The 72,089-nt window shown below is 35.3% G+C and overlaps 3 protein-coding genes and 1 pseudogene across 3 annotated transcripts; all 4 read right to left on the bottom strand.

Moving 5' to 3' along the window:
• Nucleotides 1–10,752: 10,752 nt before the first annotated feature.
• LOC100526175 (olfactory receptor 4K14-like) lies at nucleotides 10,753–11,700 on the bottom strand. Its single transcript, XM_003356812.4, has one exon. It carries the CDS (start codon nucleotides 11,695–11,697, stop codon nucleotides 10,753–10,755), a length of 945 nt encoding a protein of 314 aa, XP_003356860.1. The 5' UTR covers nucleotides 11,698–11,700.
• A 17,343-nt stretch (nucleotides 11,701–29,043) lies between these two features.
• On the bottom strand, nucleotides 29,044–30,049 carry LOC100510969 (olfactory receptor 4K17-like; annotated as a pseudogene).
• A 14,324-nt stretch (nucleotides 30,050–44,373) lies between these two features.
• Nucleotides 44,374–45,036, bottom strand: LOC100512241 (olfactory receptor 4L1-like). The gene has a single exon (XM_084970567.1). The coding sequence runs from the start codon at nucleotides 45,034–45,036 to the stop codon at nucleotides 44,374–44,376; it is 663 nt and encodes a 220-aa protein (XP_084826693.1).
• Nucleotides 45,037–51,993: 6,957 nt separating this feature from the next.
• Nucleotides 51,994–52,581, bottom strand: LOC146401745 (olfactory receptor 4K13-like). Its single transcript, XM_084970566.1, has one exon. It carries the CDS (start codon nucleotides 52,579–52,581, stop codon nucleotides 51,994–51,996), a length of 588 nt encoding a protein of 195 aa, XP_084826692.1.
• Nucleotides 52,582–72,089: the final 19,508 nt, after the last annotated feature.

Here is a 72,089-nt window from a genome sequence, read left to right as displayed (position 1 = left end):
CAGAAACTTATTTGCTCACAGTTTGGGAGGCTAGAAATCTGAAATCAGTGTTTTGGCAGGGCTATGCTCCCTCTTGAGGTTCTAGGAGAGAATCCTTCCTTGCCACTCGCAGGTTTTGGTGGCTCTGGGTGTTTTCTGGTTTGTGATTATGTAATTGAAATCTCTACCTTCATCTTCACATGACCTTCCCTGTATTTTTCTTTTCTCCTCTTCTGTCTCTTATTAGGACACTTATTATTGAGTCAGAGACCACCTAGGTTTTCCAGGATGATCTCCCCTCAGGATCTTTATTACATTTGCAAAAACCCTTTTTCCAAATAAGGCTACCTTGATAGTTTCAGAAACTAGGATAGAGACCTATCTTTTTGCGGGCCATCATTCAATCTACTACAAAATCCTTATCAGATATATGATTTACAAATACTTGCTCTCATCTGTAGGTTTTATTTTTACTTTCTTGATTGTATCCTTTGACATAACGTAATATTTTAGTTTTGATGAAGTACAGTGTATCTATTCTTTATTTAGTGAAGTGTGCCTTGGTACCATTTTAAATTAACCATTGTCTAAAATAAATAAGTAGATAAATAAATAAATACTAAAAATATGTAGATCAGTTCTATGGAAATGTACTTCACACTTATAGGATTGTATTGTACAGATATATATATATATATATATATATATATTTTCATTTGTAGCCTGGAGAAACTGAGGTGGGGAGGGGGAGAGTGGTGTGAGATGTGGCTGGTAGATGGAAATCACATTATGAAGGACCCTTGGGTCTTGGAAAAATCATAGTTTTTATTTTACCAGAACAATAATGGATAACATCTGGGAGTTTTTGTAGTGTGTATTTATTATGTGTAAGATGCTTGTAAGCATTTTTGTATAATTTATGCATTGTATCCATACCCTATCATAAGAATGAGAAGGTATTTTACAGAAGCTGGCTGAGAGAAGTTAGGATTCTCAAAAATACTGGCATTGTCCGCTCCCTCTTTTCATAGATCTTAGTTTCAAGTTCACAGGATCCTTCTCTAAGTTTCTAAGTGACAAACTCTTCCTTTCATTTCTCCAGTCCAGAAGTTAATGTTTTTCTTCTTCATTTAATTTTTTTAAAACTCTTAGTGTTATTTATAATGTGTATTATTTTTAGTTTTTCAATAACTAGCTAACCAACATTTCTAAATGATACTATTTCGTTAAAAGAATTGGTATATTTTCTGTCTCCTGACTAATTCAAAAATTCATAACAGAATTGGTTCTAGATTGATAAGCCATGAGTTCCTACTGTATAGCACAGGAAACTATATCAAATCTCTTGGGATAAAACTTGATGGATGATAATATGAGAAAAAAAGGTATGCATATGTATATATGTATGACTAGGTCACTTTGCCATACAGCAGAAATTGCTACAACATTGTGAACCAACCATACTATAATGAAAACATTAAAAATCATTTAAAAATGTTTCTGGGAAACAGACCTGCAAATACAGGGTTCTGCAACTGCCTTGGTCTTGTCCTTGGAAATCATTACAGTGATGAGCTCCTTGCAAATGTGAAATAAGATGCTATGAATCCCACTACCAGCAAGCAGTGGCATCATGACTATTGTTGCTGATTGTATTAAAGTGCCAACTGTAGCTAATAACCATTGTGCTTGACCATTTTGTTACTGATGATGACTGTAAGAAGTATGGCATTAGTTTGTCTTTTTTATGGTTGAGTAATATTCCATTGTATATATGTACCACATTTTCTTAATCCATTCATCTGTTGATGGACCTTAGGTTGTTTCCATGTCTTAGAAATAGTGCTGCTGTGAACATAGGGGTGCATGTATCTTTTTCAATGAAAATTTTGCCTGGTTATATGCCTAGCAGTGGTATTGCTGGGTCATATGGTACCTCTATATTTAGTTTTCTGAGGATCCTCTGTACTGTTTTCCATAGTGGTTGTACCAATTTACATTCCCACCAACAGGGAAGGCGGATACGCTTTTCTCCACATCCTCTCCAACATTTGTTATTTGTTGACTTGTTGATCATGGCCATTCTGGCTGGTGTGAGGTGGTACCTCATTGTAGTTTTGATTGGCATTTCTCTAATAATTAGTGATATTGAGCATTTTTTCATATTCCTGTTGGCCATGCATATGTCTTTTTTTTGGGAAAATGTCTATTTAGTTCTGTGAAGAATGTCTTTGGTGATGTGATAAGGATTGCATTGAATCTGTAGATTGCCTTGGGTAGTATAGTCATTTTGACAATACTGATTCTTCCAGTCCAATAGCATGGTCTATCTTCTCATCCATTTGTGTCATCTTTGATTTCCTTCATCAACGTTTTATAGTTTTCAGCGTATATGTCTTTAGGTAGGTTTATTCCTAGGTATTTTATTCTTTTTGATGCAATTGCAAATGGGATGATTTCTCTGATTTCTCTTTCTGATCTTTCAATATGAATATATAGAAATGCAATTGATTTCAGTGCATTAATTTTGTAGGCTGCAACTTTGCCAAATTCATTGATGAGTTCTAACAGTTTTTTTGGTACTGTCTTTAGGATTTCCTTAGTATAGCATCATGTCATCTACAAACAGTACTAGTTTTACTTCTTTTCCATTTTGCATTCCTTTTATTTCTTCTTTTTCTCTGATTGCTGTGGCTAGGATTTCCAAAACTATGTTGAATAATAGTCATGAAAGTGGACATCCTTGTCTTTTCCCTGATCTTAGTGAGAATGTTTTCAATTTTTCACCATTGAGAATAATATTAGCTGTAGGTTTGTCATATATGGTTTTATTATTTGAGGTAGGTTCTTTCTATCACCACTCTCTGAAGAGTTTTTATAAGAAATGGCTGTTGAATTTTGTCCAAAGCCTCAACTAATGCCATTTGCAGCAACATGGATGGAACTAGAGACCCTCATACTAAGTGAAGTAAGCCAGAAAGAAAAAGACAAATATATTATATCACTGATTTGTGCAATCTAAAATATGGAACAGATGATCCTATCTTAAAAACAAACAAAAAAGAAATAGATCATGGCCAAGGAAAGCATACTTGGGGTTCCTAAGGGTAAAGGGAAGTGAGTGATATGGATAGGCAATTTGGAGGTTTTTTTGGATGCAGACTGTAATATTTTGAATGGATGGGCAATGGGACCGTACTGTACAGCATAGAGAAATGTGTGTGATTGGGTCACTTTGCTGTACAACAGAACTTGACAAAACATTGTAAATCAACTATACTTTAATAATTACAAAAGTATGGCATATGATGGATTTTTCTGAATGCTCACAGAAAGAAATGATGAACTTAGATATCTAAAGGTTCATTCCAAGTTATTGTCTGAGAACCAGAAAAATTTTATGGCAGCTTTTAAATAATACTTTGTTTATTGTAGGTGCAGATGTAATTTTGCTGAAATCAGCCACAAAGTTTAATTTCACAGGTTGCAAAATTATAATTTAATTTGTGAAGTTTGTGAAATTAAGAGCATTGCTTAGTAATGAATGGACATATATTTGTGATTAAAATGTACTCCATCTTCCAAACTTCCAGAGAGATGTGTGTATTTTTTTCAATGCTGGCTTTCTAGGAGTTGCCCTAGGATCAGAGTAGCTTATTTTTCAGGCAGTGTTATTCAAAGATTGTGCTTATATCCCTGTGCCCAGGAGTCTTAATCCTTACTGGTACTAGTGGGTGCAGCCTAGCATGTGCAAACAGCCTTCCTGACTCTCAGGGTTAGAAGGGTTTTTGAAAGGTTCTTTCTGTCAAATTTCTGGCCTCTGCACTGTTTTGCTTGCAGCTCCCACTATTATGTAAAGTCAACACCCTCTTATTGCTCTGAAATAAGATATCTGTATTTTTTGATAATGTCCTTAGTCATGGGATTCTCTATGCTCTGTTCCAAATGCAGTCAGCCACCTCAGAAGAGGGTCTTTAGAACCTGTTTCCCTGACAGAACCCCTGCACTGCTGCATTGGAGTTGGGGGAGAGGATCTGAATTGTAATTTTCCCCACCTCCATCTGTATATTCCACATTTCTTTATTTCTTTAGGCTAACCTAATTCTAATTTCTTTCAAACATTCTTCATATAATATGATTTTGTGTCCTTACTTTCCTTGAATGAACTTCAGATTCTGTGTATTAAGTTTTAAATTCTATATTTAATGTAGCCAGCAAAGAGCCATAAAAAATGCAAGGAGAAGGAAGGAAAAGAAAAAAATAGAAGAAATGTGAGTAAAGGTTTTTGTTTTTCCTCTAAATAACCATAGTGTTCATGGTGCAGAGAATGATCACACAATCTATTTTCTGCATTACGGTTTGGAACCAGCTAGGAGGTTCTAAAATATTTCTTTTCAGTATTACATTTAAAAAGTTATCTTGAGGTTAACTTATTATAATAAGTAAACTCTCTTGTGATTATCCCATGGAGGCATCTTTATGTTTGTATTTATTAAGTTGAACTCTTAAGTATAAGAGTTGATGGTGCACATCATTTTTTTCTTCCTGAAAATTAGAATAATTTTATTTTTAAAATCAAATGTCAATTCATTTTCACAAACCTGGTAACTCTAACCAACTCCAGGATTCTTATTGCCATTTCTGTATTATTTTCTCCAATGTGATGGGAATATCTGTGTTATTAGCAAAAACATCCACACAATTAGAAGATATGAATGGTACCATTCTTTATAAAAAATGGCAGCTGTAATTATCAGATGAGAAGTTATTGTTGAGAGAGGCCAAGGGGCCAGAGGATAGCTACAGTTAACAGATTTGGTGGTGTTCTTTGCTTTTTATTCCATGTTCTTACATTTCTTATTTGTATAGTTGATAGACTTAAAAGTATTTAAAATGTTATATAATTATAGAGATATAATTTATCTACCTAAAATTCATCTGTTATATATTCAGCAGAAATCTTGATTGTCTCAACATTCCACAAAACATTATACTGATCTACTACATTGGGGTGGCAATTCTAATTGGACATACTGATGAGGAAAAAGCAAGTATTTGGAATGCCTTAGATATATCTGGACAGATAGTTGGACATAAACAACTTCAGTAAAGTTTCTAGGGGTACAATTACCATCTTACTGAGCTCTGGTAGTTATTAAATACCTAAACTTGAGCCTCAAGTGATCATGTGATCTAAGCTAGCTGTCTGTTGGGCTGCAGTCTTCTCAGGAGCTTTCTGGATGTGAACTCTATAGTCGCTGGGAGCAAGGAGAGAAGAAAGAGACATATCACTCTTAATTGGTAAGCAGCAGGTTTAATAAGCAAGGAACTTACTCCAGAAGGCTTGTCGTGGGTGGCTGTGAGATGAGTAGATTTTAGCACCCACCCATCAAATCTTAAAACTTTATATAGAGACCTTAATTGGGTTTGGTCTTGTACACAGCACAGACTGCTTCTTCAATACCACATTGCTATCTCAAGGATATGTCCTTGGGGCAGTTTCTAGTAGGGAAATTAAGTAGAACATGAACTGTAAGGACAAAGGAAGGGACAAAAAGCCTCCAGCTTGTCAGGCAAAATGGTTGTCATGTCCTTTTGATGACTTCCTTCAACACAACCAGTATATCACTATTCAAGCCATTAAATGCAGGTACAAATAGAGCATTATATCATCAAGTGGAAATTGTACACAAGAGATCAGTCATAAGCAGGTCCAGAGGCATAAACAAGTTGCATTAGCTTATGGCTCAATTAATTCAACAATTACTACTGTCCAGTTGACTTCTCCCCCTCAATATACATCTATGGCTACATAGAGAATTCCTTATAATCAGGGGACTGAAAATTTTAAATTTAGGCCTGAATATACAGTTGGTTTTGCATATGTTGACAGAAGCTATAAGTGAAAGTCTGTAGTTTTACATCCACAATTTAATGAAATATTATTGTTAAATATGTTAGTTACAGTTAGTATTAAATATGTTAGTTACACAGTCATTTGGTTTTCCACTTTGTTTGGCTAAAAGCTTAGATGTATACTAATTCATGAAAAATTACTGATGGTTTGATTAGGTAGTCAGTGCTTATCACACATAGAATTGGAAGTCTGGTGGCAAAGAATTCCTGTGGAGGAATTCTGCTATTGGACCTCTCAGAATGGGCACAGATGATGTAAAATATGTGTTTCACATGAATTTTCACCTTAGGGTATCCACTACAAAGAAAACTTTAGAAATCAGTTCAACAGATCACATGTTCTGTGCATGTTAATCTCTTTTCCCAGTCAACTCCAGTGCTTGCTAACTGAACTTTTATCCAAAATGACAAAGGTTGGAAATCAGGTGTTGCTAAACATTTCGCTTGATCAAGAAAACATTTAATCAACAAAATAGCCATAGCAATGGGCTTTTTGGACATGGAATTTACAAGCTTAACATATACCTGATCACCCACAAACAGCAGGTGGAATGCATACAGAGTACTCCTTTATGGGTCCTTTGGGAGATGAGATCTTCATTCTCTGATTTTGAAATCAAGATACAGAAATAGTACTAAATCCTTGCACTGTTATACCTAAGAGCCCACTCACAAAATGTTTGCTTCTGATCACTACCTCTTTAAATACTTCCACCAGAGTAGATAGTATTTTCATTAAATTGTCTTCTGGAGTAGGATATATTTTTGAAAGTTTCCAGTCCATTTGGGTGAAGGTTGCTTAGCATTTGGTTGTAAATTTGATGTTTTTATGAGAGAAGTTGAGCTCCAGTCCTTCTATTCCACCATCTTTATCCCATCTCTCTATTTTCATTAAATTGGGAATTAAGACTGACTACTGCTCATTTAAGTTTGGCTAGAGAATGGGTAAAACTTGCGTAGGCCGGTGGCTACAGCTCCAATTCAACCCCTAGCCTGGGAACCTCCATATGCCGCGGGAGCGGCCCAAGAAATAGCAAAAAGACAAAAAAAAAAAAAAAAAGAAGAAGAAACCAGTGATACTTAATGATAATTAGACTTTCTGATAACTGTGTAAATAATAACCTTAGATAGCATAGCATTTTCCTTACTTAGAAAATGACTAAAATGTTTGAGTTGAAAACCTGTAATACTTGAATTTTATTGTGGCAAATTATACAAGACAATACAAACTGCATTTTTCATGCCTTTTCTACTTTCAGAATATTGGATAACCCATGCAAATAGTACTTAACACTGATTTTTATTTTATAAGGATAGAAGTAAAAAGATACTCAGTATTCTGGGTAGAAAAAAAGATGCTTAAAAAATACACTGATGGCAATGCAGAAAAATGAATGGATATACCCATAGAATGGAATGGGTTTGCCCACAAGAATGGACTGAAACTACAGTAAGATAGAGACAGCCACACTTGTTGAGTTGTAGTATATTCAACTATCTCTGTGCAAACATGTCCTTGCTGATGTTTCTCTCATTCCCAATTTACAGTGCATAATCAAATCAGCTTGCAAATGATGCTGTTTCCAATAAGTTTTTATATTGTTACATTAATAATGATACTCTGGTATTTTATTCTTGGCATAATTTACTCTCACTTTCATTGTAGAAAATAATTTTCTGTTGTATTGTGTCATATAATAAATACATAGCTTTTGAAATCAAATTGATCTTTGAATCCATAAGTTAAGAACAAATGGTTTAATCTTGAGGTACTTTATGTTTCTGAATCTCATTTTCTTCTTTATAATTTGGGAATAATAGCAAATATTATCCATAATATACTGGCAAAGAGCAGGCATTCAAGAATGATACATTATTTTTGTTGAAATTGTTTTAATTTCTTTACTTTTAACTTGAAGTATTGTTGATTAAATGTTATTTTCAGTTGTGCAGCAAAATGATTAAGTTACATGTGTGTATGTGTATATATAATATAGGCAATATATATGTTTATATATTATATAATGTTTTTTCAGATTATTTTCTGTTATAGGTTATTACAAAATATTGAATATAATTCCCTGTACCATACAGTAAATTCTTGATGTTTATCTACTTTATGCATAGTAGTTTGTATCTATTAGTCCCATACTCCTCATTTATCTCTTACACTCCATTTTCCCTTTGGTAACCATAAGTTGTGTTTTTGTTTTGCTTTTTTTTTCTATGTCTATGAGTCTGTTTCTGTTTTGTATATAGATTTATTTCTATTATTTCTTTAGATTCTACACATAAGTGATAGCACATAATATTGTGTAGAATCACTTTCTCTGACTCAGTATGATTTTCTCTAGGTTCATCCATCTTGCTGAAAATATCAGTATTTCATTCTTTTTATGACTGAGTAACATTCCATTATATATATATCATATCTTCTTAAAGCAGTCATCTGTTGATGGACACTTAGGTTGTTTACATGTCTTGATCTTGTAAGTAGTGTTGCTATGAACATAGGTTTGCATGCATCGTCTCTAATTAGAGTTTTCATGTTTTCTGGATATATGCCCAGGAATGGGATTGCTGGATCATCTAGCAACTTTATTTTTGTTTTTAAAGAGAACTCCTTACTGTTTCCCATAGTGGCTGTACCCACTTACATTCCCATCAATAGTGTAGGAGCATTATCTTTTCTCCACACCCCTTTCCAGCATTTATTATTTGTAGACTTTTTGTTGATAGACATTCTAACCAATGTGAGGTGGTACCTCATTGTGATTTTGATTTTCATTTCTCTAATAAATAGTGATATTGAGAATTTTTATATGCCTGTTGGCCATCTATATGTCTTCTTTGAATAAATGCCTATTTAGATCTTCTTTTTTAAAATTGATTTTATTTGTTTGTTTGTTTTGATATTGTGTTGCATGAGCTCTTTGTATATTTTGGATGTTAACCCCTTGTCATTCAGTTGTTTGGAAATATTTTCTCCCAGTCTGTGGGTTGCCTTTTCATGTCATTTGTGTTTTCCTTTTCTGTGAAAAAGCTTTTAAGTTTAATTGGGCCTCATTTGTTTATTTTTGCTTTTATTCATTTTGCCTTGAGAGATTAATCTAACAAAATACTGCTGCTATTTATGCCTAAGAATGTTATGCCCATGCTCCCTTCTAGAAGTTTTATAGTGTCAGGTCTTATATTTAGGTTTTTAAACAATGTTTGAGTTTACTTTTATATGTAGTGTGGGAGAATATTCTAATTTTATTGATTTACATGTAACCATCCAGATTTCCTAGCACCAACTTGTTGACAAGACTGTCTTTTATTCATTGTATGTTTTTGCCTCCTTTTCATAGATAAATTAACCATAGGCATGTGGGTTCATTTCTGGGCTCTCTGTTCTGTTCTGTTGATCTATGTGTCTATTTTTGTGCCAATAACATACTGTTTTGATTGCTGTGGCTTTATAGTATTCTCTGAAGTCTAGAGGGGTTATGGCCTTCAGCTTTGTTCTTTTTCCTCAGTATTACTTTGGCAATTCTTGATCTTTTGTGGTTCCATATAGATATTAGGATTATCTGTTCTAGTTCTGTGAAAAAATATCATGGATGTTTTACTAGGGATTGCATTAAATCTGTAGATTACTTTGGGTAATATGGCCATTTTAACAATATTAATTCTTCCAATCTAAGAGTATAGGGTCTTTCCATTCCTTTGAATAAGCTTCAGTTTCCTTTATCAGTGTTTTGTAGTTCTCATCATATCAGTCTTTCACCTCCATGGTTATGTCTCTTTTTAGATATTTTTATTTATAATACAATTTCAAAAGGGATTTTTTTCAGCTTTCTCTTTCTGATATTTCATTGTTAGATAAGTACATTATGTTATAATTATTATTATGCCACTTTTTTCTATTTTTTTCCCACATTAAGTGAAATAAAAACTATATGTGCAATATTTTTATTTTAGGAATTTTATTGCAGATTCTTACAACTGAAATTCAATCTACTTAATTTATAATTCTAGAATAAATTTCATTTATAATTTGAAATTCTTAGGAGTTTTAATTAATGATAAAATATCACTTTAATACACTGTGATTAATAAATGATCTGGGTATTTGAATGAAAAAATCAACCTTTATATATAAATTAAAATATATTTCTTGAATGTTGATTATATATTAACTGGTTGTGTTGCACATTCAAGAATTAACCAGATAAGTCATAGCACCTGCCATTAATGAGTATACATTTCGGGACTTCTATACAAATGGTTAATAAAGATTCAAAGCATAAATATTATGGTTTTTGTTTTCACTTTTATTGAGTTAATGGAAACCAAGCACAGAATAACCTCTGCTGTCATTTGAACTTTCGCTTTATTCCCTAGGTACTGTTCCACTGTTATTTCATTCTCTCTTTATTTCTCCCCCTACTTCTTTTCATTGGTATTTGTATAGAGGGTTAAGTTAAGTAATAATTCAGTTGCCTCTTGACAAGAGGTTAAGTGAAAGTTTTGACAGGAGGACTCAATGTCACAGAAACACTTTCCAAATGGAGTTAGATGTTTCAAGAGAAGTTTATCAAGCATTTCAGCTTCTCAGTTAATGTAGTTAAAGGCATAGGAAGACTTATTAGACAGTCTCTTCATAGTGTCTTTCATTAGTGTTGGAATGAAAGGGAAATATTTCAAGGTGTTCTGCTGGTTGATTAATAAAGTTGAAATTCCTTGAATTATATTAGCCCTATTCTTGCATTTGGAGATAGCCATAACATGTAGATATAAATTGAGTGCCTAGAATTTTCACCTTATTTTATAAGGTCTATATATATTAAATATGAAGGGCCTACAGTGAGGTTTCTAGGCAGTAAATTTTTCCTTGGAATGCAAGTAGTAGCTTCTGAATCTCTTCAGAGCATTTTTTATCTCTTTATTTCTTAGGGTATAAATGGCTGGATTTAGGAGAGGTGTAAAGACAGAGTAAAACACAGCAAGAAATTTGTCCACCCAGGTGATGCTGAGTGGCCACACGTAGATGAAGATGCAGGGCCCAAAGAAGAGCACCACCACTGTGATATGTGCAGTGCAGGTAGAGAGTGCCCTAGATACACCAGTTTTAGAGCTTCGACGAACAGTAAAAAGAATGTATGTGTAGGATATCAGCAACACTATGAAGCAGGTCATGGCTGGAACCCCACTGTCAGCATTCATTAATATTCCCAAGCTATGGGAATCTATGCAGGCAAGCTTGATGACCAGTGGTATATCACAGAAGAAGCTGTCAATTTCCCTGGGGCCACAAAAAGGCAACTGTATTATCACAGCCATTTGGCTTATAGCATGCACAAAGCCAATGGTCCAGGAAATCGCCACAAGCCCAATGCACTTTTGCACATTCATAATGGTCAAATAGTGGAGAGGCTTGCAGATGGCCACATAGCGGTCATAGGCCATTACCACCAATAGCACCATTTCACCACCTCCAAAAAAATGTACAAAGAGGACCTGGCACATGCAGCCTCCAAAGGAAATAGTCTTTTTTTCTCTGACAAAATCTGTAATCATCTTAGGAGTAGTGATCGAACAAAGCCACATATCAACAAAGAACAGATTGGCCAGTAAGAAATACATAGGGGAATGCAGATGGGTGTCAATGGTGATTAAGATCATGATGGTGATATTTCCAGATACAATGATCAGGAAAAGGATAAAAAATACCAGTAAGAGTAAGACCTGCATAGTCCATGACTGGCAAAGTCCCAGAAGCACAAATTCTGACACTACGGACAGATTTCCTGCATCCATTTAATTCAGTGTGTTCTCTAAAAGAAGCTAGAGAGAAGAATAGATTGTCAGTTAGTAGAATGGGAAAGATAAGTAATTTAAAATTTTGGCTCAAATTCTATCATAATGAAGTTTAACTGTCATTGAAATCTGGCATCGATATCTGAAAGTGAAAAGTTAATTGTGAAGACAAATCTTGGCAAAATGCTCATGGTACTGTGCCACAAAGAGAAGTAAATGTCTACAACTGACTTTCCAAGATGAGAGTCTTGTAAATGATTGAGAGGGTACTCTCACAAGGAGGAAATGTGAAAGCAAAATGAAAGGGTTCAGTTCATTACTCCATGACTAGCTTCAGTCCACTACTCTAGTGAAACGAAACTTGGTGCCTTACCACCAACAGTCATTATAACTTAGTAGCTAAGACTTAAGTCATCTACTTAGGAAGATGATGGTGAACAGAAATTGAAATTCAAAACAAATGATCTGGCACAAAATTACAATTTTTCTGTATTATGCATAATGATTCCTTAAGCCTCAGTTGAACCTCTTCTTTAAGACATAGAGTTAGATTTTTAGCTTAATATTCTAAAATATGTGTTGGAAAAACCTTTAGGAGAGAAGCTATATAGACAACCATACAGTGAATACAATGGCATAATTCAAATGCACAATCAGGCACATATTTATCTTCGGTTAGGATCACAGTTAAAAGGAATTAATTTAGTAAACTAGATCTCTTAGAAAAAAAAATGTCAGTGGAGATTTATGGGAGAAAGGAATTAACCAATGTGGAAGGTAATCGGGCTCAGATTCTGACTTGATGAACTCTGAATGGAAGCTCCTTATAACACAAGCTTATCAAAAAAAATACTTAACTTCAATTATATTGATGGATTCTAGGGAATCACTAGGTTTTTGAAATATTACCATAAAAGTTAAAAATATATTTTTTTAAAATGAAAATAAGGTACAGACACGTTTAAGCAAAATGTCTCTGACTATCAGTACTGACTGAACATGAAGTTAAACTTCAGAAATCACCACTTATTCACCTCCAAATAGAATAATGATATTGCTTATATTCATCCTTAAGTATATTGAGGATTCCTTTCTAGAGGGATGGTGGAAAGATAATTGCATATATCTCTTCCCCCTTTATTTATTTCCCTTGGATTTGTTTTACTTTTGGGTGTTGCATCTTCTTTTATCCTTTGAAATTGCAGGGGTGGTGCCAAGGAGAGCAGGTGAACAAGGAAAACTATTACCTCATCCTGAGCACTAGTTTCCCCTCCCCTTAAAAGAGAATTCAGAAGCATAGGTAAAACATGGAAAAAATAATTTCTTTTTTTTCTTTTTGCTTTTTAGGGCCACACCTGTGGCATATGGAAGTTCCCAGACTAGGGGTCAAATCAGAGCTACAGCTGCAGGTCTGCCCCACAGCCTCAGCAACTCAAGATCCAAGTTGCATCTCCAACCTACACCACAGCTCATGGCAATGCTAAATATCCCTGACCCACTGAGCCAGGCCAGGGATCAAACCTGCATCCTCATCGATAGCTGTCATATTCATTTCCACTGTACCACAAAGGGAATTCCCCCCCAAAAAAAGAATTTCTTAAAGAAATTAGAGAGATTACACTTTTGCTGTGAAAAGGGGAATATGTCATAGTAGTCTCACAACTTACAAATAAATACATCCTCCATAAGAGAGCTTTGTTTAATTTCAAAAGAAAATATCCTAATGTTACACCCAATAGATTTATGTCCTCCGAGAAATTTGAACAATTTGAACTTTACCTTGAAATTGAATTTTTGTCAAGATAAATCTTTCCAGAATTAGTTTTTCTATAATTAGTTTTGCACCTGTTGGGATAAGAGACATAGAAGATAGTTAATAGCAAAATCAAAATTTCAATGGTGTTTGAGAGAGGAATTTGCTAAAAGATGAATATATACATTATTAGGGAATGATTTACCAGTAAGAAAGTACAGTGTTCTTTAATCAGTTTTGAAGTTATTATTTCACAGTATTGGTAGACTAGTTATTTTACTCTATTAATATCAATCCAACACTTGGGATAATTAGTAGAATAACCATGGACTTTTCAATTAGGTCAGATTAGGTCTGAACTCTATTACTTGACCTTGTGACTTTGAGCTAAATTTATTTCTGTTTCATTTCCTCATCTATAAAAAGAGAACACTCAATCTAGGAGACATGCCTTCAAGTCAGAAAATATACTGAGAACATGGTTTTCTGACACTCAGTGCATGTTTAATAAATATTAGTTATTTTCCTTCATTATTCATTAAAATGTAACTTAAAGCTCTACAGCTGGCAACAGTTTTATTTAACTGCCAACCACCTTCTGTAAGCAAAGTATATAAAATCAATTTTCTTTAAAATACATTTTATCTAAATTAATAAGCAGATGCTTAGGAATGCTATCAGATAGATGCAAGGGAAATATTGTACTTGTTTCTTGCTTTCCATGACCATAAAAATCATTTTACCTTTCACGTTTATTTTTGTCTAGGAGGGCTTCAATATTTTAAAAGACCTGCAAGAGGCAATCGCACATTCTTTTAAAGCACTTTTTAAATCCTGTAACTCAGGTTGAATTTCCACAAAAGGAGGTGGTGTTAACGTTGGGATTAGTAATATTGAAAAATTAGAGAAAAGAGACAGATTCAGTTACTCTTTTTGAAGTGTTACTATATAGTCACACATTTTTCATTCTAGTCTAGATACAATGTCCTTTTAGTCATTGTTTATAATAATAATCATTAAGCTTTGAGATTATCAATATTTATAATTTTAAAATCTTGGACTCAGAGAATTTAATAGATTGCCTGAGATGCACACTTGGTGAGGTACACAGGGAGAGTCCAAGTTCCTTTCTCTACCTGTATAGCTGCCTTCCTTTTTTCCCAGGTTATGAGTTTCAGTTCTATTAAATCCTATTAATGTCATAGTAACTGAGTTTTATATCATTTCTCACTGGTTATATAACTATTTTTAACTTCTATCTCTACGCTAAATGTTATCTTCGTGTGCACTACTCTCTGCTATAAATCACTTTATCTCTTAAATGGCAAGAACCATTTAGCCAGGATAGCAGAAAGTTGCTAAAAATTAAATAGCTGTGATATAATTGAAGAACCATGATCTCCTAAAGCAGACTTAGAGCATTTCTGAGGCATAGCATTATGGTGGTTTGTCCACTGTTTGTAAAGAGACCATAGAAATTCCAGTAGGAATAGAATAGGAGGAGAAACTCTGTGAATTATTTCCTTAAAGATTAGAAGTTAAATAAGCCATAGTCAGCTCCAAGCATAGTGGGCATGCATGTAACATACATATAAATATTTTGTTTACTTATTTTAAAGAGAGTCACAGAGAATATAAGATAACTTACCATAAACACAAATTTCTCAAAGACCAAATTACTTTTTACTTTTTTCTTCTGATATTTGCTTGAGAAAATACCTACTTTTGGGTGGAGGCAGTATTTATGGAAGAAAGTTCCCTCAGTCTGACATTTATTCACCACGAGAAGGAATCCCTTGGGTGAAATTTCCCTATTCTCTGTTTTGGACAGAGCAAGAATCATGAAAATAATTTGCATTGTAAATCTCTCGGGACTTCTTTATTAAGCATGATAAATTTTGCATATCCTGGTAATCAGTACAGGGATACAAGAAAAAAATCACATGTAAAGTAGCTAAGCATTAAACATTAGTGACATTTTAAATTATTTTTCAGTTAACCTGTAATTACTAAGGAGATGTCTTCTGCAGTCTTCATTTCTACAGTCTTAATCTCTAAATAAACAGATTCAATTAAGGTTTAGTTCAAGTTTCAAGAGAAATCATCTCTTGACAAGTGTGATATATGACCACCCATAGAAAACCCTGATATGGGTGGATGCTGTCATGCATGTCTAATGTTTTATAAATAGACAGGTAATCTTGGTTAGCTGACTGGTTAGTTTCAACATTATCTATGATTACTTGAGTTCCTGATAGTTATGCTTTGAGTGTCAAATTATTAAGATATCTTTAGATTTTTAAAAAAAAATAATATTGAAGGTACCATAAAATACATTTATTTTGAACTTTTTTAAAAAGATTTTTAAAATAGCTTATTGTGATGTAATTAACTTATAACGAACTGCATATATTTAAAGTGGTTTATATCTAAAATGTGTAAACAGCTCATACAACTCACCATCAAGAAAACAAACAATCCAATTTAAAAATGGGCAAAAGACAGGAGTTCCCATTATGGCATACCATTATTAAAGAGACCATAGAAATTCCATTAGGAATAGAACAGTAAGAATCCAATTGCAGTGGCTCAGGTCTCTACAGAGGTGTGGGTTTGATCCCTGACTTGGTGTATTGGATTAAATAATCTGGTGTTACCACAACTGTGGTGTAGGCCACAACTGTGGCTTGGATTTAATCCCTGTCCCAGGAGCTTCTATATGCCACAGGTGTGGCCATAAAATTAAAAACAACAACAACCAAATGGGCAGAAGACCTAAATAGATATTTTCCCAAAAAGACATGCAGATGGCCACCAGTCACATGAATAAATGCTAAACATTGTTAATTATCAGGGAAATTCAAGTCAAAACCATACTGAGATATCACCTCACACCTGCCAGAGTGGCTATCATCGGAAAGAATACAAATGACAAATGTTGGCAAGGATGCAGAAAAAAAGAAACCCTCATATTCTGTTGATAGGAATGTAAATTTGTGCACCACTGTGAAAAAACAATATGTAAATGTCCCCAAAAACTAAAAACTAAAAACAGACTATCATATGACCCACAAATTCCACTCCTGGTTATATATCCAAAAATAATCAGAAACACTAAGTCAAAAATGTACTTGTGCAACAATGTTTATAGCAACATTATTTACAGTTGCCAAGATGTGGAAACAACCTAAATTTCCATCGAGATGAATGTATAAAGAAGATTGTGTGTGTGTGTGTGTGTGTGTGTGTGTGTGTAATGGAATACTATTCAGTCCTAAAAAAGAATGAAATTTTGCCACTTCCAACAACATGGGTAAACCTGAAGTGTGCTATGCTAAGTGAAATAACTCAGAAAGAGAAAGACAAATACTGTATGACATCACTTATATATGGAATCTAAATGTATAGAAAACTAGTGACTATTTCTTAAAAAAAAGAAATAGATTCACAAGTACAGATAATAAACTAATGTTTACAGTGGGCAGAAGGAAGGAAGAAGGGCAAAATAGGAATAGGGAAATAAGAATTACAAATTGTTTTGTATAAAATAAGCTACAAGAGTATATTATACAATATAGGGAATAAATCCAATACTTTATTATAAATGGAATATAAACTTTAAAATTATCAATCACCATATTGTACACCTGTAACATATAATATTGTACATCAACTATACTTAAGTTAAAAAAAGAATAAAGGTATACAATTTGATTAAATTTGATGTATGTATTCAACCATGAAAATATTATCACAGTTAAGAAAGTGAACATATCCAGCACCCTCTAAAAGTTCTCCTCTGTTCCTTGATAGTCCCTGTTTCCCTTTCCTCCTCACTTCCTCCCTCCCCAGAGGACTGCTAATCTGCTTTCTATTACTACACATTAGTTTGCATTTTCTAGAGTTTTATGATAATTGAATCATAAAATACGTACTTTTTTTGTCTGACTTATTTCAACTAGTGTATTTATTTTGGTATTTATCATGTGTATCAGTAGTTCAATCCTTCCGATTGCTGGATAGTATTCCATTGTAGGTGTATGCCACAATGTGTTAACTGATGCCACCTGCTGAGAGACATTTGAGTTGTTTCTAGTTTTCTGCTCTTATAAACAAATTTGCTATGAACATTGATGTACATACCTCTGTATGACCTGAATCCCTTAAATTTTACTGAGACTTGTTTTATGGTCCAGAATATGGTCTAACCTAGTAACTGTTCAAAAGAATGAGTATTCTGATGTATTGTTGTCATAAATGTGTACTTCAAAAGAATGAGTATTCTGATGTATTGTTGTCATAAATGTCAATTATGTCAAATTGATTCTTAGTGTTTTTGAGGTCTACTACATCACTGATGAATTTTTGTCTGCTTGTACATACCCATCACTGATAAATGAGTGTTCCTCTTGCTCTGCATTCCTGTCAGCATTTGATATTGTCAGTGTTTTGGATTTTGTTATTGTAATAGTTATAGGGTAATAGCTCACTGTTTCAATTTCAATTTCCTAATGATGATATATGATGTTGAACATCTTTTCATATACTTATTTTCCATCCATACATATTCTTTAGTGAGGTTTTTGTTTCAGGTTTTGCCTGTATTTTAATTACACACTCCTTGGGGACTGAGACACTGCTAGGAGCTAGTTTTGGGGGCCTCCTTGGGTACTGAGACACTGGTGGGAGCTAATTTTAAAATCTTAGGCTACCTGGCTAATGCTGGAGTTAGCAGGTGCTATATGAAATTCTTCCTCTAACCTGTTGGTGCCAGTGGGCATACTCCATTGAGTGCTGCCCAACCCCTGCACTTTGGTGGACCTCACAGCAAGATGAACAATAGTCATACATTTTGGCCAGACCTCAGAGCTAGACAAGCAATATCCCTGACAATCAATGACCCCTGACCAGTCCACCCATTACTGCACCACAAGGACAGCCATCACTTTGTCACAGCAGGAGGATCCATGTAGCCCATGTAAGAGGCAACCCTTGAGTACCTGGCTCTGATGCCTAGGTGAGTATAACCTGAGAGCCTCACAAGACATCTATATAAAACCACCCCTTAAGACTTGGAAATATAGCTGATGTTCCTAATGCATTGAAACAAGCAGAGAGTTTGACAAAATGAGGAGACAGAGGAACATACTCCAAAAAAAAAAAGGAACAAAGCAGAAATAAAAAAAGAAAAGATAGAAAATGAACAAACAAGCAACAGCTAAATGAAGCAGAGGAGGTAAGCAATGTACCTGATAGAAAAGCTTAAAATAATGGTTGTAAAGATGCTCACCAAACTTGAGAGAAGAATGGATGAATATGGTGAGAATATCAACAAAGACAGAAAAATCAAGAAAGTAGCAAACGGAAGTTTTACTAGAACTGAAAAATACACCAAAGATGTTGAACAATTGACTGGATGAGGGAGAAGTATAAATCAGCAAGCTGGAAGTCAGAACAATGGAACCCACTCAGAGAGGGTAGCAAAATGAAAAAAAAAAAAATAAATGAAGGTATTGTAAGGGTCTTTGGGAAAATATCAAACAGAAGAATATATGCATCATAGACGTCCCAAAGAGAGAAGATTGTGAGAAAGGGTCTGAAAAAATATCTAATCTGAGGAAGGAAGCAGATAGCCAGGTATAGGAAGCAGAGTCCCAAATACACTGGCCCCAAAGAGGCCCCCATCAAGACATAATACAATTTACATGGTAAAAGCTGAAGATACAGGGAGAATCTTAAACGTATCAAGAGAAAAACAACCAATTATGTACAAAGGAAGCTTTGTAAAGCTATCAGAAGATTTTTCAGCAGAAATTTTATAGGTTAGAAAGTGCTGAAAGGAAAAAAATCTATAAATAAGAATTCTCTACCTGAAAAGATCATCCTTCATAATTGAAGGGGAAATCAAGAGTATCCCAGATAAGCAAAGAGTCTTCAAAAGGACTTCCCTGTTGGCTCAAAAGTCTCCTTCTCTTCAAAAGGATCTAGTGTTGTCATTGCTGTGGCACTGGTTACTGCTGTGGCACAGGTTCTAGCCCTAGCCAGGAAATTCTGCATGCCATGGGCATGACCAAAAACAATCTGCAGTCAATAAATGATGGAGAAGATGTGAAGAAAAGGGAAGACTCCCACATTGTTGGTGAGACTGTGTAAACTGGTATAACCACTATGGAAAACAGTATAGAGGTTCTTCAGAAAATGAAACATAGAACTACCATATGATCCAACAGTCCCACTCCTGGCCATATATCCACAGAAAACAATAATGCAAAAAGATACATGCACCCCAATGTTCATTGCAGCACTGTTTACAATAGCCAAGACATGGAAGCAACCTAAATATCAATTACAAAGGAATGGATAAAGTAAATGTAGTACATATATGCAAGAGAATATTATTCATCAATAAAAAAGAATGAAATAATGCAGGAACACAGATGGATCTAGAAATTGTCATACAAAGTGAAGTAATTCAGACAAAGACAAATATCATATGATATCCCTTATTTGTAGAATCTTAAAAATGATACAGGTGAACTTAGCTACAAAAAGGAAAGATTTACAGATTTAAAAAACAATCTTACAGTTGCCCAAGGGGAACAGTGGAGGGAGGGATAATTTAGGAATTTAGGATTAACATATACACACTGCCATATATAAACTAGGAAATCAACAATGACCCACTGTATATCACAGGGAACTCAATATTCTGTAATAACCTGTATCAGAAAAGAATCTGAAAAAGAATAGATATGTGTAATATATAAATAACTGAGTCACTTTGCTGTATACTCAAAGCTAACACATCATTGCAAATCAGCTATATTCCAATATAAAATAAAATTTAATGAAATAAAAATTTTTAAATAGTTTCATGAAAACTGGACAACCATATGCAAAAGAATAAAAGTAGATCACTATTTTGCACCATTCACAAACATTGAATGCAATAACTTTTAAAATTGAACCCCAAAAAATCAAGTACTTGGGAATACACCTGACCAAGGAGGTAAAGCCAAGAACTATAAAACATTAATCAAGGAAATTAAAGAAGATGTAAAGAAATGGAAAGATATTCCATGCTCCTGGGCTGGAAAAATTAATATTGTAAACATGGCCATACTACCCAAAACAATCTACAGATTCAGTGCAATCCCTATCAAATTACCCATGACATTTTTCACAGAAATAGAACAAACAGTCCAAAAATTTATATGGAACAACAAAAGATCAAAAATTACCAAAGCAATTCTGAAGAACAAAAACCAAGCAGGAGGCATCTCTCTCCCAGACTTCAGCAATATTACAAAGCCACAGTCATCAAGACAGTATGGTACTGGTACCAAAACAGACAGATAGACCAATGGAATAAAATAGAGAACTCAGAAATACACCCAGACCCCTTTGGTAAATTAATTTTTGACAAAGAAGGCAAGAACATAAAATGGAAAAAAGGGAGTTTTTTCAGCAAGTATTGCTGGGAAACCTGGACAGCTGTGTGCAAATCAATGAAACTAGAACACACCCTCACACCATGCATGAAAATAAACTCAAAATGGCTGAAAGACTTAAATGTAAGACAAGACACCATCAAACTCCTGTAAGAGAACACAGGCAAAACATTCTCTGACATCAACCTTACAAATGTTTTCTCAGGTCAGTCTCCCAAAGCAACAGAAATAAAAGCAAAAATAATCCAATGGGACCTAATCAACCTGACAAGCTTTTGCACAGCCAAGGGAACCAAAAAGAAAACAAAAAGACAACTCACAGAGTGGGAGAAAATAGTTTCAAATGATGCAACTGATAAGGGCATAACCTCTAAAATATACAAACAACTTATACAACTCAACACCAAAAAAGCCAACAACCCAATTGAAAGATGAGCAAAGGACCTGAATAGACATTTCTCCAAGGAAGATGTACAGAGGGTCAACAATTACTTGAACAAATGCTCAATATCACTGATTATTAGAGAAATACAAATCAAAACTACCATGAGATACCACCTCACACCAGTGAGAATGGCCATCATTAATAAGTCCACAAAGAACAAATGCTGAGGAGGGTATGGAGAAAAGGGAACCCTCCTGCACTGTTGATGGGAATGTAAATAGGTTCAACCACTATGGAGAACAGTATGGAGGTATCTTAGAAAACTATACACAGAATTACCATATGACCCAGAATACCTACTCTTGGGCATATATCTGGAAAAAACTTTCCTTAAAAAAGACACATGCACCTGCATGTTCATTTCAGCACTGTTCACAATAGCCAAGACCTGGAATCAACCCAAATGTCCATTGATAGATCATTGGATTAGGAAGATGTGGTATATATACACAATGGAATACTTCTCAGCCATAGAAAAAAACAACAAAATAATGCCATTTGCAGCAATATGGATGCAACTAGAGACTCTCATCCTGAGTGAAGTAAATCAGAAAGAGAAAGACAAATGTCATATGATATCACTTAAATCTGGAATCTAATATATGGCACAAAGGAATCTTTCCATGGAAAAGAAAATCATGGACTTGGAGAATAGACTTGTGGTTGCCAAGGGGGAAGAGGAGGGACTGGGAGGGACAGGGAGCTTGGGGTAAATAGTCCAGAATGTAGCCCTCAGGATGGATTAGCAGTGGGATCCCGTGGTGTAGCACTGGGAATTCTGTCTCTTTACTTATGATGGTACACGTAATGTGCGAAAAAAGAATATATACATGTATATGTAACTGGGTCACCATGCTGTACAGTAGAAAATATATATATATATATGTAAATAAATAATACAAAAAATGGATTAGACTTGAATGTAAGACCTAAAACCATAAAATCCCTGGAGGAAAACCTGTTTCATAACCTTACTGATGTTGTTCTTAATGATGTTCTTATGCATCTGACTTCAAATGCAAGAACAACAAAAGCAAAAATAAGCAAATGGCACTGCATTAAACTAAAATGCTTCTACATTGCAACAAAATCACCAAAAAAAAAATAAAAGAAAATACAACTTACTAAATGGGAGAAGATATTTTCAAATTGTATATCTGATAAGCGGTTAATACTCAAAATATACGAAGAACTCATAAAACTCAAAAACTGAAAAACAAAAACCTGATTTTTAAAATGGTGTTCATGCTGTGACTCAGTGGGTTGGGATTCTGACTGCAGTGGCTTAGGTCACTGGGTAAGTGCAAGGTCTATCCCTGGCCTGCAGAGTGGGTTGAACGATCCATTGTTGCCTCAGCTGCAGAGAAGGTTGTGACTGGGATTCCCTGGCTCAGGAACTTCCATATGCTGCAAATATGGCCATTAAAAAAAAATAGTGATTTTTAAGAATTTAAAAATGGGTAGAGGATCTGAATAACATTTTTCCAAATATTACATACAGCTTGATAACCGGCACTTGAAATATGTTCAACATCATTAATTTCTAGAGAAATGCAAATTGAAACTACAATGAGATATAACCTCACACATGTTAGAATAGTTATTGAAAAGAAAAAAAAATGTTGAGGAAGATGTGGAGAAAAAGAAAACCCTTGTACATTGTTGGTGGGACTGTAAAATTGGTGTTAGAGTTCCCATCATGGTGCAGCAGAAACGAATCCAACTAGGAACCATGAGGTTGCAGGTTCGATCCCTGGCCTCACTCAGTGGTGTTGCCCTGAGCTGTGGTGTGGGTCCCAGATGCAGCTCAGATCTGGCATTGCTATGGCGTAGGCTGGTAACAACAGCTCCAATTAGACTCCTAGGCTGCGAACCTCCATATGCCGCAAGTGCGGCCCTATAAAGAAAAAAAAAAGACAAAAAAATAAATAAATAAAATTGGTGTTAACTACTATGGAAAACAATATGGAGATTCCTCAAAAAATTAGTAATAGAACTGCCCCTTGTGATCCAGTATTTCCCCTTCTGAGTATATATCCAAAGAAAACAGAAACATCAACTCAGAAAGACAGATATATAAGCCTTGTGTTTATGCAGCCTTCTTTACAATATCCAAGATATGATAACCACCTAAGTGTCCACTGATGGATGAATGGATGAAGGAGATGTGGTTTGCAAACACAGTGGAGGAGTTCCCATCATGGATCCGTGGTTAACGAATCTAACTAGGAACCATGAGGTTGCGGATTTGATCCCTGACCTTGCTCAATGGGTTAAGGATCTGGCATTGCCAAGAACTGTGGTGTAGGTTGCAGGCACGGCTCAGATCCCAAGTTGCTGTGGCTCTGGCGTAGGTGGGTATCTACAGCTCCAATTAGACCCCTAGCCTGGGAACCTCCATATGCTGGGAGAGCGGCCCTAGAAAATAAGGCAAAAAGACAATAAATAAATAAATAAACAGTGGAATACTACTCAGATATAGAAAAGAAGGAAATCATAGCATTTGTGACAACACGAAAGGGCCTTGAATGTATCACCCTAAGGGAAACAAATCAGATGAAAAAGACAAATGCCATATGATTTCACTCATGAGGAATATAAAAAAACAAAATAAGTAAACAAAGTAAAAATACAAACTCATAGGTACAGAAATCAGATTAGTGGTTACTAAGTGGCAAGCGGGTTACCCATTATATGGTAGTGGATGATAAATATACTTACTTGGTGGTGATCACTTTGTAATGTATCCAGATGTCAAATTATAATCCTTTACACATGAAGGTTATGCAGTAAGTAAATAAATAACTAGAAGTAATCTGAAAAATACTAATTCAACTTATCGTCTTAAAATAAGAAATATCGTATACCTGAAATCAATATTTTAAGTCAATTATGTCAGTAAGTATAGAAAATAGGAAATATTTGTTATTGAGTGTTTATCACTGATTTGAGTTCACCAGTAAAAGAATTGCTTTCATTGTGTAAAATTTTTTCTAACATCATTGCTATTTTCAAGATCATGTATGGTTTCTTCTAAATTATCTTGTAGAATATTTATTGCTTGCATTTTACATTAAGTCTGTGATCCATTTTGAGTTAATTTTTGTGAAGGTGTAAGTCTGTGTCTAGATTTGAATGTGGATGTCCAGTTGTTCCATCACCATTGTTGAAAAGACTTTTTTTATTATAATTATAATACAACTTTTCTTGTGATATTTTATCTTTCATCAAAAAGAGTTGCCTATATTCATATGAGTCTATTTTAGGGATGTCTATACTGTTCCATGGATATTGTCCCATTCTTTTGCCAATGTCACATTGTCTTGATTACTGTAGCTTTACAGTAAATTTTGAAGTTGAGTGATCTCAGTCCTCTGACCTTGTTCTTCTTTTTCCTTTCATGTTTAACCTATCCATGTCTTTAAAGTGTGTTTCTGACATGTAGTATATAATTGGTCCATATCTATGAGCTTTATGTTGTGCTCTCTTTGTCTGGCTTTGGTGTCAGGGTTAAACTGCTCCCATACAATGAGTTGAGAAGCATTGCCTACTCCTCTGTTTTCTTGAAGAGTTTGTGGAAAATGTCTTTCTTATTTAAATATTTGGTAGAATTCACCAGTGAAGCCATCAGGGCCTGGGCTTTTATTTTTATGAAGTTTTTAAGTTTTTAATTTGATCTCTTTAGTTCTTATATGTCTCTTCAGATTCTCTATTCCTGTGTTTTTAAGGTATTTATCCATTGCCTATAAAGTATCTGTTTTGTTGGCATATAGTTTTCCATAATATTCCTCGATAGTTCTTCACTTTTGGGGGAGTAATGTTGTTGGAGATATTTTCTCATCATAATTTTTGTGTTTCAAATAATGGGCCCTGGATGTGGATTTTCCATGATGTTTTCCAAATAAAGTCAGCTCCTTCAGGCAGGTCCATGAAGCTTCCAAGCCCTCCTGTCTAACATGCTTTCCCTGGGGAGACTTCTATAGCATGGAGCCAGAGCCAAAAGGGGAGAAGGGAGCCACCAGTTATCAAGGACTGCCCTGGCCTCTCCTAGAATAAAACCTCTGTTCCTGGTCTGGAGCTTAAAGGAATAGTGTGAGCCTCCTGTTCCTTTGGGATGCCTCACCTGCAAAATAAAGAACTTTCACAGCATGGAACTGGGAGAAATAGGAGCAGACTCTGGCTTATATGTCATAGATTCCTCCTTTCTTACTAAAATCAAGTAGATTTTCTTGAAAAAAAATTTCTCAGCTTGTATGTCTTCCAGTCATTTCCAGATACTTTAAAAGATTTTTGTTTTTGCCTGAAAATTTTGTTGAGTTTTATTGCTGTTTTTGTTGGAGGTGATGTTCCAAACTTCTCACACAGCCATTCTGGATGTTCTGTCTCTGTTTATTCCTTTTTATTGCTCAACATATCACAATTTTCTGACCCATTTGGGTTGTTTCAAGTGTTGGTAATTATGAATTGAGCTGCTATGAATATTTGCAAAGCCTTTTTGTGGAGTAAGAGATAATAATTTGTTCCTTTCAGAAAGTGCTAACACTGAATAGCAGTGCCTGCAGATTCTAGGACTCCAACAAGAACCCCAAATTTCTAGGTGCAGTATCATATAGTTAGACCTGCTTTCCAGTTACACAAGTTGAAGTTTGTCTCCTACGTTTTTTTGTTTTGTTTTGTTTTTTTCAGTGCATCTCTACCTTTTCTCCTATCTTTTCTCTTCACCTAGTGGACACCACTTTCCTAGGGCTTTGTCAGTTTGTTGTCATAGAAAAAAGGAGTAAAATGACTCATGATGTGATATTGTGCATCACTGAAGACAAGTAAACATGTTGCCATTTGTAATTTTGTATATTTAAATACTATTTTGTTTTTTTTTTTAAAGGAAATGTCACTAAAATAATGACAAAAAGTAGTGGAATTTCCAGTCATGTGGCAGACTATACTGAGTGAAAATTTTGGGGAAGGGAGTCTTCCACTACTGAACATCACCAAACATGTGCATATTTGTATGTGGTCTATGCATAAAGATATCCCTGTGCTGCTTCTTCTAGAAATGGGTAAGAATATCTGCTGTGGACATGTCAAATAGAACTCTGACCTTTGTGGGACAAGATAAATTCTCTAAATGCCACGGCTTCTTTCCCACTCTCTGATAGTTGGGGCTGACCCAGAAAAACTCCTATCACTGCTCTCTACCTATTTTTCTGTTTGTTTGTTTGCTTAATTTTATGGCTGCACCCAAGGCATATGGAAGTTCCTGGGCCAGGAAATGAATCTGAGACACATCTGGGACCTGTACAGAAGCTGCAGCAATGTTGGATCCTTTAACCCACTGAGTCAAGCCTAGAATTGAACCTGCACCTCCATAGCAACCTGAGCCACTGCAGGCAGATTCTTAGCCCATTGCAACATATGAGGAACTCCTCCCTAGCTATTCTTAAACATATTTGAAAATATCAAAATATTTTTTGATTGTCAGGGTAGTAGTGGAGATATCAAGTGTGTGCACTTAGAGTAGAATCAACATGTTATTCTCTGTTATGCTGCTCTTAGTGCAGTTATTGTTCATTGTCCACAAACTTTTGATTTACTCTGTAGGATGGGAATATTTCTCCATTTTTTTTTTTTCATGGATCATAGGAAATGATCTCTAAAGAATTTGGAATTTGGAGTTCCTGCTATGGTGCAATGGGATTGGCGGTGTCTCTGCAGTGCCAGGATGCAGGTTAGATTCTGCAGCCTAGCACAGTGGGTTAAAGGATCCAGCATTGATGTTGCTGTGGCATAGGTCACAACTCCAGCTTGGGTTCAATCCCTGGCCCTGGAACTCCATATGCTGTGGGGAGATCAAAAAAGAAAAAATAAAAAAGAATTTGGAATTTATTAGCAATGCATTCTGAGATAGCTTGATCATAATATGAAGACTTATCCAATACAAAAGTCATTTAGTTCTCAACTTTGCCATTTGTTAATCAAAACATTTGCCTGTTTTTGTGTTATTCAGATTGTTTTCATTGAGAGAATATGGAGGATTATTTGCCTACTTCCTTTGGTCTCTGTAAATTCTTCCTTAAAATTTCAAGGTTTTCTGTAATCATTAAATTCTAGTTTTATGATTATGATCAAATGATATATAGAAATAACTTTCCAAAAACATGTATTAATCTTTTACTCTACTTTTCAAAAAATTAGATGTGTTAAAAAGATAAAATATCACTTCCTATACCTGCTGATTTTCATTTCATATAGCAATGCCATATACTACAGGAAGTACAATATAACAAGTAAATAAATCTATTCAAATTCACAGCTAGAGAACCTACATTGAATGGTGTTTTATTAATGGGAATTAGTAGTGATGTGGTGGTATCCAAATGTCATTACATTAATTCCCTGTAAAATAATAGCACGCAGAATGTAATTTATTATTAAATAACATTTATTTTATTTTATTTTGGTCTTTTTGTCTTTTCTAAGGCCACATCCGTGGCATATGGAGGTTCCCAGGCTAGGGTCTAATCAGAACTATAGCCGCCGGCCTACACCACAGCCACAGCAAGGCAGGATCCAAGCCACATCTGTGACCTACACTGCAGCTAGCTGCAATGCCGGATCCTTAACCCACTGAGCGAGGCCAGGGATCGAACCCGCAACCTCGTGGTTCCTAGTCAGATCTGTTAACCACTGAGCCATGATGGGAAGTCTAAATAACATATTTTTAATTCAATTTACTCTTAAGGAAAAAAATCAGTTTTTTTTTCTCTGAATTTTGAGATCTTATTTTTGGAGTTAGGAACAGAGTTTCTGAAATTGAGAAATATTGGAATAGGAAGATAGGAGTAAGATTTGATAATATTAGCAACCTTAAAAGCATCTATAAGAACTCTCATTTTGGGGGCAAAAAAAAAATGAATTATTTTGGTAGCGTAAGTAGATTCTGAAAATCAGAGTTACTGTTTTCTTAGGAGGTGCCATAGGTGAGTTTTGACTCAGAGTTTAATATTGTTAAGAAGAGAGAGAACCAGTTTTGGGCCCACAGTGTGTATCAAATCATTCTGATTGAATAGACTTTGTGTGCTAGACTTTCTGAGGAGTCACTTTATTTTTAACTTTCAATCAGTACTATTGTAATACTTTGAAAAAGCATGTATTTACCAACTCCTCTTTTTTTTTTTTTTTTTTTTGCTATTTCTTGGGCCACTCCCGCTGCATATGGAGGTTCCCAGGCTAGGGGTTGAATCGGAGCTGTAGCCACCGGCCTATGCTAGAGCCACAGCAACACCGGATCCGAGCTGCAGCAACACGGGATCCGAGCCGCGTCTGCAACCTACACCACAGCTCACGGCAACGCCAGATCGTTAACCCACTGAGCAAGGGCAGGGACCGAACCCGCTACCTCATGGTTCCTAGTCGGATTCGTTAACCACTGCGCCACGACGGGAACTCCAACTCCTCTTAAATACAAGTGAGTTTTTAGTTGAAAACTGTTATTATTCAGTCAACTTCATTTAAAAAATTCTAATGGCTTTTTAATTTTTTTGTTGGTACTGCATTCAAAATATCCTTGAATGTCTGACTTTCATAATTTTTCCATGTTTTACTTGACATACTCTGTATAGATCAATAACAACTTTTAAAAAACACCTTTTAAAAAAACTTTAAAAATACTCTGTTTCTATGTAAATTGTATTTTTAATCTAAGTATCATGTCTAGAACTCACGAAAGCACCCCAGAATTTCTTCATGGCTGTCTTCATTTCTTTGTTTCGCAGAGTATAGATAATTGGGTTCCAGATAGGGGTGATAACAGTGTAAAATACCACAAGAAACTTATCCACAGAGTGGTTGCTGAAGGGCCAGATATAGATGAAGATGCATGGCCAAAGGAAAGAACCACCACTGTGATGTGAGCACTCAAAGTGGAATGGGCTTTGGACTGCCCAGTGGAAGAATGGCTCCTAATCGTTATGAGAATCAGACTGTAGGAAATAAGCAAAATGATGAAACAGCTCAGAGAGGTCATTCCTCTGTTGGCCGCAATGACTATCTGCACAATATAAGTATCTATGCAGGCAAGCTTAGCAACCAGGGGGAGATCACAGAAAACGCTGTCCACTACATTGGAACCACAGAAAGGCAAGTTCACAACAAAAGGTATCTGAAGCCCTGAGTGAAGGAGACCTAAGAACCGTGAGGTCACTATCAGCAAAATACACACCTTCTTGTTCATGATGGTCGTGTAACGTAGCGGCTTACAAATAGCCACGTATCTGTCATATGCCATGGAAACTAAAAGCACCATTTCGACTCTACCCAGTAAGTGGAGGAGAAAGATCTGTGTGAAGCATTCATCCAAGGAAATGGTCTTGTGCTTTTTTACAAAGTCCACAATTATCTTAGGGCTGACCAGTGAAGCAAGGATCATGTCCACAAAGGAGAGGTTCCCCAGGAGAAAGTACATGGGAGTGTTCAGGTTTGGGATGTAAAACTCTGTAACGACAATGACAAGGTTACCCAAAACTGTGGCCATATAGATAACTGAGACAAGCACAAAGAGAAGAAACTGTATATCCTGGGAACTGGTCAGTCCCAGCAAAATAAATTCTGAAACTTTCGACTGATTTAATTGCTCCATGGTCTCCAGTTGTGTGGATTGTTCTGCACAGGATGACCTGTAGAAAGAAAGAAGAAAGCACTAATACCATGGAGACTGCCAGACTTTTTATTCCTTTGGGTCAAATCTCATTTGACTTTGACATTTTTCATGTTATTCTGTTACCGCTGAGAAGTAGGCCAACTTTTAACCCCAACTTATAACAACAACCTGTTCATATCTCTTGATTTCCCTAAGCAATTCATAATTCAGAGGCATATGCTTTGTCTTTTTTAAGAGGAAATATTGTCATCTTTCAGGACTTTGTGATTTTATAGGAGATGAGATCCCTTCATCTAACTTCCTCGGAGGACAGAAGGGCTTGGCACTCTTGAGCAATCTCTTTAAAGTTCAAACTTTAAACACAGCTGGGAGTTACTGTCTTCCCACAACTATATTAAGAAATTGTATTTTAGTCCAAGAGTTTTGAATGGTCTGTGATCCAGCAGCTATAAACCTGAGCTGAGTCAGTGAGATTTAGAGTGAATCAGACTGCTCTCTTTTCCACAGATCCCTAAGTGAGCTGAAGGGCCAGATATAGGTGAAGATGCATGGGGATCTCACTTAGGGAGAAGTTTTTGGGAAGCCTTTCAGGCACAGACTATTTCCTAATGTAACTATCACTACCCATGGTCTGCTGTGGTGGAAACTCACATTCCCAGAGAGGACTTAAATGTCTTTAAGTTGCAAAGGCAGCTGTGGTTAAGCAGCAGAGGTGAATATTCTGAGTTCCTGTGGAACACTTTCATATCCTAAGAAAGGCCACACATTATAGAGGGAGTAAGAAAGATGCTGAGTTCTAAATGTTTATAGAAGGCAGCTTGTTTGAGAATTGCATAAGTGGAACTGGCTCCTTGGATTCCAAGCCAGTCTGATAAGTGAGTCAGGAGGTGAGCGTGAAGAAAACACCTGTGTACCATTGGAGCCCAGGCATGAGACTTCACTTTGAAACCATTAGAGATTTTAACAAGCAAGACCTCAATTTGTCATTCTTTACTTGTATAAATTTTCACTATTAAGCCAGCATGGCAATAGCAAAAGCAACTGGATTGATGGCCATTGCAGTGCTTTATTTGTCTGTGCTTGGAAACAGTTTGATCATGTTTTATTAAGTCTCCTTAGTTCTTAGATCAATCAAGAGTAAGGGAGGTTTGAATAATGAAATATTAAACTGTTAGGCTAATATAAACAGTGTTCATATTAATCTCTAGGCTGATAGAACTGGTCATTCTCTTTACAAAGAAATGTTATTGAATGGACGAAGAGAAGCAAGTAATCCTTTAGGTGGTGGAGAAAGCAAGAGTAAAGGAACAGAGGCCAGTAATGCAGGCTTTGGGGGTGGGGACTATAACAAAGAGAGATTATATAGAGTACAAGAAGAGGAGGAGTGGAGCAAACCTCAATGAAAGCAAGTATTTCAGGTGAAATAGTGGAATAAGTGGTAAATGAAGATACTGCAAAAGCTTCTTGGAGAGGTGGGAGGGAAGAGCAGCTGGTCTCAAGACTTTCTGTGCCATCAAAACTTACTTGTTACTACTTTTTATAGTAGACATTCTTGTGAGAAATTATATATCAAAATTAATAATTATGAAGTGTAAGATATAGACAGCTTGAGTTTTTAATTGAAATAATGTTTGCAAAGCACTTGGCACAGAATCTGGCATATAGTTCACATAGAAATGTTAGTTATCACCACTATTTCCGTTTTGAACTTCCTCAAGTTTATGTAGATACTTTAACAACTGGAATTCAAACTCAGAATTTCATGACACCAAAGCTATGTCCCTAACCAGAGAGTGAGTTAAGGCTTAACTTTAGCATATTCTTGCATGCCATTTCAGGTGTTGTTTCTTGAGTTTTGTTTGTTTGTTTGTTTAGGGCTGTACCCAAGGCATATGGAGGTTCCCAGGCTAGGTGTCAAATTGGAGCTGTGGCTGCTGTTGTACCCCACAGGCACAGCAACAGCAGATCCGAGCTGTGGCTGTGATCTACACCACAGCTCATGGCAACGCCAGATCCTTAACCCACTGAGCGAGGCCAGGAATCAAAACCTGTGTCCTCGTGGATGCTGGTCAGATTCATTTCCACTGATCCACAATGGGAACTCACCATTTCAACTTTTTAAATACTATAATTTTTGATAATACACTTACTAGAATTAATAGGTACATGCACATTTTAAAAAGAAAATGTTGAGTAATTGGAAAAACTGCACTATAATCACACTAGTACATTCAGTCTTTTTTTGTATTGTAGTTGTTATTTGAGTAGAACAGTCTGGTTCCCTGGAGCAAAATTCTTGCATGACCTGGTTTATATATAATCTCCCATTGGCATGGGACTGATAGTTATTCCATGCTTATTTGCTCCTTATTCACAAGTTATATCCTACTCTAAAGCCTTCACTAATGTTAATGTTAAAAGTCGTTTTATACACTTCATTAGTTGTATAAAAATGACTTTTAACATTAATCTGAATTTGATAGTTGACATTAGGACCATAGGACAAGAACGGAAAACCCCTGCATGCCTTGAGCAGTTTTGTATAACAGAAGCTTCAGAATATTTTCATTATTATATCATAGAATTCATATTTTCAGCCATAAATTTGGATATTTTCACATCTTTGCAGTGTATCTGAAATGCTTTGAAATTCAGGGGAAAAGCTAATAAAGTTAAGCTGTTGCCTCTCACTTTCCTCATACTTCTCACACACCAGAACACCAAACTCACCTACACTGGCCTGCTGTGTCTTGCTGCAGCAGAAATATTTTGTAAACCTTCTCTAGGAATGACGATTACTTCTCACTCAAGGACTTGAGCTGATGCTCTGGTCAGCTCTGACTTTAGATAACTGATCTCCACATTTAATTTTGTTAATACCCTGGTCTGGGTATTAGGGCTTCACTTAACTAGTTTGTCTTCATGTAGAATATTAGTTAATACCCTGGTCTGGGTATTAGGGCTTCACTTAACTAGTTTGTCTTCATGTAGAATACCAGTACTTTTCTGGATTCTGACTCTATAACCCTTTTCATAACTCTGAATATACTGCTCTGTACTATCAGTTACATCTTTGGAGCTCTGAATCCAATTACCTCTTCTGCCTTTTGTTTGTGTTTCAATCCTCCACAAATTCTGGGACAGAAACTAAAGATTTCTGAGCAGAGGGGCTAAAGATTTGTGTTTTGTTAAAAAGGAGTCTGCTTTCCTGATCAAATGTCCTTTCTAGATTGCTCTGAGGTGAGGACACTGACTGCCCTGATTCTGGTCAGTTAGGTGAACCTGTTCAGCCCCTCAAGAATAAGTATTTTATAATGTATTTTTTTAAGGCAATGGTTAACATTTTAGTTTTGCAGTTCACTCTCATCTTCTAGGAATCTTCAATCCCTTTCCTCTCTAGGACTCCACTCCCACCCCCACCCCGCCTAACACAACACTACAAACATTCTGACTCTTACTGAATCCTTACCTCCCATGGTCTTCCTCACTTGCTGAATAAATGATAACATCTGAATTGGTTCCTTACTTGGGTTTAGCCAGCCTTTCCAGGGCTCCATTTCTTTCTTTTGTTTACCAGTCTGACTTACACTGAAGAGAAATTGGGTATTGAGTTTTTGCCCTTCTCACTGCAGAGAGGAATTACACAGGCCTGCTGAGTAGACCACACAGGGAGCTCAGGAAGAAGCAGGAAGAGGTAATTACAGGCAGGAGTCACTGGAGTCTCTGAACCCAAGTGATTCCTTTGTTTTTGGAGTTTATGCAGCTAATGTGATGTGTAGAGGACAAGGCTGTACTTTTTATTTAAAACATATTTATATTTTCTAATCTCTTTTTATTCTTCCCAGACTCTCAGCAAGAGCCCAGAGATCAGCAACTCTAGCACTAGCAGTTTCATTCCTAGAACTGTTGGAGCCTAATCAACAACACCAAGACAAAAGCTTAAATATAGCTACCTGTTTGAGCATAATAATGCTTAGATTCTCTAAAATTATCATGGTTTATTGTGAGCTGACTCTTTGTTTTAATGGTTTTAATTTGGCAGCAACCTGGCTCTCTCCACAAAAGCTTCTAGGAAGATGGTTTCAGGAAATTTAATTCTCTAGTAAGAAATGCATACATTGGCCTAAATGAATCTTCTTGACTTTCTATTCTCTTTCCCCTGGCACTGCCCTTTTAACTTATAGTGTGTGTGTGTGTGTGTGTGTGTGTGTGTGTGTGTGTGTGTGTGTATTTCTGTCTTTAATTCTTTTATTAATTCTTTTTTTACTGTCATCTAAACCCCTAGCAAAGTGCCTGCCATACAATGGAGGCTAAAAATTCTTCCCTCAATATCAATAAATAGAGTCAGGTTTTGAGGTTCTGCTGTTTTCCAGACTCTGTATTAGGAACTTCAAATAAATTATTTCGCTTAAATCTCTTTTAAGAAATGAGTTTAATTATTTCTGGCCCATTTTCTAGAATCTCTAACTCATTTTCCCAAGCCTGAGATAGTGTCTTTTCATGGAAGATTAGTAAGACTCAGTTAACGGTAGCTATTTTGTGTGAGCTGTAACAGGCCAATATATTGACTTAATTATGAATTTTGCAATGTGCTTTTTGCTTACCACTTCAGAAGGAGTTACAGGCAATGAGTTCAAACAGAAAAATAGATGGCCTGGATGAGTAGGCTTCTGAATCCATAGTCCCGTAAGAAGGAACAAGTTACTAAGGTGTATAAACTCCAACCTGGGGATTTCCTAATACAGTTTTCATTAGTATTCTAGAAAGTTTTGGGAATCCTCAGTGGGTGATTCTAATGAGAATTCTGTCTGTTGGGGGTATAGTGCTTCAGAAAAAAAATGATTTATCATCATTTGGTCTTTTAGTACAGTGATAGTTTGACATGATAGATGAAGTTAGATCCATGAGGGAGTTTGGAATGTTTATTTTTATTTATTTTTTTCTCTTTATGGCCATACCTATGGCATATGGAACTTCTTGTACCAGGGGTCAAGTCAGAGCTACAGCTGTTGGCCTGTGCCACAGCCACAGCAACAGTGGATCCAAGCTACAACTATCACCTATGCTTCAACTTGCTGCAACATTGGATCCTTAACCCACTGAGCAAGGCCAGGGATCAAACCAGAAACTCCTGTCTTGTTTTTAGATCCCAAATATAAGTGATCATAAAATACTTGTCTTTTTCTGTATAACTTATTTCACTTTGCATAGTACTCTCTAGGTCTATCCATGTTGTTTCAAATGTCAAGATTTTATCTTCTATAGCTGAGTAATATTCTATTGTATGTATTTACCACAGCTTTATTCATTCATCTACTGATGGACACAGAGGTTGCTTCCATATCTCAGTTATAGTAAATAATGCTGCGATGACCATAAGGGTGGCATTTAACTTTTGATTAGTGTTTTTGTTTTCTTTAGATAAATGCAAAACTGGGATTGCTGGATCATGCAGTAGTTCTGTTTCAGTTTAGGAACCTCCATATTGCTTTCCATAGTGGTTGCACCAGTTTACCTTCCCATCAACAGGGCAGGAGTATTCCCTTTTCTCTGCATCATTGCTGACACATTATTTGTTGATTTTTTTAATAATTGGACTTCTGATAGGTATGAAGTGATATCTCATTGTGGTTTTAATTTGCATTTCTCTGATGATTAGTGATGTTGAGCATATTTTAATGTCTGTTGGCCATCTTTATGACTTCCTGGGAAAAATGTTTATTCGGGTCCCTTGCCCATTTTTTTAAATTGGATTTTTTTATATTGCATTGCATGATTTCTTTATATAATTTTTATATTAATCCCTTATCAGATATGTCATCTTCAGATATCTTCTCCCATTTAGTAGGTTGCTTTGTAGTTTTTCTGGTAATTTCTTCATTGTACAAAAGCTTTTTAGTTTGGTATAGTCCCATATGGTTATTTCTGCTTTTGTTACCCTTGCTGAGGCGATATAGCCAAAAAATATCACTCACTATACTTTCTGTGTTTTTTCCCATGGGTTTTAGGGTTTCAGGCCTTATGTCTTTATTCCATTTTGAGTTTATTTTTATATATTTTGTAAGAAAGTGGTCCAGTTTTCCCAACTTTATTTATTGAAGATCTTGTCTTTCCCATTTTATACTCTTGACTACTTTTGTTGTAAATTAACTGACCATTTTATTTCTGGAATCTCTTTTCTGTTCCATTGATCTATGTGCCTGTTTTTGTATTAGTACCATATAGTTTTGATTACTGTAACTTAGTAGTATACTTTATTATTAGGGAATGTTATGTCTCCAGTCTTGTTCTTTTTTCTTAAGATCACTGTGGCTATTTGGGATCTTTTGTATTTCTATACAAATTCCAGGATTATATGTTCTACTTTTGTAAAAAAATGCTGTTTGTATTCTAATAGGGGTTACATTGAATCTGTAGATCGCTTTGGGTATTATGGACATTTTGACAGTACTAATTCTTTCAATCCATGAGGACAGTACATATTTCTATTTATTTGTATCATTTTCAATTTCTTTCCTCAGTGTCTTATAGTTTTCAGAATACAGGTCCTTTACCTCCTGGGTTAGATTTATTTTTCTGTTCTTTCTTGATGCAGTTGTAAATTGTATTCTTTCTTTTTTTATTTTTTAAGTTTTATTGAAGTATAGCTGATTTACAGTATTGTGATATTTTCTGCTTCATTTTGTTTTTGAAATATTTTTAGTAGTGTCTTTAGGATTTTCTACATACAATGTTGTGTTATCTGCAAATGGTGACAATTTTATATCTTCCTTTCCAATTCGTACACTTTTTAACTTTTTTTTTTTTGGTCTGATTTCTGTGGCTAGGCCTTCCAATATCATGCTGAATAAAGTAGTAATGGTGGGCATCCTTTTCTTCTTCCTGACCTTAGAGGAAAATGTTTAGGCTTTTCAAAGTTGCATATGTTAGCTATTGGTTCTTCCTGTGTGGCCTTTATTATGTTAAGGTGTGCTGCCTCTATACTCACTTTGTTTAGAGACATCAAAATGGATGTTGAATTTTGTCAAATTTTGTTTTGCATCTATAGAGATAATCATGATCTTTATCTTTGTTCTGTTAATGTAGTATAATACATTGATTGACTTGCTAGATTTTGTACCTTCCTTGCATTCCTGGCATAAATTTGACTTGATCATGATCCTTTTAATTCATCGTTGAATTTGGTTTGCTACTAGTTGTCCCTTGGTATCTACTGGGGATTAATTCCAGGAGATATATGAATATCAAAACCTGTGGATGTTCAAGACCCTTCTATAAAATGATTATACTTTCTGTGAAATGGTTTAGTACAATGGACATAGTCAGCTCTTTGTATTCACAGGTTTCACATCCATATATCCATTATTGTTTGAATCTGTCTATGCAAAATTGATACAGAGGCCAGCAGATATAATTGGCCCACCAAATTTTATTGAGGAATCTTGTATCAGGAGCGTTGGCCTATAATTGTGTGTGTGTGTGTGTGTGTGTGTGATGTCTTTTCCTGGTTTTATATTAGGGATGTGCTGATGTGGTACAATGGATTTGAAAAGTTCTGTACTCTAATTTTTGGTAATAATTTGAGAAGGATAGATGATAACTCTTTAAATATTTGGTTGAATTCACCTGTGTGGCTGTCTGGTCCAGGACTTGCCTTTTTTGAAGTTTGGTTACTGTTTCAATTTCATTACTAATAATTGGTCTATTTAAATTTTCTATTGCTTTCTGATTCAATCTTAGAAGATTATGTTTCTAGACATTTATCCATTTCTTCCATATTGTCCAATTTGTTGATGCATAATTGTTTACAAAACAAATGGATAGTATAATCATTTTTATTTATGTGGTGTTTGTGTTTACTTCTTCTTTCTCATTTCTGATTTTATTGATTTGGGCCCTCTCTTTTATTTTATTGGTGAGACTGGCTAAAGATTCATTAATTTTATTTGTCTTGTCAGAGAACTAACCATTAATTTCATTGAGCTTTTCTATTATTTTTAGTATTTTTTTATTTATTTCCATTCTGATCTTTATTATTGCCTCCTTCTATTAACACTTGACTTATTTTTTCTTTGTGTTCTAGTTCCTTTAGTGTAAGGTTAGATTGATTATTTGATATTTTTGTTTGTTTCCTAAGGTAAGCCTGTATCACTATAAACTTTCCTCCTAGAACTGCTACTGCTGCATCCCATAGGTTTATAATATGTTGTATTTCTATATTTGTTTCAAGATATATTTTGATTTTCTATTCGATTTCATCAAAGATTCTTTGGTTTTTAGTAGCATGCTGTTTCACCTCCACATGTTCGTATTTTTCCTAGTTATTTCTTGTAATTGATTTCTAGTTTCATACTATGGTAATCAGAAAATATGCTTGATATGATTCCAATGTTAAATTTATTGAGACTTGTTTTTCGGCCTATCATGTGATCTGTCCTGAAGAATGTTCCATAAGCAGTTGAAAAGATGGTGTCTTCTGCTGTATTAGGGTTGCATGTTCTGTATATATCAGTTAAGTTCATCTGGTATAAGATATACAATAAGAATTCATAACTACTATATCCAGACTGGAGTAGGGTGGGAGGTTTGATAAAATAGGGGAAGGGGATTGAGAGACACAAACTTTCAGTTTTAAAATACATAAGTCATCAAGATTTAATGAACACTTGGGAACTATAGTCAATAACTTTATAACAACCTTGCATGGTGACAGATATTTAACAGATTTATTGATTATATTGATCAAGTCTTAATGTATATAAATGTCAAATCACTATATGGTACATCTGAAACTAATATAATATTGAATACCAATTATACTTCAATTTTTAAAAAGTACAATTCATCAATTTGGACAAAAATAAATGTTGGCAATATTAATTCAATCCACTAGTGTACAAGATTAAATGAGTAAAGATAATTATCTCAAATTTTGCATATAAATTTTATGAAATCAACAATCACTTATGATTTCTTAAAGAATAGAAGTCTATTAATATAAGAACCATGTCAATTTTTAAAAGGTATCATTGATGATGGTATTTTAGAAACAAATATACATGTAGAAAAAAGGTGATATCTTCTCCTCAGCATTGTACTGATGATTCCATCCAATGTAATATGGAAAACTTAAAAGAAACAACAAGTACTTGGTTTGGAAAATATCAGGAATTAAATAACTGTTTTTTCCTAAATAAACTGGTTGGGATATTGAGAGGAATCTATAGACAAAATTAAAATGAATGATAGGAAATTTCATCAAATTTACTGAATATATGATGGATATACAGAAATCTACTATTTTTCTATATCAGTAATGATCTACTAAAATAAAGCAAGAGTGATTCCATTGTAATAGCAAGAAAACATGATGTCTGATAACTCAGTTAAATTATCACTAAATATTATAGAATAACATGTTAATTAAGTAAATATATATATATACTAGGTTCATAGATTAGAATAATCAAAATAATAAAGTTATCTATTATTTGTGAATTAATATATAAATTGTATCCAATTTCAATTGATATCCAAAGATTGTTTTTGTGGAATTTGACCACTTATCCTTAAATCATCTAGAGGAGTTAATTGACAAGAAGAACTTATATTTACTTAAAGTAGAAAATTTTCTAAGTGTAAATTCACTGTGCTAAATAGTGACCATGTTTAAGATTTTGTAGTGTTGTATCTGAGGGGCAAAATGACCAATGGATGAAATGACCAATGGATGAAGGAAGCCAGAAAGAGACCCAAGCATACATGGATACTTGATATATATTAAAGGTGACATTACAATCGGTAGAAAAAGCTCTTCAGTAAATGACATTTGCATGATAGTTTGTATCCATACAAACATAATTTAGATTCCTATAGGATGACAATACAAAATTTAATTTCTAATTGGACTAAATGACTAATGTAAATGTTTAAATTATAAAAAAGGTAAAGACAGTAAAGTATTTTGGGCTATCAATTGTAAAAGGTATACTAAATAAGACACAAAAATCACAAATCTAAAAGAAAAATTAATAAAAATAAAAATAATTTAATTGTATTTTATTTATCTATAAACACCACAGATTTTAATATAATCAACATAAGTGAAGGTATTTTGTTTATATAATCTTTTTTAATATAAAAAAAGATAACATCCCCAAAGAAAAATTGGCAAAAGTATAAACTGGAAAGATAAAAGAGAATGTCCAATAAACATTTCGATTAATGCTCAGTTCACTATTAACCAAAGAAGTGAAATGAGTATTTTAAGTTATTATTTAATTTTTTAACTTAAAATATTTTCTATCCATTTAAATGGAAAAACACAACAATTTACAAAGTCCTGTATTGACAAAGTCATGGAGAAATTAGGGTCCTTCATAGAGTATAAACATCTACAACTTTGGAAGAAATGTTTTAATTTCTAGTAAAGTTAAAACGCTTATATCTTACAACTTAGCACTTCCAGTTCTAAATAAATATCCTAGAAAAATTATCTTATGCACAAAGAAGCATATATGTATATTCAGTTGAGACATGACATAACAAAAAATAATTAGATAATTATGAACTCTTTTAAACTCTTCTCAAGAGAAGAGGTAAATCAATTTTAGAAGATCCATAACACATAAGGCTCTGTAGCCATTAAAATGAAAGAACTAGGAGTTCCCGTCGTGGCGCAGTGGTTAACAAATCCGACTAGAAACCATGAGGTTGCGGGTTCGGTCCCTGGCCTTGCTCAGTGGGTTAAGGATCCGGCGTTGCCATGAGTAGGTTGCAGATGTGGCTTGGATCCCGCGTTGCTATGGCTCTGGCGTAGGCCGGTGGCTACAGTTCCGATTCGACCCCTAGCCTGGGAACCTCCAGAGCGGCCCAAAGAAATAGCAAAAAGACAAAAAAAAAAAAAAAAAAGAAAGAACTAAATTCAACAAATGGTGTGAGAAGTTAGATACGTAAAAGTTAATGTTGGATTCTTACATTTACCATATTCAAAAATTAACTCCAGTGAATTAAATACCTAAATGTAAGACCTAACAGTATAAAACTTGTTGAAGAAAATATAGGAGAAAATTTTCAAGATGTTGAATTTGGGAATTATTTATTGGATATGACACCAAAAGCACAGGCAGCAAAAGCAAAAATAAGACAAAGGGAGCTACAAAAAAGTTGAAAACCTTTGTGTAGCAAAAGAAACAGCGTGAAAAGGCAAACTACAGAATGGAAGATGTTTGCAAATCATATATCTGATAAGGAGTTAATATATAGCATATGTAAAGAATCCTTACAACTTAACAATACAAAATCAAATAACCCAATGAAAAATGGGGAAAGGACTTGAATAGATATTTATTCAAAGAAAATTCACAATAGCCAGCAAGCATGTGAAAAACATATTTAACATCACTAATCAGGGAACTGCTAATCAAAACCACAATGAGATATTACCTTATACTTATTAAGGTGACCTCTTTCAAAAGAAACAAAACCCAGAAAATAACAAGTACTGGTGAGGATGTAGAGATGCAGAGAAATGGGGTCCCTTTGCATTGTTAGGGATATAAAATATTTCAGCTGTTTTGGAAAACAAGTAGAGTTTCCTCAAAAATTAAAAATAGAATTACCATCTGATTCAACAATTTGATTTCTGGGTATACATACAAAATAACTGAAATTCAGATACTGAAGAGATGCTTGCACATCCATGTTCATTGCAGCTTTATTCACAGTAGCCAAGAGGTGGAAGCACCTAAATGTCCATTGATAAAGGAATGTCCACTGAATAAAGGAAATGAGTCATATACATACAATGGAATACTATCCAGCCTTAGAAAAGAAGGAAATCCTATCATATGTTACAACATAGTTGAACTTTGAGGACATTATGCTAAGTGAAACCAGCCAGTCCCAAAAAGACATATACTGCATGATTCACTTATATGTGGTATCTAAAGTTGTCAAACCCTTAGAAGCAGAAAGGAGACTGGTGGTTGCCAGAGACTAGGAGAAGGTGAAAAGGGAATTTGTACAGTGAATATAGAGTTTCAACTTTGCAAGATGAAAAAGTCTAAAGATCTGTTGCGTAACAAGGTACATATAGTTAACACTCTTATACACTTAAAAATTATTAAGATTTTTTTTTACCACGTTAAAAAAAGGATGGACTAGAGCAGCATATATTTAAACAGATGAATCTTTAAAACATTAAATTGAATAAAAAAAATAAATGTAGTAATGGCATTTATATAGATACCATTTATATCAAGGTAAACTATGCAAAATATTTTTATGCACAATTTACAAAATGTGAGAAAAAATTTTAAAATATACAAAGGAATGTTACAGAGTTGATAATAATTATATTTGATATGATCAAATAATTTTATATGGAGGTTGCTTAGAGGTCTTTATTATTTCTAATAATCCATTTTAATTTTAGTAAAATATAATAAGAAATAAATGACACAAGATATTAAAAATTTGACAAAACTACATGTTATATTATTGTCTACCCTAAACTTTGTGATTGAAATAATTTGTAAGAAAGGTACAAGTAGGAGCTCCCATAAACTTTGTGATTGAAATAGTTTGTAAGAAAGATACAAATAGGAGCTCCCATAGTGGCTTAAAGTGTTAAGACCCAACTAGTATCCCTGAGGATGAGGGTTCATTCCCTGGCCTCACTCAGTGAGTTAAGGATTCTGCATTTCTGCAAGTTGCGGTATAGGCAGCCAATGCAGTTCAGATCTAGCATTGCTATGGCTGTGGCACAGGCCAGCAGCTGCAGCTCCAATTGGACTCTAACTTGGGGACTTCCATATGCCATAGGTGCAGCCCTAACAAGTAAAAAAAAAAAAAAACAAAAAAAACAAAAAAACAAACAAAAAAAAAAAACAAAACAAGGTAAAAAAAGGAAAGATGCAAGTGTGTCCATTGATCATCCTCAGGGATCCAGTTCCTACCCTCCTCAAAGCATATTTTAAAATAAGAATTAGGTTAAATGTCATGCAGATATGGCTAGAGATACATTGTCAAAGCACCCTTTAACCTATAGCTGGTATATTACACATATTGTTTAGAGATAGTGAAGAAAAGTATTGAATAGAAGCCCATAAAATTATCACTGAATGTTTATGGGAAAACAGTGTATAAGTTTGATACCAAAGAGTGCATAGAATGTCTGTCTATTCTAATGTCCATGAACCATATATCATACTTTGTAATTTAACACAGTTTATGCAATGTAAGCAGATTGTATACTTTCTGTTTTGTCGTGAAGTGAATGACTGAATGTATAAAGGGTAGTTTATTCCCTGTCCCTGTGGATTGACCCAACAGTAATGCTTTTACTTGCTTCTTGATAGGTATATGAGAACAACTATGAATACAAACATAAATGATGGCATAAATGAACTTATGTGTGTGAAATTTATATGTCAGGTGGAGTTTCTATTTACTTAAGAAATAAACATGTGCATTCTTGCCAGCAGATAATAGTAGTGGATCTGTCTGAACATAGAAACTTGCTTGTTTGCCTAGTTTAAAAAGTAATAATTTTTATACATCTTAAGATCCACAGAAGTATAAACTTATGTGTGCGTGTGCTTTTCACTTTAATACTTTTTATGTGAATTTAGTCAACTGGAAAATTTAGCTGAAAGATCTCTAATTCTGAATTTAAAGTAGGAAAACTCATATTTGATTTCTCTTTGTTTATGAGCCAGTTTTTTTTCCTGTTTATTATTATTGTTATTATTTTGTCTTTTTAGAGCCATGACCATGCCACATGGAGGTTCCCAGGCTAGGGATCTAATCGGAGCTGTAGCCGCCAGTTTACACCACAGCCACAGCAATGCCAGATCTGAGACATGTCTGCAATCTACACCACAGCTCATGGCAACGTTGGATCCTTAACCCACTGAGTGAGGCCAGGGATCAAACCCACAACCTCATGGTTTCTAGTCAGATTCGTTTCCACTGCACCACGATGGGAACTCCCCTATTTAACTATTTATTACATTTAAAAAAGCTAACTCCAACTAAATTGAATTTCAATTAAAAACCTATTCTTTAAATAAGCCAAATATGTCATATAGATATAATGATGGAATATTTGGTAATTTTAATATACATTATGAATATTTTAAAAATATACAAACAAAAATTAATACCAGCTTATTTTGAGGTGTAATATATATATGATTTTTGCTCTAAAAATCTTCACCATGGTCTTGCCTAGAAGTTCTGTCTGGAGCTTACTCATGGCGGCTCTCATTTCCTTATTCTTCAGAGTGTAAATAATGGGGTTCAATAATGGGGTGATAATTGAATAAAACACAGAAAGAAATTTATCCACTGAAAAGCTACTAAATGGCTAAACGTACATACATGGCCCAAAGACCAGAGTGACGACAGTAATATGAGCAGACAATGTGGACAGAGCCTTGGAGAGGCCACCAGAGGATGGATGTTGGACGGTTACCAGAATGACAGGGTAGGAAATGAGTAAGAGTATGAAGCAAATGAAAGACAGTAGTCCACTGTCAGCAATCACCAGCAACTCCAGAACATAGGTGTCAGTGCAGGCAAGCTTTAGAACTAGAGGAAGGTCACAAAAAATATTGTCCACTACATTGGGGCCACAGAAGGGCAAGGTGATGGTAAAAACCATCTGGCTCATCGTATGCACAAAACCAACAGCACTTGACAGCAGCACAGAGCCCATGAGCATCCGGTGGTTCATGATGGTTGTGTAATGAAGAGGTCTGCATATTGCAATGTACCGATCAACAGCCATAACTATGAGGAGAGTCATCTCACTGCCCCCTAAAAAGTGAAGGAAGAACATCTGAGCCATACAGCCCCACAGAGAAATTGTTTTATTCTCCTTGAGAAAATCGACAACCATCTTAGGGGTTGTGATTGTAGAGAGAAACATATCAAGAAAGGAGAGATTTCCAAGGAGGAAGTACATTGGTATCGAGTGCAGATGAGAGTCAAAAGTGACAGTGACCACAATGAGAAGATTCCCTGCCATAATTGCTGCATATGCCAACAAAAATATGAAAAAAAAAAAGAAAATTTCAAGTTCCCAAGTGTTGGTGAGTCCTAACAAAACTAACTCAGATATTACTGAGCTATTCTTCATTTTGATCGAGTCTATATAGGAGTTTTCAGAAAATCTTTAAAATGAAGATAAACTTGAAAAAGTGATAATTTTATCTGTGATAATGATGATATGGACATATATAAAATAGTATTTGATTCCTATAGAAAGAGAAGAGATGGATATTTCTGAATAATACATTTTAATTGATTTAATGCAAGCACATTACTTGTATACACATTCACATTACTGCATTTATTTTCAGACAGAAAGGCAAAAATATAGGAAATTTACTGTAAAATTTTATAAATGTGGTTTCCAGTCATAGATTTTGTCTTCACTTTTATTTGTTGTTTCTCTCATAAGTTCACAAATTCATGAACCACAAGTTCAATGCGTGAGAAATAAAAGAGTCAAATAACTATTAGTCATGAGTCAGTTCAAGTGGATTGGAATATAATCAAAGTTCTGGTTTCTAGTATTCAATCCTTTACCCTTTCCACCACCCTAATTTGAAATATTTAGATATGTGCATGTGAGTTGAATTGTATACCCATTTAGGAAGTTACTTTAGGGTATTTTATTAGCTATTCTATATTCTCAGCCTTCCTTTTAACCCAAAGGGATATACTGATGATTTCGCTTATCCCTGAAGCTTTAATCGAGGTATAGTCTGTAATATGTTCTTCCCCACCCCAAAATTATAATTAAATAAGCTTCCTGTGAAGTTTCTGGACAAGTACATAAATATTTCTCAATGTCCAGGTTTTTTCCTTCCTTTTTCACTTTTTTTTTGTCCCTTCCTTCATCTCTCCCTTCTTTCCTGCCTCTCCCCTTCCCACTTCCTTTCTTCCCTCTTCCCTCCCTCCCTCCTTCCCTCTCTTTCTTTACTTTTTTCCCTGTTTTTTCAATAGTGTTCTGTATTTCTTACAGGTTCCTAAATAAAACTGACCTCTACTTTTTGCCTATTTCTCAGAATCTGTTTTTGCTGGGTTCCTAGCTGAAGTAGTCTTCATTCAGTATGTAGACAATATCTGAACAACAACCAGATCTTTCACAAGTAGTGTTTGTGTTTCCTTGGAGCCTAATTGCTTACCTTTTTGTAATAATTGCTTTCCTCTGAATTATTACATTTGTGTGCAGACTGACTTTTGGCAATTTTACCCTGGCTCATATGTCCTTGATATTTGTATTTTATATGTTTTCTCACATTGAACTAACACTGTTGGCTCACTTTTATCTCCTTTTTTATTTTGATTTAGATCTTTTGGTCCCAGCTTTCTTTTTCTTTTTTTTCTTTTAAAGCTATTAATGGTATACATCAACCATACCGACGCAGATATAGAATCACACATATACACTCACTTATACCACATTCCGGTTCTGAGTAACAGGATGGAAAGTGGAAAATCTATACATTATCAATATTTTTTAAAATCTACAAGCATTTCCTTTTTTCTTTGATTTATAATTCGCAAAATATTCAGAAATTTTTATTTGGCCCAACTTTCAGAATTAAAAAACAAATAAACAAATGAAGCAAGAGTCAAGAATCAAACATTTACTAGGGAAATATACTCTCAACTCTTCAACCTTCCAGACTGATATGAGACTCCAAAGGGTAACATATATGGAATGTGTTTGTATATTTCATTCTCTACATAGTTGCTATGTTAAGTATGTGCATTCACACAATTTTGTCTTTATCATTATCTCATTTTCTGGTGGATATATGGACCACAGGAAAATTTTACTATGAAAGATTTGGTAAAGAAGATGTACTATAAATGCAAATATTTTTTCTTTATTAAGTATAAATGATAAAACTACCTAGTTGTCTTCTTTATAAAGAATTATTGTCATAACTGGTATCATATTTCATGCACTAATTGAGTCTACATATTGGTTGTGAAATTGTTTTCAAAATTATGCAGTCCTCAGTCTCAAAACCCTAGCAGAAGAAAACTTTGAAGAGAACAAGTAATTTTTATAGTTTAATATTTAAAATTGGAAAATTAAAAGCAAAAACAACATTTATAAATTTAGTTTTTTTAAATTCACAAGCATATTTATAAAATATATCCAAATAAATTTAAATGAAGATGGACTCAAATCCGTTATGGTAAGTGAAATAATTCATTATGACTATTTGTACATATGATCAAATACGAAATATCTTTAAAATACCTATTTTTTTACTCAGACACAGGTAAAAATAAGTTGGAGTTAGAAAAAGAAAACAGTTCTTCTTAACTTGAGGCATGGCTAAAACTCACATGAGGAGTTCCCTTGTGGCACAAGTGGGTTAAGGATCCCTTGTCACTGTAGTAGCTCAGGTCGCTGCTGAGGTGTGGGTTTGATTCCCGACCCCCAGAACTTCCACATGCCATGGGTGCAGCCAAAAAAAATAATATACGTGAAAGATATAAATTTTTGAGTGCTGTATGTCTTACAAATAATATTGAATTGAAAAATAATTGAATAAAACTTATTCAGGCAAGGTTTAGGTTTTCACTAGTGGGAACTTCTTCTACCAATACTATGAATGGCTTGTGACTGGAGGACCTAGCTGTTTCTGTGCCATTCAGGTGTCTAAATGAAGAAATATTACTGTACTATTTTCAACTGTAGCCCTTGCTTGAAGAAAGAAAGCTATAGGATGTTTAATACTTTGTGTATGTATTCAGTAATAGTCTTTCGTGTATATTTTCACAAAATCACTTAAATAGTGTAAATGGACATATGTAGCTGATGGTTCTATTGATAAGAAAAAAGACTGTGAAATTTCTATTGATCTTGAAGAGTTTTTTTAATGATTTTTGTGACATGAGTTACTTAAGCCATGTATGGATTAGATAAACTACGAGTAATCTTCACTTAACACGGAAAATGTTTGGCATGTGAAAAAATCAGATTTGTTACCAAAATAACCCTTATAAATATTTTCCTAATTAAAAAATAAACTTACAAATTTGATAGGAAAAGGTCCAACATTGTAAGTGCCCAAAGGACTTGATTCTCATATATTTATCATTTTTAAATATTAAGGTATATGTATTTTTTTCTTTTTATTTTTTCTTATGGTTGATTTACAATGTCATGCCAATTTCTGATATACAGCAAAGTGATTCAAACAAATATATATACACATTTTTAAAAATATGTATATATACGTTTTTTGAAAAAACATTATTTATCATCATGATATACCCCAGGGAAAATATTTGTTTTGAAATGTAGGTAGGAAAAGGTGATGGATTTAGAAAATAGGAAATAGTTCTTGGTTTGAAAAATTACCAAAACGTATATGTCAGCAGTATAATTAAGCAATTGTAGAGGTTATATAACTTCATTCAAGAAAATTAATGTAGACTTGAGGGGGAAATGTTTTTAAATATTCATTTAAATTAATCACTTATTTTACTTAACATTCCATAAGTATTTTCTAAGTTGAAATAAATATTCAATGTAGGAAAGTAAAAATATAGATTAGTAAATTAACTTGAAATAAAATGTCAATGTTTTCCATTTGCTTGATATGAGATTTTTATTAGAACACATTTCAGAATTGCCACAGCTACTAAATATAGCCAAGGATGAAATTAATTAACCAAGTTCCACATTTTTTGTCTTTTTATCCCATAGGGATTAAAAAAACTCAAGTTTATATTCCAAAAACACAAACTCAAATGATAAAACTGACCCTTCAGATTAGGGATGTCAGTGTTATCTATTGAGCAGTCACAGAATGCGCTGCTTACTAAAGCTAAATACATCTGTCCAGATGATAGCTGACACAAATTATCTTTTTCTGTTGCCCTTATGATCAGAATAATATAGGGTTTTCATTCATTTCTCAGTCTCTTGTACAAAGTCTTCTCTTTTATTAAAGCATACAATTTCTGCTTATTATTAGCACTGCTATTTAAACCTACCAGATCTGGCTGAGGAGTGACCTCTTCAAAGATACGTAGACACAGTAAGATTCTGAATATATATTGTTTTTCTTTTTTTGATATCCGTGGATTTGCATAACAGTCATTTGCAGTTCAGAAAAAAAAAGGACAAACATATACATAAAATTTAGACTGTTGATTAACCCCCAGAGGGAGTTATTAAAATAAACATGCTAGATAGTTACCCCTAGAGTTCAAGGAAGGGACTTATTCTCTCATTATTTAAGTAGATTGTGAGTTCACCTCGTGTATCAGCCATGTGGACTTTCTGTAAGTGCTTTCCAGAAAAAGCACTGACTCCTGTGTTTTGGTTGATAGAGAGTGAGCACATTTAGAGAAAATGGGTCTATCATAAAATGATGGACTTGAGAAAAGCATAACTCTATTAATTTGACTTCATCAATCTGGATTTAATTTGGTAATTAAATGCATTATTCAATTCAGTTTAACAGTGTCCACACAGAGCAAGGTATATAGAGAAAAATCTTTTACTACAAGGGAAAAAGAAAGAGAGAAAAATCACACACACTCATGAGCTAGAACAAGAAGCAGGGGAGACTTTCACTATGGTAATAAATACATGATTAATGGTAATCAACAAGTGATTAGTAAATTTTAGGAGTCAACCATTCTAAAAATTTAGAATTTCACATAGTCCTTTGTAATTATGTTTAATGATGGCTCAACAGTATTAAAGGAAGATCATGGAGGCAATTAGAGTAAACTTTCATGGTAAAATAATGTAATTAAGCAAGTAAATTCTAAAAGCTAACTGGATAGTAATACATGACTGCAGATGATTTCACCTGACTGAGGACTTTCTGTGTTTATTCTTATATGTAACTCATCCATATTTCCTCAATTATAGTACTCTTGAAAAGATTGCAAGGGCATGAAGATTGTAAGTATGCGATAAATGTGGTTCCACATTCATTTCCAAAGCCCATAACAGACATTGCTAATAAATTTCTCACACTCTTTCTTTCTTTCTAACTAAGCCTCAGAATTAAAAAAAAAAAAAAAAAAAAAAAAGTTCCCCAGACAGCCACTAGCAATTAGAATGCCATTAACAAAATGAATAGAAAACCTTTAAAAAATATTTCGGCTAAGGAGATATACACTACGATTTAGTGTAGTATTTGAGGAACTGTTTGAAAGAGAGGAAAGGATTCTTTAAAAATTGAAATTAGGAGCTCCTGTTGTGGCTCAGGTGGTTAAGATCCTGACTAGTATCCATGAGGATGTAGGTTGCAGATGAAGTTCTGATCTGGCATTGCTGTGAGCTGTGGTACAGGCCTGCAGCTGCATCTCCAATTTGACCCCTAGCCTGGGAACCTCCATAGGCCACAGATGTGCCCCTAAAAAAAAATGAAATTAGATAATATGAGCACCTGCTACCCATCCAGTTGGCAAGGATGGTGGACTTAGAATTTTTCAGAATAAAGCTGAAATGTTAGGAACACATTTTCTAAGGCCAAACTAAACTAGGGAAAAACAAAAACCAGGGGGTAAGAACAAAAAATATGTAAGTTTGATATACTAGGTACATTGTTTTGTAAAGTAAAAGACATTGAAAGAGATGGTTCCCAAGATATTTGCATACCTATAGATTTTTTTCTGTCATTGAAAGTTCTCTTTGAGGTGTTTCCACACACTCCCAGCTGGGATCATTTCATCAATTTGGGCTTACTCTCTCAAACAGCCTACCAGTTATTCTCACTGCTTTCACTTTTGTTACAATTTATTCTGCACTTAAGAGACCCACATCAGATGTTAAAAGTATATTGAATCTATTCCCACTCATTGTCAAAATCCTTTAAGGGCTCTTTATCCAGGATTCATTAGGCCTGAACACACGGGCCTCTTCCTTTCTACACAGTATCAGCACAGGTCTTTCTTCTTTTTATTCATCAACCTTCCTCATAAAGGTCTCTCTTGAGTATGTAGAAGTTTTTTCTTACTTAACAATGTCTGTATACACTGGCCCTTCTGCCTGGAAGGCTTTTTCCACTCAAAGCTCTCCTTTTTTTTTTACTTTCTTAATGTTTTGATGTAAATATCTCCTTCTTAAGTGGTTTTCTGACAGCACCAGACCTAACCTAGATGCCTCCTCATAATTCTCTCCAGGGCAGAGAACAGGGCTGTGTGATAAACCACTTATCTCTGTTGCTTTGGGAAGTATTTTCTAACTAGTAAATATTTTTTAAATGTCTCATAAATGACAGAATTCAGTTAAAAAAACATACTGCCTACTGCAGCAAGATACAATAAGCACTTTATGGACTGACTCTTCACTACTACAGTTTTATTGATTCTTAAAAAAACTATTTGTATAATCAAATGTATGTTTGAAATATTCATTTCTAGGAGTATTTTAACATTATCCTAAGGATAATTGAGGCCATACAGTGCAGAAATATTCTTCAAATACTGATTTAAATCCAAACTCTTCTCTGAAGACTCCGTATATTTGAAATATTTTAAATACCTATTAAGTTACTACATATAATCAAAAATGAAAATTTATGTTAAAAAATATACTGTGCCATCTTACTAGTTATTTTTACAAATTCATTCACTGGAATATTATACAATATTTGTAAGAGGATATTATGCTTATGTATATTCTTTCTTTTATTTTATTTTATTTTATTTTTAGTGGCCATGCATTTTAAACTTTCATCAAGGTTTCCCTAAATTTTAAGACAAGGAAGAAATGGAGAAAATTAATGAGAACCTACTGATGTATTACACCTATGCTAAGAACATTTTCCATTAGTATTTTAAATCAAAAATATCTTAATAATTCCACACATTTTAAGAAAGAAAATTGATATTATTAAACACTTGATTTCAATCATTTGAATAAAACTAAGACTCAACCCTCCTCGATAGCAGAAAACACAAAACAATCATTTGCTCCAGATAATCTTTAGTGGATGAGACAGGAACCAATATGCTGCCTGCTCAGTCTCTTGATGGCTGCTTTCATTTCCTGATTTCTCAGAGTATAAATAATGGGATTAAGGAGAGGGGTGATCATAGAGTAAAACACTGAAAGAAACTTATCTACAGAATAACTATTAAACGGGAAGGCATAGACGAAGATAGCGGGACCAAAGAAGAGTGTGACCACAGTGATGTGGGCAGAGAGTGTGGACAGAGCCTTGGAAGATGCACTGGAGGAGTGCTGCCAGATGGTGATGAGCATAACAGTGTAGGAAATGAGCAAGAGAGCAAAGCATACCAGGGACAGGAGCCCACTGTTCACAATCACCAAGAGCTCTAGGATGTAGGTATCAGTGCAGGCAAACCTGATGACCAGGGGAGGGTCACAGAAAATGCTGTCCACAGTATTGGGACCACAGAAAGGTAAACCCACTGTGAAAACCATCTGGCTTGTGGTATGTATGAACCCAACTGCCCAGGAGAGCAGTAGAAACACAATGAGCACCTTATGACTCATGATAGTCTTGTAGTGTAAGGGTTTGCATATGGCAACATACCTGTCAATGGCCATAGCTATCAGAAGAGACATCTCTCCACCCCCAAAGAAATGCATAAAGAACATCTGGGTCATACAGCCCCACCAGGAGATGGTCTTATGTTCTCTAAAGAAGTCCAAAATCACTTTGGGAGTTGCAGTGGAGGAAAGACATAGATCAAAGAATGATAAATTTGCCAGAAAGAAATACATGGGGGAGTGAAGATGGTTATCAGATATCACAGAGATCACAATGAGGAGGTTTCCCACTATGATGGCTACATAGACAAGAGTGAAGATTGCAAAAAGGAACATTTGAATGTCTTGAGCACTGAAAAGTCCCAGCAAGATGAACTCAGAAACACTCGATGTGTTATTCAGGAGATCCATTCATCCCTCTGCATGAGTTTGTCAGAAGTTATCTGAAAGGGGAAAACACACAGGAAGTCATAGGGGCTAACAGGTCAGGGAACCTAATCTTTCTTAAGCCACCTTTTTTTTTTTTTTTTTCTTTTTCTTTTCTTTTTTTTTAATTCAAGGAAGCAGCCCTTGTAGTCATGCAACTTGCGTGTAAGTATTTTGAAGTTGTAGATATTTCTCAGGATCACAAGACTGTAAAAATGTGGTGGTTTTGGAGCCAACTAAATAAAATTTGTGTCTTGATTAGTACAAGGTGAAGTCAGTTAAACATTTGAGAAAACTTGTCTTCCTTCGTGTTCAGCTCCAGATAACAATATATGAGGGAACATTTAGTTTATTACAGTTGCAGAAAAAAGTTTTAGAAAGCATCGGGGAAATAGGTTTTTATCTTTCATGGGACTCAGGAAGTACATTACTAACACAATTTTGTGACATCCTTAGGATGCAGTAAAAAAAACATTTGCCATACCAAAAAAAAATATTGCTGAAATCACATGATGTGTGTTATGCCTCCTGAAGTGAACAAATTAAAGACCCATATTGTTCAAAGTTGAATGTTGAGAGACCTAAGTAGTTTACTGAGATTAAATCAAATTACTGAGGTTTTTGACTTGAATGACCCAGATTGACTCTGATAACTAGAGATGTTCACTTTACCATTGGCCTTACTCTTCTGTTTTGGGATTGGACAAGTGAGTGTATCGCATCTATGCATTCTTATCCTACTTTTTCAAAATATGATGAAATGATAATTTCTATTTGATATTTTGTTTTAATTGACACATTTTCATTTATGTAATGAGTGTATAGAAATACCAAATGCACTATAATTAAGACTGTGAACTAGTAAGATTACCAAAGTAGTCTTGTTCAACTTTTCTCTCTTAAAGAGATATAAGCAATAAAATGAATGAATCATTTACCATCATGAACCCAAAGAAAGAAAAGGAATGATGTATTATTTACGTAGCATCTCTGGATAGTTACTTCTCTGCATTTTTCCTTAATGTACTTTTGACCTTTAACTTTTTCAAGAATGGAAATAATTCACAGATATTGTCTTACATACTGAAGTAGACTCACCTATCTAAACCAAATTTTAAAAAATATACATAAAGGGAATTAAGTCAGTCCTTGATAGGCATAAGTCCACTTCTTCCAGTACTTCTCTTGTTTATCTGATTTTTGTTCTGTTGGTCAAGTCTTATTCCAGGCTCCATGATCATCTCCAGTCTTTTTTTTTTTTTACTTTCTTCAAAGCCTAGAGTCAGACTTAATGCCAAAATGAGAAAAGAAAATAGCATGTTTTTGATTATCTATGTGCCCTTAATATTTGAATTACACAATATATATTTTAAAGGTACAATATGTCTAGTTAACCATAAAGAATATTTAATTATATGAACTCAGATATGTAAGGTTACTATCCGTAAGACACAGATTTTATTGTAAGTGGCCCATACTCTAACCATGATATTTAACACTATCACTCAGAGTAGCATAAAACTTCTTTCTTTCACATACTAATAGAATGGAAAATGGAAGTCTTTGCATGTGAATCTTCATTCCTTCTTAGCGCTTTGTACGCTCAATGCAAGACAATTATTTTTATCTAAGCTACAACCCTTAGACCTTATGTGTTTTTCTAAAGTATGCAAGTAAGTAGATTTGTAGGTGCTCATGGACTTAGCAAAGGTGAAGTCCTAGACAAGATGATTTCTCTCAAAACTTTTTTTTAGCAGATTATTGTTTGTTTAAATATGGCTATATTCAGATTATTGTCATAAGATAGTTCACCATATATTCCTTTTCATAATTCCTATCAAGTGTAATGATAGCATCAATATTTTGTAAGAGAATTCTGATTCTCCAAGCCATGAATCTAATATTTTATCCTTATATCTATTATCTCTCTTTAAAAATAACTGCATCACTAGAAACAAATATGAAACTCCCTCTACATTTTGCAATAATTTAAAGCATAAAGTCATTCAACCTGACCAGTATAAGCAAACAATTAAAACACCTTGAAAACATATCCTTTTCCCTAAGCATAATTTATTTGCCCTGGATTACTGTATCATTATCTTAATTCCCAGTGATCACAATTACAGTGATTTTTGTATCTATTTTCCATTTGTATAAAAATCAGTTTTCTCCAGGATAATTTCCTCTTTGCAGCCCTCCTCTCAGTTATTACTTTGGCATTTGAATTTTATCAGTATGGACACACTTACATTGTAGATGAAACCAGTATGATAGATGTGGTATATGGGTAGGGTAACATGTCAGGATTATGTAACCTACCAGTTGCACTTGGACTTCAGAAATAACATCAATATGAAATCCTAGATGTTTAGTCTTCATCATCCAGTGATTTCATTTTCTGCTTTGAACTTCAAAAGACAAGAGTATATAAAGGTATCCCTTGACAGGAGGAATAAAGGAGAAAATTCATTTGATTGTTTTAGTGTCCTCAGAGACTGGCAGTAAAAAGTAATTGGGATTGTTAAAAGAGTTTTTGCCATTGCAGAAAATGAGACTCCATTTTTCACTTCTCAAATTGACAATACCTTAAATGCAACAGTCAATAATGAAGAAGGTGTTGGAAGATGTCACTAGTGGTGCATTATGGGACTTTTGTATAATGTTTTTTGTCTTGTTGTAGTTTAATTTTTAAAGCAAGCATTGAGAAATATTATATTTAGACAAATATTAACATTCAAGATTATTTTAACTGAACTTTGTTAAAGTCAAAATTTTCACATTTAAATTCAAATCTGTTGAAATTTATCGAGAAACGAAGTAAAATAATTTTTCATCATTTCAATTAAATAATAATTTCTTCCACTAACGATTTGTTATTCTTCTTTTATAACTTAGTAAATTTGTGACTAGATCAGGCTTTTCTTCAGATATACCCATTTTCTTCTTTTTTTGCCAGTTACAATTTGAGTAGGTACTACATACTTTATTTTTACTCATTATGATTGATGGTATGTTTTATTTTATTTTTTCAATAATGATTTTTATTTCTTCCATTATAGCTGGTTTACAGTGTTCTTGAAATTTTCTACTGTACAGAAAGGTGACCAAGTTACACATACATGTATACATGGTTTTTTCTCACATTATCATGCTCCGTCATAAATAACTAGATATATTTCCGAGTGCTATTCAGCAGGATCTCATTGCTTAGCCATTCCAAAGGCAATAGTTTGCATCAATTTAACCCCAAATTTCCAGTCCATCCCACTCCCTCCCCTTCCTCCTTGGCAACCACAAGTTGTTCTCCATGTCCATGATTTTATTTTCCATGGAAAGATTCCTTTGTGCTGTATATTAGATTCCAGATAGAAGTGATATCATATGGGATTTGTCTTTCTCTTTCTGACTTACCTAACTTAGTATGAGAGTCTCTAGTTCCATCCATGTTGCTGCAAATGGCATTATTTTGTTCTTTTTTATGGCTGAGTAGTATTCCATTGTGTATGTATACCACCTCTTCTTAATCCATTCATCTGTTGAAGGACATTTAGGTTTTCTCCATGTCTTGGCTATTTTGAAAAGTGCTACAGTGAACATGCGGGTGCATGTGTCTTTTTTTAAAGTTTTATCCATATATATGACCAAGAGAGGGATTGCTGGGTCATATGGTAGTTCTATGTATAGTTCTCTAAGGTACCTCCATAATGTTCTCCATAGTGGTTGTACCAGCTTACATTCCCACCAACAGTGCAGGAGGCTTCCCTTTTCTCCACACCCCCTCCAGCATTTGTTCTTTGTGGACTTATTAATGATGGCCATTCTGACTGGTGTGAGGTGGTATCTCATGGTAGTTTTGATTTGCATTTCTCTACTAATCAGGGAGGTTGAGCGTTTTTTCATGTGCTTGCTGGCCATCTGTATATCTTCCTTGGAGAAATGTCTATTCAGGTCTTTTGACCATTTTTCCATTGGATTTTGGCTTTTTTTGCTGTTGAGTTGTATAAGTTGTTTGTACATTAAAGAGATTAAACTCTTGTCGGTTGCATCATTTGAAACTATTTTCTCCTATTCTGTAACTTGTCCTTTTGGTTTTCTTTTTTCTTTCTTTTTTTTTTTTTTTTTTTTAGAATTTGTAAGGATTTTTTTTCATTATAGCTGGTATACAGTGTTCTGCCAGTTTTCTACTGTACAGCATGTTTTAATGTATGGAAGGGCAACTCCTCTTTCATTGCTTTATTCATTCAAAGCATCCTCATTTATTTTCATCTTTTTATTCTAAATTAAATTGATTTACTTTCTGAAGTTAAACCAAATTCCACTGTTGTTTTCAATATCACAATATTTAAGTTATAAAGAGCAGAATTTTGAAATTAAATATTGCAGAAAGAGTCTAGGTCCTTTTAAATGTTTGACTACTTTTAGGACACAACAAAATTTTGTCATCTTTATTATTTCAACTTTTTTGGTAAAATATTTGTGTTAAATGTAATTTTTCATATTTTTTAATTTGGCTCTATACTTAATATAAACTTTTTCCTTAATATGATTGATCTTACTACTATTGGTTTCAATTTACATATTAAGACGTTAGTGGTACCATTGCTGAAATCTAACATCTCATTTTTTTCTAGTACATTCTCTTGTGTGTCTTAAGTTACTGATCCCCAAACATTAATAACATTTTTCCTGCTACTTTTATTGTTTGTTATGATAACTAAAGGTTTAGAGCAATATTGAAAAATGATGATAACTGCTGTGGCAAAACTTATCTTCCCAAACATGACTCTCTTCTTTCTTGATGATGAAATAGCATTTTCTTGGGATCAGTTGCCTGTGTACTTCCATGGGGTTTCAAACTCAGTCCAAAAAGCCACATCTCCCTAGCCTAGACCAATCCCACCCTCACCATTTTCCTCTCCAGTGTCTATTTAGCCATGAGCGTAAAGCATGTAGCTGAGACTGCTATTGTCTGCCACAGAGCCAGCTCCCATCCTCATTACTAATAGATACCTGAAGCTCATTTAGAGTCATTGTACAACCTCCCTTGCAATTAGAAGTGGCAAAAACAGTGAAAGAAAACAATATTATCAGGTAGCCACTTAGTGAAAATTCTCTATAGGAGCTGACTCATTGCTGAGTTATGCTCTTTGCCTTTCCCTAACCCCATATTTTCTCAGGTCTAATTTGGAAAAGTGTTTGTTTTATGCTAAATTTATAACACTGTAAATATTTATGGTTAAATAATGCTAATTAAATCCTGTAAGTATTTAAAACCGAAGGGAAATAATTAATTACTCGAGTAACACAATGGCTGAGTCACTAATAGGGAATGTTCAGGGAAACCAAATAGCATCAACTGCAAGCTCCCACCACATCTAAGCAGGAAGGAAGAGAAGAGGGCGTCTTACCAAAGCCCAAGAGTGTGGCCATGCATTCATTTTCTTCTTCTTCCTTTACAAATTACCATAAATACCGGGATATCATCCAACACAAACTTATGATCTCACGGCCCTGTGGGTTCAAAACCCAACCTTGGTCTCTCTGGAACAAAATCAAGGTGTAGACAGGATGATATTCTTTACTGAATGCTTTAAGGGAGAATCTGCTCCAAGAGTCATGCTGTTTGTGGACCAAATTCAGTTCCATGGGACTGTAAAATGACCTCTCCATTTTCTTACTGATTTTCTTTCAGCCAGGGGTTATTCCTAGTTTCTAGACGTTCTGCATTCTTTGGTCATGGCCTCATTCTCTTCAAAGCCAGGAACAGTGGATTGAGGCCCTCCCAAGTCTTTTCATTCCTGGATTCTTTTCTGCCTCATCTATCTTGTTCTCTGCAAGCATGAAAGGTTCAGTGTTTCTAAATGCATATGCAGTTACACTGGGCCAATCCATATTATCCAGGATAATCCCCCCATCTCAAAATTGATCAGCTAAATCACATTTGCAAAGTTCTTCTTTGTGAGATCATTATTCTACCTATAAAAGCTTGTATACAGAAATTGGAAATGTGGTGGTCTTTGCCACCAGAAAACCTGGAACCATGGAAGTGATGCAGAAATTTCAGAGTGACCCATAGAACTACTGCAGAGGTATGGGCTAAGGCAGTGTGTGTGTGTGTGTGTGTGTGTGTTCTTTCTGCCTTTCTTCTACCCTCCGTTAGTCTACCACTGAAACCCATTTATCACTATTTAGTCAGGTGACATAGGGTTTTGGAAATTCCATCTTCCTAGATTAGGTTCCTATATAACAGATCAAATTTTGATAAACGAAAATAATGGATTGGAAGGAAAATGGACCTGCGATCGCACATATCCTTTTGTTATTTATTCTCTGGAAAGCAAACGTGATGTTTGAAATTCCTGAAGGCATTCTGTGACAAATCATTTTAAAAGAAGCATACAGAGAAGATGTTTTGGAGTTCCTGCTGATTTTGTGGCACTGGTATAATCAACACATACACTGGCACAAGTTTGCTTTCCATGTCCACAGGTCTTTGACCATCATTACTCTCTGAGGACATATAAACTATTTAATCTAAGGAGAGTTTTCTTATAACTTAACTAGTTAAACTTACTTTTCAGCAAAAGAGATTCAGTAATTGTCCAATGAACAGATATCTACTGACCGTATAATTTACTGTATAATGGAGAAGATATGGAGCTAGATGATAGAGCATTAGAGTAATCATCTGATATCACAGCTAAAGGATCACTTTTTAGATTGCGTCCTGATCTCTTGGAGTAGAATCCTTTAGAGTATAATATGCACTCTTTTTTATCTTTTAAATTTTTTGGCTGTACCTGCAGCATGCAGAAGTTCCCATAGCAGAGATCAAAACCATGCAACATCAGCAACAGAAGTCACAGCGATGACAATGCCAGATCCTTATCTCCTAAGCCACCAGAGAACTCCTACACTCTTAAACAATGACTATCATAGGTCATTTTGTCTCTAACAGAAGAATCTATAGGCTTGGGAACAAGGTTATTCCCTATGTATCATTGATCCTTACAAGTCACTTGTATAGAATTAGTGCTTTCTTTTCTCACAACTTTATACTCTTTAGTTCTGGAAGTTCTGAGACATGCTTTCACCATGAAATTCATTAGAATTTCCATTAATCTCAAGCCATTTCTGTCTCTCAATCATTGTGTTTTTCTTTCCAAAAGACAAGGTATTGTAAAGAGAAATTTACCTTGATCATCAGGAGAAGAGGCTAGTGCTGCTACGTTCAGTGCTTAAGTAGAGTCATGGAAGATGTAAAAAAAAAAAAATACAAATTGAAACGTGGAATTGAACTCTTCATAAGAAGCTATTATTAAAAATAAAAAGAGTTACAGAGATTAAAAGTAAAAGGATAGGAAAAGAAAAATTATGCTAATATGTTATTGTTTCACTGATCTATGATGTATTATTTTACTATAGCTGCTGTAACAAATTTCTACAAACTTAGTGACTTAAAATAGTAAAAATTTAGTTTTAAGTGAGAAGTCTGATACAAGTCTCACTGGGCTAAAGTCATAATGTTGGCAGAGTTGCACTCCTTTCTGGAGGCTTTGGAGAGAATCCATTTCCTTGCCATTTTCAATTAAACCAAAAAAAAGGAGAAAAAGTGGAAATATATAAATAAAAGACATCTGGCAAGAAAGCAAATCTTAATCTAACCGTAGTGATAACCTCATTAAATGTAAATTGTCTTTCAAATCTCACAAGATATCTATTTTTTGTACAGTCATATTCAGTGTGTACTCATTTACATGTATAAGCATAGTTGACAAATTATTTATTCTTTCCTTCAAATTAGTATTCCCCTCCAGGACTATTTTCTTTTACCTGAAGAACTGACATTAATATTTATTTAGTGCAAGCTCTTAGACAACAGATTTGCTCATTTTCTTTTTCTGAAAATATTTTTATTTCACTTTCACCAAAAGACTATGAATTAATCTCATTTAGACTTTTAGCTTGGTATTATTTTCTTTCAGCACATTAAAGACATCACACCACTGTCTTCTGGATGCCATGTTTCTGTTATGGGAAAAGCTGTCAGTCTTGTTCTTTTCAAATCAACATGCATTTCCTCACCTAGAGACATTTAAGTGTCTTTTATTTTAATCTGTCATATATTTACAAATTGATGTATTTCATCAATTTGTAAACAATCTTGGTAGGTATCTCTTCAAATATTCCATCTTTCGCATTCTTTCCTTTCCTTCTCCCATTTGGACTTCTTTCTCATCTATGCAAGATATTTTCATTGTATCTCACAAATCTCTAAGGCCTCTTTCTATATTTTTAAGACTTCCTATTTGCATTTGCATTTCAATTTGTGTGTTTTGTATAGACTTAACTTCCAGTTCACCTTTTTTTATTCTTCTCTGTTTGATCTGATTTTAAACACACAACAATTTTTTTTAAATTTCAGATTTTTTTAAATTCTAGAATTTCCTTTTAATTCCTTTTATGGATTCCAATTGAAATTCTCTTTCTCTCTCTTACTCTCACACTTTTGTTTAACATATTTACTACATTTTCTTCTATAATCTTGAACATACTAATAGGTATAATTGTAATGTTTTATTTACATTCATATTCTGCAAAATCTCTGCTTATTTTTAATTATCTATTTTTTATATTTTGATAATCTATTTTATGCTTTCAGATATGTAGTGAGTTTTTATTAAAAATTATTTTATACAGGCCCCAGATCATGTTACTTTTCTCAAAGAAGATTCATCCTGGAGTACCCGTCGTGGTGCAATGGTTAACGAATCTGACTAGGAACCATGAGGTTGCAGGTTCGGTCCCTGCCCTTGCTCAGTGGGTTAACTATCTGCCGTTGCCCTGAGCTGTGGTGTAGGTTGCAGACGTGGCTAGGATCCCGCGTTGCTGTGGCTCTGGCATAGGCCGGCATCTACATCTCTGATTAGACCCCTAGCCTGGGAACCTCCATATGCCGTGGGTGCAACCCTAAAAAGACAAAAACATTTTTTTAAAAAAAATTTTAAAAGTTTATGAGAAACATAAAGAGAATTTAAAATTTTGGGGAGATATCCATTCTGCAATAATGAAACCTAAATGCATCATTTTTGAATGCATAGATATGAAGGACAGATTCCCAGAACAGCAAGTTTTAACTGCATAAAGATTATGCCATAAGTCAGTGTTTTAAAACAATGATAATTTGTTATTGTTGACGTTCATGATTCTGGAATGTGGCAGGGTTTCAGCATGGACATTTGAGTGTTTTTCAGGTGGTGTTGACTAGGTTGGTCAACTGAGCACAATTTAAAGATGGCTACCCTCAGCGTTCTGGAGTTCCCATTGTGGCTCAGCAGTAACAAACCCAACTAGTATCCATGAGGATGTGGGTTCAATCCCTGGACTCACTCAGTGGGTTAAGGGTCCAGCACTGCTGTGAGCTGTGGTGTAGGTCACAGACGCATCTCAGATCAGATCTGGCATTGCTGTGACTATGGCATAGGCCGGTGGCTGCAGCTCTGATTCAGCCCTTAGCCTGGAAGCTCCCATATGCCATGGATGCAGCCCTAAAAATATTTTTTAAAAACGGCTACCCTCATGCCCTGCCCATCAACTGGGCCTCTTACTCTATGTGTTCTTTCTTCATTCAGAAACTCTGTCTACCTGTGGACTCTCATTTTAATAAAAATTGATGGGAGATTCATTATAGCCTTGGTGTTCTCAGATTTTTAAGGATGTGAAGAAGTAGTTTCAATTATCCTTAATGCCTAATCTTGGAAATTCCAGAATACTACTTCCACTAAATTCTAGTAATCAAAGGAGTCCTAAAGGCAGTCAAAATTAAAGGACATAGAGAAATACAATCCACCTGTAAAAGAAAAAAATTATGGCCACACCTGTGGAATATGGAAGTTCCTGGGTCAGGGATTAAATCTGAGCTTCAGGTGAGAACTGCATTGCAGCTGTGGCAATGCTAGATCCTTTAACCCACTGTGCCAGGGTGGAAATTGAACCTGCACCTCCACAGCAACCTGAGCTTCTACAGTTGGATTCTTAACCCACTGTGCCATGGCAGGAACTCCAGAATCCACCTTTTTACTACAGGAATGGCAAAGCCACATTGCAAAGAAAAATTCATGCAGAGAGGATAGAAATTTGTTGTAAAAACTCCTCTGTTGAATTCCATTGCTCTAATTAATGGTTTTGTGCTTTAAATTGCAAAAACAGACCAGAAGAGGGAAGGCAGAATAAATTAATAATTTTATACATATTGCTATGTATAAAATAAATAACCAACAAGGGTCTCATGTATAACATAGGGAATTATACTCAATATTTTGTAATAACCTGTAAGGGAAAACAGTCTGAAAAAATAGATATGTGTGTATGTATGTACAAACAAATCACTTTGCTGTATACTTGAAACTAACACAACATTATAATAAATTATACTTCAATTGAAAGAAAGAAAGAAACAGACAAGAGGCAAAACAGGGAACATGGACTCTATGGAAGTAGCTTCAAAGAAATGTAGTCGTCTTTTTTCAACCTACCACCATTAGATACAGTTTCTTCTTAATTTCTTGTTTTTTTAATTTTTATTTTTATATGTTCTTTTTTCCATTTTAGCAGTGCTCTGTCAGTTTTCTACTGTATAGCAAGGTGACCCAGTTACATATACATGTGTACATTCTTTTTTCTCACATGATCATGCTCACAAATGACTAGCTATAGTTCCCAGTGCTATACAGCAGGATCTCATTGCTTATCCATTCCAAAGGCAATAGTCTGCATATGTTAACCCCAAATTCCCAGTCCCTCCCACTCCCTACGCCTGCCCCTTGGCAACCACAAGTCTGTTCTCCATGTCCATGATTTTCTTTTCTGTGGAAATGTTCATTTGTGCTCTATACTAGATTCCAGATAGAAGTGATATCATATGGCATTTGTCTTTCTCTTTCTGTCTTACTTCACTTAGTATGAGTCTCTAGTTTCATCCATGTTGCTGCAAATGACATTATTTGTTCTTTTTTATGGATGAGTAGTATTCCGTTGTGTACATATACCACCTCTTCTTAATCCAATCATCTCTCAATGGACATTTGGATTGTTTCCATGTCTTGACTATTGTGAGTAGTGCTGTGATGATGGCCAACAAGCACATGAAAAAATGCCCAACATCCCTGATTAGTAGAGAAATGCAAATCAAAACCACCATGAGATACCACCTCACACCAGTCAGAATGGCCATCATTAATAAGTCCACAAATAGCAAGTGCTGGAGGGAGTGTGGAGAAAAGGAACCCTCCTGCACTGCTGGTGGGAATAGTTACAGCCACTGTGGAGAACAGTATGGAGGTACCTTAGAAATCTATACGTAGAACTACCATATGACCCAGCAGTCCCACTCATGGGCATATACCCAGGCAAAATTTTCCTTAAAAAAGATACAGGCACCCACATATTCATTGCAGCACTATTCCCAACAGCCAAGACATGGAAACAACCCAAATGTCCATCGACAGACAATTGGATTAGGAAGAGGTGGTATATACACCCAATGGAATACTAATCAGCCATAAAAAAGAACGACTTAATGCCATTTACAGCAACATGGACGGAACTAGAGACTCACATAGCAAAATAAGTCAGAAAGAGAAAGACAAATGCTATATGATATCACTTATATCTGGAATGTATTATATAGCACAAATGAACATTTCCACAGAAAAGAAAATCGTGGATTTGGAGAATAGACTTGTGGCTGCCCAGGGTGGGGGAGAGGGAGGAAGTGAGAGGGATTGGGAGCCTGGGGTTAACAGATGCAAACTATTGCTCTTGGAATAGATTTACAATGAGATCCTGCTGTGTAGCAGCAGAGAACTGTGAGAACTATGTCTAGATACTTACATTGCAACATGACAATGGGAGGAAAAAGTATGTATACATGTATGTGTAACTTGGTCCCCATGCTGTACAGTGGAAAATAAATAAATAAATGAACAGTGCTGTAATGAATGTGCAGGTGCATGTGTCTTTTTCAAGTAAAGTTTTGTCTGGATATATGCCCAAGAGTAGGATTGCTGGGTCATATGGTAGTTCTATGTATAATTTTCTAAGGTACCTTCATACTGTTCTCCATGGTGGTTGTACCAGTTTACATTCCCACCAGCAGTGCAGGAGGTTTCCTTTTATCCACATCCTCTCCAGTATTTGTTATCTGTTGACTTGTTAATGATAGCCATTCTGTCTGGTGTGAGGTGCTATCTCATGGTAGTTTTGATTTGCATTTCTCTACTAATCAAGGATGTTGAGCATCTCTTCATGTGCTTGTTGGCCATCAGTATATCTTCTTTGGAGGAACGTCTATTCAGGTCTTTTGTCCATTTTTCCATTGGGTTGTTGGCTTTTTTGCTGTTGAGTTTTATAAGTTGTTTGTATATTTTAGAGATTAAGCCCTTGTCCGTTGCATCATTTGAAACTATTTTCTCCCATTCTGTAAGTTGTCTTTTTGGTTTTTTTTAATGGTTTCCTTTGCTGTGCAAAAGCTTGTCAGTTTGATTAGTTCCCATTGGTTTATTTTTGCTTTTATTTCTGTTCTTTGGGAGACTGACCTGAGAAAACATTCATAAGGTTGATATCGGAATGTTTTGCCTATGTTCACTTCTGGGAGTTTAATGGTGTCTTGCCTTACATTTAAGTCTTTAAGCCATTTCGAGTTTATTTTTGTGCATGGTGTGAGGGTGTGTTCCAGTTTCATTGATTTACATGGAGCTGTCTAGTTTTCCCAGCAACACCTGTAACTGATTTCTGAATGCTAATCTGATATCCTGATAATTTGCTGAATTTGTTGATCAGTTCAAATAGTTTTTGGGTTGAGTCCTTCGGGTTTTCTATATATAGTATCATGTCATCTGCATGGAGTGACAATTTTATATTCTTCAAATATATTTTCAATCCCCCCCGTTTTTTTCTCTCTTTCTGAAATTCCTATTATGTGTAGATTGGCCCACTTTATATTATCCTGTAGATCCTTTTTATTGCTCTTATGTTTATTCATTTGGTTTTCTGTCTGCTGTCCTGATTGGGTGATGTCCATTATTCTGTCTTCCAAGTCACTAATTCCTCTGCATTATTCATTCTGCTATTTAGTGCCTTTAGCTCAATTTGCTTTTCTGCAAATGAATTTTATATTTTTTCTATGTTCCTCCTTATATTTACTAGTTCCTTTCTAAAGGAATCTGCATTACTGGTCATATCTGCTATTAATTCCTTGATATTCAGCCTTAATTCCTTCAGTATTTTCACTACCTCCCTTTTGAACTCAGTATCTGTCAGACTGCAGAGGTCTGTTTCATCGTTTGCTGCTTCATGCAAATTCTGTTCTTTTCACTGGGAATGGTTCCTGAGCGTCTTCATTTTGTTTATGGCTTTCTTTTTCTGTGAGTTTAGGGAAGCCAAACTATAGTCTTGGAAGGCTACTTCTATGAAAGAGCTCCCCTTTGTATTTTGTGGGGGCTTACTATTTATTTCTGATGTGGGAGTTTGAATATTTGCTGTCTCTTTCTTTGGTGTGAGCAGGCTCTTATCCCCAGGGTGCTGAATGTGTTTCCAGGGAGGAGGCAGTGGGTAGGGCTAGTAGTCAGTGCCTTGTTTTGGGGCTCTTAACAAGCAGCAAGGACCTGCAGGAAGGTGGTGCAGGCTCCTCCTAGTTGCAGGGCCCTGGGAGTTAGTAATGAGCCTCGGCAGATTTACAAGGTGCCTAGAGCATGTGGCAGTGGCAGCAGCAGGCTGTGTGAGTTCCCAGGGGAATGAGAGCAACAACATGTAGTGTTCGATTGCAATGCCCTCCTCTGAGGTGACTGGAGCTGAAAATGGTGCCTGTTCAGGGACCCCTAGTGGTAGCGGTCCACGCCCACCTCTGGAGTCAGTGATGAGTACAGTGGTTTGCCCCCACTACCTGTAGACCTTGCAAGAAGCATTCCGTCTCACCTAGCCCACACAGCAGGTGCAGCACAGGCTGTTCCTATTTGCGGGACCCTGATAAGTGACAGAGATCAAGGGTGTGGGCACTGCCCAGAGCATTCAGCAGTGGCAGCAACAGGGCAGGTGTGCTCCCAGGGATTGGAGAGCAACAGCAGGTGGTGTTTGGTCACAATGCCCTCCTCTGTTGTACCCTTGAGATGACTGGGGCCGCAAGTGGTTCCTGTTCACAGACCCCTAGTGGTGGCAGGCCATGCCCATGTCTGGAGCCAGAGATAACTGCTGTGTTTTGCCCCTGCCCACCTGAAGACCATGCATTAAGCACCCCATCTCAGCCCACACAGGGGGTGCTGCATCAGCTTCCCCTATTTGTAGGGTCTTGGGAAAGGGCTCTGCCCAGAGCGTTCAGCAGTGGAAGCTGCAGGGCAGGTGTGTTCCCAGGAGGGTGAGAGCATTAACATGTGGTGCCCAGTTGCAGTGCCTTTTTTTTTTTTTTTTTTTTTGCCCACCCCTATGGTGACTGGGGCTGTAGGCAAAGCCCACTCACAGGCCCCCAGTGGTGGCAGGCCATGCTTCCCTCTGGCCTCCAAGACCACTACCATGATCCGTTTCTGCTGCGGGTAGATCATGAAAGAGGCACCACATCGCACTTAGCCCCATGCTGCCCTTAGCCCACACAAGAGGTTCCCAGCCACCTGTAGCCTCCACCAGAAGCACCTGATCTCCCATAGCCAGAGAAAGTGGCTTTTGGCCACTCGTAGCCTGAGCCAGAGGTGCTCCGCCCTCTGAGAGCCCTAGCGCGCATGCGGCCCACTCCTCTTCCTCTCACCCTCCCTGACAATGGCGCTTCACTTCTCCTGTAGCCCCAGACCTTCTCCCAGGTTTCCTCTGCCATGGCATTCCACTCCCCAGCCGGTAGCACACTGCTGCCGCCATGGTGCACTGCTCCTTAGCCCCTTAGGCTGTTCTCACACAGCCAGCCCTGGTCCTGTCCCTGGGACTGACCTCTGGAGCCTAAGTCTCAGTGCCCAGCCCCTGCCCAAGCGTCTCAGGCTGTGGTGTCCCGACGGTGGTGCAGATGATCTGTGCGGCTCTCACTCTGCTTTGTCCTCAGTCCAGCTGCTGTGCTTTTCTCCACGACTTTGAGGTCCCTCTTTCCGGGATGATCTCCTGGTAGGTTGGGTGGCTTCCCAGAATGTGGGTTCCTTTTCATCTTCAGAGCTCCCTCAGGAATGCTAGTCCCATCCTGATTCCCTTTCTCTCTCTTTTTCTTTTGTTCTACCCAGTTATGTCAAGGGTTTCTTGCCCTTTTTGAAGGTTTAAGTTCTTCTGCCAGCATTGCGTAGATGTTCTGTATGAGTCATTTTACATGTAGATGTGTTTTTTGGATGTGTTTGTGGGAGAAGCTGAGCTTGAAGTCTTACTCCTCCACCATCTTGATCCACCTCTCCTTAATTTCTTCTAAGAGCCTCCTAAGAAAGAATTCTTAATGAGTTATTTCATTAGGAAAAAATGTGTATTTTTCAATTCTAAGTGGCTATTTTCCCAGATGTGACATCTTTGGGTTATGTTTTCTTGCCTTAGAAAGTTTTTTAGTTTTTCTCCACTTCCATTTATTTAACAATGGTTAATTAGTTACTGGAGCAACACATGAGTATTCAACTAGATTGTTAATCAGTGGGAACTGTGTAGATTACACCTCTCCAAATCTGGGGGAAAAAAAATCCCTTTCTCTGGAATGGTATCTATTCTCTTCTTTATCATTTTCGTGTTTTTGGTTTTACTAAGGTGAGCTATTTTATCTTGTGTTTTAGGATAAGTATTTCTATTTTAAAAAATAATTTATCTTCATTTTTATAAGATAAAGTTGCAAACACTTGTTTATATTCAGGTTAAAAAAGTGCAAAGATGGAGTTCCCGTCGTGGCGCAGTGGTTAACGAATCCAACTAGGAACCATGAGGTTGCGGGTTCGATCCCTGCCCTTGCTCAGTGGGTTAACGATCCAGCATTGCCGTGAACTGTGGTGTAGGTTGCAGATGCGGCTCGGATCCCGCGTTGCTGTGGCTCTGGCGTAGGCCGGCGGCTACAGCTCTGATTAGACCCCTAGCCTGGGAACCTCCATATGCTGCAGGAGCGGCCCAAAAAATGGCAAAAAGACAAAAAAAAAAAAGTGCAAAGATAATTTAATATTTTAGGCAAGTCATAGAATTTTTGATAGTGTACAACAATCTGTGACTTAAAAATCTTATTTAATCATAAGTTGCTGATATGAGATCAGAAGATAATCAGCAGTTTAGAGAATAAAAGGTAGAAGAAACCTAAAAAGATTTCAGGAGGAGACAGAGGTGGTAATTTATAAGTTTGGTGTTTCACTGGCAAGTTTTTACTGGCTGACTTGGAGGCAACAAGCAAAATAATGGGTAACTGTGAGGCTGTTCTCTGAAACTTGTTTCTCCTGCACTACCCAGCCTTTTAAAAGCTTCTGCAACAGCCAGGTTCTTCATAATTCAACCTAGCTCATTGCAGAAGTTTCTTTCTCTTTTTTCTATTTTAGTTCTTGTATATTCATATGTTATTTAGCATTTAATAATACTTCATTACCCTATAGTTTTCTATTCATTCTTGTTTAGCCCAAGCTGAAAATTTTGAGGAAAACATCCCTCTGCGGTAGCATTACACTGATGTTGGAGATCATATCAGGCAGTGATCTCTTTCTAGTGACTTTAATTCTAGATACATGAATTAACTATATATATATATATATATAGGGCAACAAAATAAGTAGTCCTATATATATATATATATAGGGCAACAAAATAAGTAGTCTTGTTTAGATAGAGTCTATCATATTGAATATGATTACAAGTATGACGTAATTTCATTATTTGTGTATATATGTATACATTCTTTTATTCATTTCTCTTTATTAGATAAATGTTTAATCCTATGGATAAGTCAATTTTTTAAATCATTTCCAGGTAAAGAGAAGTCAGCTCAATATTCTGAAGTTATAACTCAAAACCGACATTCAAATTCTTAAAAGTCACCTTAGTATTAAGGAAAAAATCAGCTCATCATAGGAGATAATCCAGTATGAAAGAAAGAACTCTCATTGCCACCATTCCACGTTGGACCTTGATTGCCAACTATGTTATCAATTAATAATTTGAATATTTTAAGATGAATATCTTATTATCCATTCATATTTATTTCTAATAAAATTGTGATCCAAGAATCTGTTTTTCTCAGAAGCTTGACAAATTACCTCATCAAATAAGAAAACTGAAGTTCTATCACATCCTATGAAATGATCTATACCTTTGATGACTAATGTTCCTCAGTTTGAATTGAGAATTTTACATATATATATGCATATATATGTAATATATATATTATGAAAATATAGACTAAGTCAAATGTTCTAAACTACATTTTAATTTATAAAATATAGTCATTTATAGAGGTCTTAGTGCCAGGGAAAAAGAAAGAATTAGGTGATAAATAATTTACTAGTGAATCACACCTATTTTGCTGAAAGGAAAATAGAAAATTTGAAAATTCTATTAATTAAAATGCATTGCTAGTTAAATTTACTGCATGAGAAAAAATTAGAGACAAATATAGCACACAAACATGCCAAAAAGCTAGAATATAAAAAACAAAGAAATAATAAGGTATCCGTTAAGGCCAGCCAACTTAGAATTCCTCTCCCTAAGGCCTACTTTTACTTTGGAGAATGTAATTAGACATTGGCTATAAGAACTTATAGCTGTCTCCCCAAGGGAAGAGGAAAAAGGAGGTTTCCTGTAAGAAAACAAAGCAAGATATTGCTTTATTATTATTATTAATATTATTAACACAATGCACCCAAAAGTTTTATTTTATTGCCAGTACTGCTGAAAGGATACCATCCCAAATAACTTCAAACAACTCTTATGTTTTTGCCATTCATTTTTAATTCATCTTTTTAATTCTATTAACTACAAGAGACATAATTTACAGATGTTAGGATGGACAAGTCTTAAAACATACAGACTGAAAATATTGTTTTCCTTGTACGTGCATCTGTGAAACCATCACCCTTGTCAAATTGCAAAATATTTCTCTTACACCAAAATTTTCCCTTGGGCTCCTTTGCGGTAAACATTCACCAGCAGAAATAAGGACTATTCTTACTTCTCTCACAAAATATCAGTTTTATCTATTGCTGAATTTCATTTAAATAAAATCTCATAATATGTACTCTTTTGATTATCTTCCCCCTAAAATCACTGTCCTTGAGAGATAGATGCCATTTGTTCTGTGTACAAATTTATTTATTTTTTTAAAATTTGATTGCTGGGTAGAATCCACTGAGTAAATGTCCTCTAACCCCATCTTAATGCCTTCTTCTCAGATGACCTAAACTAACATAATTGGTACTGGGAGTGGTCTGAGAATCATATGGTTAATGGGAATTTGTAGCTGGCTCACTCACCACCTTTATGGGTAAATAGGACTCTGTTGCATGTGGTAGATAGGACACAGATGAGCTCTGGCATAGTGTGTGTGTCTGATTTGCTGAAGATTTCACAGGCGGTGATGTAGGAATACATCCTGTTGGAAAGGAATGCTACTGCAGGTGAATGATTCAGTCATTTGAAAGATAAGGGGAGACGAATTCCTACAATGAGTAGAGTTGTTTGTTCATCATAAGTTGTAGTGGTGCCTTGAAATAACAGTGGAAAGTGACTAACAAACAGTTAAAAGTTAAGTTTAAGGATTTATGAACTCTTTGGTAGTTGACAAAGAGTCTCTTGTCTCCTGTGGTAAGTAGGAGACTGAAGATCGAGCAGAGTTACACAGCTCCAGAGAGATGCAAACACTCAGTCAAAGCTTATGTGTATTAAGCTAAGGTCAGGGCAGTGACAGGGAAAATCTAAAACCCTGAAATATGATATAGGTATATCTGGATAATTGTCTCTGAAGACTTTGGTTCTTCAGACTTCTTCACCTTAGTAAGAGCTCGAACTTTCTCCTACTCTAGGAGCTTCAGAGACTTCTCTTCTGCAAGGCAGTACATAACATTTTAGGCCTGGCCTAACTTCCCCTCCAGAAGATAATTAGAGTAGAGCCCCAGAATAACCCCTAGGACACTTGGGGGCTGATCAGGAAGGAAAGAGATTTTATA

Source organism: Sus scrofa, chromosome 7 (genome assembly GCF_054392235.1).
Source record: "Sus scrofa isolate SSC_HxYL_T2T_F1_AM1 chromosome 7, Sscrofa_HxYL_maternal_Yorkshire_Landrace_v2.0, whole genome shotgun sequence".
NCBI classification, from domain to species: domain Eukaryota; kingdom Metazoa; phylum Chordata; class Mammalia; order Artiodactyla; family Suidae; genus Sus; species Sus scrofa.
The sequence above is the reverse complement of the archived record's forward strand: the minus strand, read 5'-3'. Positions and strand labels throughout refer to the sequence as shown.

What these genes read in the sequence shown, in the direction of transcription:
- LOC100512241 (XM_084970567.1), bottom strand. Translation starts at nt 45,036, where the DNA reads ATGGCAGGGAATCTTCTCATTGTGGTCACTGTCACTTTTGACTCTCAT.
- LOC100526175 (XM_003356812.4), bottom strand. Translation starts at nt 11,697, where the DNA reads ATGGATGCAGGAAATCTGTCCGTAGTGTCAGAATTTGTGCTTCTGGGA.
- LOC146401745 (XM_084970566.1), bottom strand. Translation starts at nt 52,581, where the DNA reads ATGGCCATTGACAGGTATGTTGCCATATGCAAACCCTTACACTACAAG.